General features: G+C 43.2%; 8 protein-coding genes across 11 annotated transcripts in view; 1 reads left to right on the top strand and 7 right to left on the bottom strand.

Annotated features, from left to right (window-relative positions):
• Window positions 1-12,760, bottom strand: part of wwp2 (WW domain containing E3 ubiquitin protein ligase 2) — a 55,658-nt gene extending 42,898 nt beyond the window's left edge. For 2 of the 4 annotated variants that reach the window (XM_070971698.1, XM_070971701.1), the window contains exons 1-5: window positions 12,706-12,760; window positions 11,371-11,452; window positions 6,518-6,674; window positions 6,043-6,164; window positions 5,019-5,156 (exon numbers count right to left, since the gene is read on the bottom strand). In XM_070971698.1, coding sequence (XP_070827799.1) covers window positions 5,019-5,156; window positions 6,043-6,164; window positions 6,518-6,674; window positions 11,371-11,440 — 487 coding nt within the window. In that variant the 5' untranslated portion in view covers window positions 11,441-11,452; window positions 12,706-12,760. Of the gene's footprint in view, window positions 1-5,018; window positions 5,157-6,042; window positions 6,165-6,517; window positions 6,675-11,370; window positions 11,453-11,779; window positions 11,799-12,705 lie in introns of those variants that run through there. The other 2 variants (XM_070971697.1, XM_070971700.1) reach the window with 1 other exon arrangement.
• A 7,625-nt stretch (window positions 12,761-20,385) lies between these two features.
• Window positions 20,386-29,916, bottom strand: LOC139337723 (diacylglycerol O-acyltransferase 1-like). The gene is made up of 18 exons (XM_070972451.1): window positions 29,719-29,916; window positions 28,575-28,770; window positions 26,918-27,005; window positions 26,720-26,760; window positions 26,227-26,312; window positions 26,020-26,072; window positions 25,754-25,859; window positions 25,291-25,395; window positions 25,142-25,201; window positions 24,940-25,043; window positions 23,867-23,905; window positions 23,387-23,428; window positions 23,242-23,286; window positions 22,834-22,943; window positions 22,688-22,753; window positions 22,469-22,556; window positions 21,488-21,550; window positions 20,386-20,869 (listed from the first exon to the last, which is right to left on the bottom strand). The coding sequence occupies exons 2-18, from the start codon at window positions 28,706-28,708 to the stop codon at window positions 20,657-20,659; spliced, it is 1,443 nt and encodes a 480-aa protein (XP_070828552.1). The 5' UTR covers window positions 28,709-28,770; window positions 29,719-29,916; the 3' UTR covers window positions 20,386-20,656.
• Window positions 29,917-30,803: 887 nt separating this feature from the next.
• On the bottom strand, window positions 30,804-33,560 carry polr2c (RNA polymerase II subunit C). Its single transcript, XM_070972089.1, has 9 exons — window positions 33,386-33,560; window positions 33,061-33,110; window positions 32,745-32,813; window positions 32,590-32,642; window positions 32,314-32,442; window positions 32,180-32,231; window positions 31,863-32,031; window positions 31,686-31,760; window positions 30,804-31,389 (listed from the first exon to the last, which is right to left on the bottom strand). Exons 1-9 carry the CDS (start codon window positions 33,469-33,471, stop codon window positions 31,245-31,247), a joined length of 828 nt encoding a protein of 275 aa, XP_070828190.1. The 5' UTR covers window positions 33,472-33,560; the 3' UTR covers window positions 30,804-31,244.
• Window positions 33,561-33,769: 209 nt separating this feature from the next.
• On the bottom strand, window positions 33,770-40,294 carry coq9 (coenzyme Q9 homolog (S. cerevisiae)). The gene is made up of 9 exons (XM_070973023.1): window positions 40,208-40,294; window positions 38,198-38,435; window positions 37,932-38,067; window positions 36,906-37,048; window positions 36,595-36,679; window positions 36,257-36,361; window positions 34,914-35,069; window positions 34,502-34,555; window positions 33,770-34,308 (listed from the first exon to the last, which is right to left on the bottom strand). The coding sequence occupies exons 1-9, from the start codon at window positions 40,263-40,265 to the stop codon at window positions 34,273-34,275; spliced, it is 1,011 nt and encodes a 336-aa protein (XP_070829124.1). The 5' UTR covers window positions 40,266-40,294; the 3' UTR covers window positions 33,770-34,272.
• Window positions 40,295-40,572: 278 nt separating this feature from the next.
• On the top strand, window positions 40,573-45,906 carry ciapin1 (cytokine induced apoptosis inhibitor 1). The gene is made up of 9 exons (XM_070972537.1): window positions 40,573-40,697; window positions 42,572-42,734; window positions 42,964-43,107; window positions 43,449-43,528; window positions 43,693-43,861; window positions 44,020-44,096; window positions 44,347-44,468; window positions 44,638-44,719; window positions 45,173-45,906. The coding sequence occupies exons 2-9, from the start codon at window positions 42,578-42,580 to the stop codon at window positions 45,281-45,283; spliced, it is 942 nt and encodes a 313-aa protein (XP_070828638.1). The 5' UTR covers window positions 40,573-40,697; window positions 42,572-42,577; the 3' UTR covers window positions 45,284-45,906.
• prmt7 (protein arginine methyltransferase 7) lies at window positions 45,876-54,147 on the bottom strand. Its single transcript, XM_070972536.1, has 17 exons — window positions 53,910-54,147; window positions 53,470-53,506; window positions 52,978-53,127; window positions 52,162-52,270; window positions 51,780-51,892; window positions 51,464-51,693; window positions 51,190-51,370; window positions 50,983-51,110; window positions 50,190-50,328; window positions 50,023-50,106; window positions 49,891-49,938; window positions 49,677-49,766; window positions 49,273-49,434; window positions 47,688-47,762; window positions 47,317-47,477; window positions 46,908-47,004; window positions 45,876-46,791 (listed from the first exon to the last, which is right to left on the bottom strand). The coding sequence occupies exons 1-17, from the start codon at window positions 54,002-54,004 to the stop codon at window positions 46,633-46,635; spliced, it is 2,058 nt and encodes a 685-aa protein (XP_070828637.1). The 5' UTR covers window positions 54,005-54,147; the 3' UTR covers window positions 45,876-46,632.
• A 202-nt stretch (window positions 54,148-54,349) lies between these two features.
• Window positions 54,350-64,144, bottom strand: exoc3l1 (exocyst complex component 3-like 1). The gene is made up of 15 exons (XM_070971345.1): window positions 63,891-64,144; window positions 61,483-61,658; window positions 61,096-61,315; window positions 60,560-60,772; window positions 59,804-60,003; window positions 59,474-59,692; window positions 59,064-59,134; window positions 58,712-58,829; window positions 58,333-58,458; window positions 58,002-58,102; window positions 57,796-57,912; window positions 57,131-57,401; window positions 56,553-56,708; window positions 56,100-56,233; window positions 54,350-55,939 (listed from the first exon to the last, which is right to left on the bottom strand). The coding sequence occupies exons 1-15, from the start codon at window positions 63,931-63,933 to the stop codon at window positions 55,753-55,755; spliced, it is 2,352 nt and encodes a 783-aa protein (XP_070827446.1). The 5' UTR covers window positions 63,934-64,144; the 3' UTR covers window positions 54,350-55,752.
• Window positions 64,145-68,756: 4,612 nt separating this feature from the next.
• Window positions 68,757-68,846, bottom strand: part of anln2 (anillin, actin binding protein 2) — a 14,813-nt gene continuing 14,723 nt past the window's right edge. The window contains exon 23 of the mRNA XM_070972728.1: window positions 68,757-68,846. This exon is cut by the window's right edge and continues 722 nt beyond it. The gene's annotated coding sequence lies outside the window, so the exon portion shown is untranslated.

Here is a 68,846-nt window from a genome sequence, read left to right as displayed (position 1 = left end):
TCAAGCAACAGGGCCAATCAGCTAATCTGGCCTTGTCAAAAGGAAGTAAAATGGGCACACCAGCACCTCTAAAGCTCACTAACTAGCAGGTTATATCTTGCGCTTCCTTTAAGAAAAAGGAAGAACTTGACTCATCAATGGCTTTCTGATAGTTAGGATCAGTGTTGTGCCTGAACGCGTTCATTGAACGAGAGTTCATGAACTCGTTCATGTTTTGGGCGAACGTGAACTGAACGTACTGTATCACTGCCTGATGAACATTACTGTGAACTCGTTCATTCTGGTGTCTGTGAATGGCACACCGTAAACAGGCCTTAATATGTAGCAGAAAAAACACCCAATCTGGCAACACCAGCCACCGCATGCGTCATCAAAACAAAAAGCAGCATGTAGGCGACAAAGCAGCATGGAGGCGTCGTATGATCATTTAGACGAGTTTTATGACAAGGTCGGTGAGGATGGGAAAAATCTTACATTTCTGTGCAAACTTTGCCGGCTGGCTTTCAAAAAGAAAATCTGCACTTCAGTCACATGGGGTGAAAGCTGCAGTGTGGACTGAATGGACAGCAACAAAGCGTTAAAGCAACAATGGGGAAATGCTGTTCCCTCAATGCTAATGTAAACCCTGGCTGGATAAGGATTCAAAATTGGACATGAAGATGAAATCTGACGCATAGTTACAGTGTTAAACTGCTAAAATAATTGCTGTCTGTGGTTCTATATGGGTTCTTTTCAATAATTTTGAAAAGTAATAGCTCGCACCGACAAATGGGAAAAAAGAACTATGAACTAGTTCATTTTTGGAACGGTAAACTTGGTTCAAAATTTTGAATTATGAGCTATGAACTGAACTAGTTCATTTTAAAATTTGTCAACTGACCTTTGAACTAGTTCATGTAGAAGGTGAACTTTCCCAACACTGGTGGAACCATTATGATATAAAAAAAATAGTTATAGTTATAGTTAGAGTGCTAGTATGCAGTAATGGGGGAAAAAGCCAGTCACAGACATAGATTAAAAACACTGGCCCATCAAAATTTGTCTTACCATAACCTCAATCAAAATCTAAATCCTAAACTAGCCTCCCCGCTAAAGGGAGCATTCGCAAAACGTTCAGCCTTTAGAGTTTTCTCATCTTGCTGTCCTTGTGAAGACACGTGGTACAACAGTATGCACACAAACACAAGCACCTATAACACACCTCCTCTTAACCTCTCTTCACATCTAAACAGTCACAAAGAGACACATTTATACAGCCGGTGCTGAGGCAGGCCTTGGCCTTTACTGCTGGCCCTGTGTTCATTCAGCAGAATACACTGTGGGCTCTGTGTGGCGCTCTATGAAAAGCCTTGTGTGTGTGTGTGTGTGTGTGTGTGTGTGTGTGTGTGTGTGTGTGTGTGTGTGTGTGTTATGCAGAGAGGAGATGGATGCATGGACGTGGCTATGGATTCAAAAGCGGCTTAATAACTGTGCATGTTTGTAAAAAAGACACCTAGTATTTGCCTTCAAACCATAAAGGAAAGTAAAATGTTAGCATAGAGCCTGGAAGCGGGAAAGACTGTTGACTGAGAGTCAATAAGTCTGTGGAGGGTTTGAAATCCTTCCTCTAAGGGCTATGAAATGGTTTTATATTGGTTTGGGAACTGTAACATATGTACATGGGGATCCGGTGTTCCCTAATGTCCGTTTTAAAGTTCAGTGAATGCAAGTTGGTGAAGGTCGATACAGTGTGGTAGCAACAGTGCAGCTGTACATAGTCAATATTTTGCCCTGGTGTTAAGTTACTTCAAATTTAACAATATTCCTGACATGTTATTCTTGGCAGGACAGAAAACCTTCTGACACATTACATAAACATTGTCCAAGCTGTCCACTGAAAGCCAGGGTTAGCTGAAATAAATAAATACACAAAAAGGCTCCCTCTTACTCTTATGTAAACTGGCTTCTTATTGGTGTCAGGTTAGACACAGAGCAGGAAAGAAGCTGAGGCTACACACCAAACAACTAAAGGCAAACAGGTTGAATTTCATTCAAACACTTAAGCGCTGTTATCTTCCGCTATTCCACTCCACTAAACGTAAGTCAGTTTGTAAAGTTAAATAATAAAGATAACCCAGCAGTCATAAATGAAATCAGTGCAGAATAAGGCCAATATGTGATATTCAAAACAGCAGATAAAACATCAAAGTCCCATAGAGAAAAAGTGGGACATCTTTAAAAGCGGCTGCTTTGCTGAGCTAACATTTTAACGAACTGTGTTGCACTGTCTGCGGTTTAAAATAGCAAAAGTGCAATCAGACTTTAATTTGAGTCCGCTCCGTGAAACACCAACTTTTCCTGACGAGAGGAGCCCTGAGGCGTGAGGCTGTCGCAGCACAGATCACACATTCACTGCAGTGGGAGAACAAGCAGAGGTGCTGCCAGGGGTGAGCTGACGCGGGGCCAGTAAAGGGAGATGTGTTTAAGATTGACACGATCCTAGCTGACACGTCCTGGATCACTTACAGATTGGAAATGGTTCTACAGCTTATGCCACAACACAAAGAGGTATAGTGGTTCTGTCCAGATAATAAGACATGAATGACTTTTGATGAAGTAAACAACAGAAGATTGGATTCTGAAAAGAATCAGGTTCATTCTTCAAATGCAAAGGTTAGATGGTTATTAAAGTAACCCTGGTTCTCTGACAGAAGGGGCTCTGTATTACAGCCTGACTTCTGAGGGCAACGCCAGAATCAGTGTTAGAGTAAAACTACAATTACCACCTCATGGTTGTCTCCCTCCAACTCCAACTGACCAAATGTTGAGTTGTTGTTGAATAATGGCCAGAAAAGTGTTTTCGCTGAACATCATGATGTCACAGTGAAGCTGACCTTTGACCTTTCAGATCAAAAATGTCATCACTTCTTCATTTTATCCTGTGAGACAAGTGTGTGTGAAATCTGGTCATAATTAGAACATGAATTCCTGAGTTATGGTCAAAAATGTGTCATGTGAGCTTACAGTGACCTTCGACCTCTGACAACCAAAATCGAGTCAGTTCATCCCGTAGTCCACGTGGATGTTAGTGGCAAATTTGAAGAAATTCCCTCGAGGCATTCCGGAGATTATGAGAATTGGACAGTCGGAAAACGAAACGCCTCTGGCCACGGCTGTCACAGATGCATAAATAGAAAAAAAAAGGCTGCAAGCACTGGTCAGCCATGACACTAAGGTCATCCAACAGCTCACCGCCGTCTGAAGCTACACTGTGGCTTTAATGCAGAAGTATTATTAAGTATAGTATTATAGTATTACCTATTATTAAGCTTCAGCAGTGGACTGTGCATCTTCTACAATACCAGAAGAAGAACAGGACTCCAGGTTTTAAGATCACTTCTCATATCTGAAGAATAGTGTGTACACCATTCAGTGTTTTTCTCTTATGTGTTATTGAACAGCATTTAGACTTTTAATCTCAAGATTATATAAAAAGTTACGTGGCTCAACAGTTATATCAACCTCATCTATACATCAAATCCTAGCGATTTGTTTACTGTAATGTAAAGATTAGAAACAAAATTCATCTTTAAGTGATGAAATAATACTGTGTTATACAAGTGCACATTTATACAATGCCGTCACCACATAAACAGACGCTGAATCTTCATTTCACCGTAACAAAGACCGAACGTGATTAATTTGCAGCCACGCGGGTGAGAAGTGACTTTGGAGAGCTGCCATGCACACAGTGTCAAACATCTGGCTTTTTCCAAGTGGGGAAAACGCTCATTACCAGGGTGGAGAGACACACAAGCATCCTACTGTACAAACAAACGCATGTGCATGTGTGTGTATGTGTTTATGAGGCTGTTGGCAATGTTAATGGACATTTAATAGAGACAGGAAGGGAAAGAGTCAGAGGAAGAGAAATGGTTTAATATTGTGGTGTATTCTGTACTAATAGGCTGTCTGGATTTCTGTGGGAAAACTGTGCGTGCTCACTAACACATCTTCACCGAAGACTGAAAAGCTTGGATTTCCAAACTGCTCTTGATATCAGCTTTGTCGTGTATATTTCTGTTCATCCACAAAGTTGATAATGTTTGTAATGAGCTCACTGGTTGAGAGCTGTTGTGGCTGATTTGCAATATTTTTGGTCCATCTGTATCTGTGCCTTTTTCACTTTTATCTTTTGTTGCTTCTTTAAGGAAGTTTTTGCTTTTCTAGAAAACTTAAAAAATCACCGCTCTGGAGTGGCCGATATGTCTGCGCACATGGCCTTAGTGTGAGCGTATATCCCACGTCTCCTAAACTGCATCCACATTTCCCCCACCACGTCACCACGTGAGGAAAAAAATTCAGTTTCTGCTTTTAGAGAAATGAGCCATCCTTTCCTCTGAAGCGTCACGTGAAGTCGCATCCATGAGCGCTGCGCTAATACTAGCAAAGGCACGCAGCCAGAGCAGCAGTGTTTTCTCTGCTCTTTACCTGTTCAACAAACACCTGCACATGAATAACAACCTGCATTCTGGATTTATACTGCCAGCTACATCCCTCTCAGAGGCACAGGAACCGCTTCTATTGGCAGGATGCTATTTATTGATATTCTCATTGTGATTTCATTATGAGATAACCCAGAATTTGATCATGGTGTCTTCTGAACACTGGAAGTTATTTATTAGGCTAAATGTTTGAGGGAAAATTTTAATTATGTAACCAAATCAAACTGAATGGAAATGACATTAAATGATGGGAAAGGTGTTTATTGCTGACCGCTTCTCTCTGACTTTAATTCTATCCATAATAAAAGTTCATGGGGGGAATAAGGATCATGAAAAGAATCATCTTTCTCCTCAGTGAAGAAAGTTGTTTGTGGTCTTTTTATTATTCAGACCTAAAAAAAAAAAAAAAACCTCTGGATCAAGTGAGGATCAGGGAAATATCCAATAAGAGACTTGGGATGTACCCTTCTGTGTTATTACCTTCACTTCTCTGTGAGTGTGTGTGTTCGTGTGTGTGGTAAAGGCGGGACTCACTGTCTGCTGCCGTGCTGCCATTGGGCAGCGAGCCCAGATCAACAACCATGCCGTCCAGACAGACGTTGAGCTCGCCTCCCGCTACAACCGAGCCTTTGTTCTCCGTCTGCAGCACCAGACTCAGCTGGACGTTCTCCACTAGAGGGGGAGGTGGAGCGACAGAGAGAGAGCGACAGAGAGAGTGAGAGAGAGAGAGAGAGAGAGAGAGAGAGAGAGAGAGAGAGAGAGAGAGAGAGATGATGATGCGTGGTTGAGAAGGTGGAGGACAAATGTGTCGGGGGTTGGAGGGAAGGGTGAGGAGAGATGGAGGGGAGGAAATCGGACATCCTCTGTTATTGCTCTGAGATGAGACAACAGCGTGAGCCCACAGTGTATCAGCTTCCACAGTGGAGGGGTCTGAGGTGGAAGGGGTCTGAGATGAGCAAAAACTAGACATCAGAGCCGACTAACATTTCATGGGTTCACAGCGGCTTCAGGTGAAGAGGTGAAGACTGACAAGCACCAAGTACACAAGACCGTCAGGGGCTGAAAGACGGCTGCTCGGCTCGATTTAACCTCTTCTATAATCAGACTGCAAGATTAAAATATTAACTATTCTATTCAGGTTAATTACAGTTTCAGTATCAGTTCTCAGTATCAGCGGAGGACAGACGGGTGAGGTGAAGATAATGTTGTTGGTACAGGTTACAAACCAGCTCTGTAGTGAACAACATGCTGATGTATTCTGTGTTTTGGTGTTTCCAGTTGAGCAAGACCAGAGAATATTGAGCTAAATAGATCACTGGTGCTGTTTTGCCCTCATTGTTCTCTGTGACGTTTGCTGGAAGTGATGTAATGTAGGCCCGGGGTGCTTCATGTGGAGCGAGCACTGGGGACACTTAGCCTCCTCTCCTCTATTCTCCTTCTCCTCTCTCATCTATCGTTCTCCTTTGTTAATATACTGCTTATAAGTTAGAATTTATCTCATTAAACACTGTGAAGAGCCTTTTTCTCCATTTGTTCCTGTGTGTGTGCGTGCCCTTACTCTTGCCATCGTGTGTGCGCAGTGTGTCCAGCAGGTCTATGGTGGCGCTGCCCAGTAGCTCCTTCCTCAGGGTGTGGCAGCTCCACAGCTTCAGATCCAGACGACTCTGAGGCGTCACATTGCTGCGAGACAGAAGGCAAAACGAACACACGTGAACACACATTACCAGCTGGACCCTGTTGCCACACCAACATCACTCCAAAAGAACAAATACTGCATGCCAGTATGTTAACCTAATCAGGTCTACAGGAACAACAGCATGAAAAACACACCAGCTATGAGCTAACAGGATCATTTCGCTGTGCTATATGAAATAATAACAATGGATTTAAATGTTTTACTTTTAATAAACTAGGCTAGATTTTTACAGCAGAAGCAGCTGAAATACAATAAGGATTGTATAAATGTGTGTGTGTGTGTGTGTGTGTGTGTGTGTGTGTGTGTGTATGTGTGTGTGTGATGGTGGTGTTCTCACAGGGTGAGGTCTTCATTCCACTGCAGCTCAAGGTGCCCGCTGCGTTTGCCTGTCTTTTTGGTTTCACTGGTCAGGCCGTCAGCAGTCACCTCGACGAAGGAGCTGAGCCGAGAGTGACGGTTTGGCAGCTTGGGAGACTGGGGCTTCGCTGAAACCACTGCGCGCACACACAAACACACACACGCGCAGATTAAAGGAGGAATACATTAGAATGAACAGGGAGTGAAAGGGTGCTCTTTGTGTAAAACTGCTTCATCGAAAGGAACAAACAACAACACAGAGCTCGATTTCGCAACAGTGTCACATTGAAGAAAGCGGGATGGAACAGACGAGGGTCCACGCTGTGAGACTGCGGCCGCAATCCGACCACAAAAAGGCAACCGATTTCTATTTCGTGTGTGTGTTAAAGGTCAGAGGTTTAGCTTTCACATCAACAACACCTCATCAACGATTTCTTTTCAATAACATGCTGTCCACCTCTGTGGCAAACAGAGAGATGGGGCCCCTAAAACGAAGTCATCCGCAGATAGAAGGCCTGTAATTTGAGCGTCGAGCAGAGGACACAGCAGCCAGCATCCTCATGTGTACAAGCAAAGACAAACGTTACTGCAGTTCTTCACAATGACATACAAATTCAGTTTGTTGTCTTTGCTCACTGACTACAATCCAGTCAGTCCTCTCAGGTTATCAGCTGGTAATTGTACCTAGAATAAGATCCTTGTCTTCAGAAACAGCCAATTTACACCTGGTATTAAAATGACATCTGGAGTTATCTGTGACAATGAACGATCCGATCTTGTCTTTGTGTTGACACAAACATCTGTATCATTGTTTCGCTGTGTGCGGATTCCAGCATGTCGCGCGGATTCATTTACATCTACCTAAGATCCAAACACGATGCGAGCCAGACCACCTCCAGATGCGGTCAGGTCCATCCGATCGCATTCCCACCATGAAGCGTTTGCGTATGTGTGCTGATGTCTGTAAGGGTAAATGTGGACTCCTTAATGTCTTTGGGTGGGTGCGTGCACATGCATTGTAATGTAAGGCTAATGAAGTGTGCTTGTAATGCAATGTGGTGCACGAAACGAAATGATCTTGTCTGTCTAAATGCTCCATTTTTTTTTTTCGGGGGGGGGGGGCTTTTTAGCCTATATGATAGAGACAGGTGGAAGGCAAAAATGTGTGAAATCTGCGGTGGTGGTGGGGGGGGCGACTGATATTTTGTTGGATATGTTTGTGCCAATCATCTACCTCTGATGTGTCAGTTTCAGTGCTAAAGGGAAGCTACGTGACGCATCATAACTTGCCGTTATCGCAACCTCATACACCAGCAGCAAAGTGAAAGCAGAGAGCTCTCCAGCATCAAGAGCTAAAACTTTCATTTTTTTATTAACTGTACGCTTCATCACATAATGTTAAAATTAGCATATTTTTCAAATTTAATTTCCATAGGTCTATTTACCGCCTCGAGTCTCCTAACAGGCTTGTACTTGAGGTGATTCAGATTCATTGCAGCAGTCTCACAGAGTGCTTCACTTTGTTACGGTTCACAGAGAGGTACTGATGTCTGCGTCTAGAAGCACCACTTCAGTATACGGTATTTGCAGTTTGTAGTAAAGCTTTCAACATACTGTGCTTCACTGTTTTATACTAACAGGAAATTATATAACCCTTCCGCTGACGGCCATCATTCGTACTGTAACTTTAGAAGCGTTTTGTTTTTTTGCTCTTCAGGAGCCGTTTCACCACCATTCACAATCTGCTTTATTTTTTTCCAGCTGTGTGTGCATTTCCTTTGTGCATTGCCATCAACACTTTGGGGTTTTTCAGCACGCAAGCTGACTGTTTTCAGTATTCTTCGGTTTGTCACTTATCCCACGTGAACACACTACATAAACTGTATGGATTTGGGACCCAACTTGTGTGTTGGCGGCAGGGCAGGCTAACTGACAAATATAAACATCGCCCTCCAGTGGAAGAAAGGAAAACATCAGCTGTGCAGACTGGGGTTTGGGAAAATCGTTTAACAGTCCCAACAGAGTCTCAATGTTAAAAAATACCAGCGACCAGTGCGTGGACTCTGCAGGGAGGGACGTGTTCGCACTGCAGACGACTTTTCAAGGACTTCCAATCCCTACGTTAGAATGCTTCTAAAAGTCTTTTCGCTTTCAGGTTTATTCAGGCTGTGACTCACCAGCTGGACTATAACAACCTCATGATATGAATGATTGAAATGAACTGAGAACTGATGAAACTCTGACCCTCCCTGAATGTGCTGCTCTGCGTTTCATGACATTTCACTGAATCTCACACTACTGGAAGCCCTGCAACTGTGCTAAAAGTCTACAGCTGGGCTTAGACAGGCTTAGTGGCTCTGAATTCTGGTAGGCCTGCTGAGAATCTTGTTACAGCATGTGTCAGTCATATGAGAGATGATTTGTTCGTCCTCAATCATTTCTGGATTGCAGACTGAAGAGCACGCAGCCTGGAAGTGTTTCTCAGGCTGCATCCGATCAGGACGAGTGGCTGGATGAATAAATGATGACAGAGAAAAAGGCTTCTGTCTGAACTCCCTGCTATCACAGACGAGACATTAGCAGGTTTGCGCCGGCTGACACAGGTTGACGATCTCTGAGCTCATAAACATCTGGCACAAAAAATGTGACTCATCCACAGTTCTCTGAAGAGGAGAAGGAAATGACACAAAGGGGTGGAAGAGTGCCAGAGACGGCAGAATCAAAAGTAGGTTTCCACAGAGTGAGAGGGGTGGAGAAAAGGTAGACGGCGTTTAAGAGCAGATCAATAGAGAAGTAAAAGAGGAGGTGAGTCAGAGCTCAAACGATCAACAGTGAACGACACTCAGGGGTTATGATTGAATTGTGAATGAGGGGAAATAAGAGCAGGGTTTGTCTAGAAGAGAGAAAAAAGCTAAACCTTGGTCATATTGTAGTTCGGACTGTTGCTAGGAAAACAAGGCTTTGGGGAGACTCCAGGGCTTCATGCTAAGACTTAAGTATACATTGACCACAACATATTATAGCACTAAATGATTTACAATGTTGTTGGACTTGGTTTAGATTTCAAGCAAAACAATAACACAATACAAAACATTGTAGTCACAAGTGTGTGGAAGATGGTGTTGGGAAACTACGACTCAGAACACCCAAGAGAAGAGAAAAAGCTCTAAAAACACGCTGCACACTATCTGCTCAGCACCAAATGGCAGACACAGTTAGAGACTAGCTGGTGAACACAGTGGAACATTTTGCTGCTGAGCAGCCAAATATTTCCCTCGGGAGTGGGTAGAGACCAAAAGCAGAGCTAAAAGAGAGTGCATGCCGGTTTTTCATTCATCAGGAACCCATAAACACAACTCCAAATGAATGATAAGATGCTCCGTCACTGCTGGATGTGCAGCTTTTCTCACAAGTTCACCTGATCAACTATCAACACATGTTCATATTATATGGACTTAGCCAAAACATGAAATCATGATGTACTTTAAGATGTAAGTTAAGATGGTTATCTTATTAACAGATTTTTTTGTCCACTTGGGGACAGCAGAGACAAGTCAAATGTCAAGTCATGTTTTGGCCACCTGATGAATTGAAGTCTCACTTCTTTTAGTTCTGTTTTGGCCTCCTCCACCTCCACAGAAAAATATCTGACTCTTTATCCGTTAAATGTTCCAGTATGTTTACTAGCTAGTTGCTTATGTTGCCTGCTGTTTGGTGCAAAACTACAACGTACGCTGTCCTAAAAGGAAATTCACACCAAAATAATCCTTTTTAGTCGCATACTATTATCAGTCAAAACCAACATGGGCACGGCCACCCTACTCTCTATTTAATACATTCACACTGCAGGTGAAAGTGGACAAAATCTGCATTTTCCCTTCATACTGCAAGTGTTGTTTTAAAGACACTTGGAAAAAAGAAAACCTAGCTGAATCTGATATTTTACTCGGCTCCTAAAGCTGATCTGCGGCGATGAAAATTGATCAGAAATCATGTGAATTTTACATAAATCCAATGCAGCATTTGTCATTCCTTTGTGTAGGAGACAGCTGTGATGGAGGTGTTCGGCTGCTGGGCAGAGAGGTGTCAGGTGGCATAATGATGTGGAATGTCGTTTCAATACAAGCAGCACTTAAACGATGTGAATGAAAGCATTAAAAAATGGAAAGGAGGACAGACAGGAAAAAGTCTGATCTGAGCAGGTCGCAGATCTCAATCATCAAGGCTTCCCATGTGAATGTAAGATGAACAATAGCTGGAAACAACTCTACTGTACTGTTACACTGGTCAGCATAAGCATACAGCATACACAAATAAATATCAATTAGACACCATATGATTTGTCCTAATGCCTTTACCACTGGAGAAATGCTGTGAAACTGCTGCACCGTGCAAAGTCTGAGCAGCAGGTGGGCTGTGTAAACAAAGGGAGAGAGGCTACAAAAATGGCCTTCAGACCGTGAGTAACAAGTGCAAAACTGAGCAGAGGAAAATGGTCTGTGAGGTGTCAGGTTGAACATCATTTTCAAAAGGGAAGTAACCACATTTGAAAAAGCGAGCTTTCAATATTTGATGTGTCATGCAGAAAGGAGATGTTAATGTTATGATGGACATCACACTGCCTCGTGTGCACCATGAACATACACACACACAAATAAATGAGAAAGTGTCAACAGAAAGCTGCTTTTACTCAATCTGAGATGGACCACGCACATTTTTTCTTGCGACGCTGCAGTATAGGAAGTTCTTCATTTTGGAAGCAACTACCACGCCATTACATTTCATCAGTACGTCCCAGTTAGTCAGTGACAAGACATAAAAAATGACCGTTACCTTTCAAGATCAGCTGAGACTTTTCAGTGGTCTGGGTACCGCCAGGTCTGCTCACGCTGGCAGCTGCCATGACTTCACAGCTCTGTAACGCAACCACACAAACAATATTACAACATACACTACCGTCAATTCATCGCAACAAGAGAACAGCTACAAAATTCAGCACATGCTGTCGGTAGATTTAGCAGCCTCAATAAATGCAGAGACTTGTCCCCCTCATCAGACATAGTGAGTGCCAAGACTTTCATTAGACCCTGTGAACATCACCTTGAGCAAAGTCAGAGATGCTTGCTGGACTGAACACAATGGGGACTGCGTATGCAAGGACAGTGCGCAGTAAAACTACACTCTAGACTGAAGCCATTGTTCATATTGATTTGTACTTTGTATATCAGGAAAGGCTCTTAACCATGAAACTGGTCTGTGAAGGGGATCCTCATCAGGTTAACAGTGTAACGTCACTTGCTGCAGCACCAAGGTGACTGCTATTGGCTGTTGGCTGAGACCAGACAAAACTCAGTGATGCATGGCCAGATATGACCTGGTCATAATAAAAGCGAACTAGTAAGTACTGCATTAACCAAATGACCACCTGAGGTCTGGCTCCGGGATGCAGACAAACGGATCACAGCAATCACAACAAAAGCGCACAGCATCTTCCGTCAACCTTGTGAAACCAGCTGGCCGGCTACGCAGGCTGAGCTTAAACCCGCGACACAGTGGATCCTGACTAAACTTAAATTAGACTAATGAGGATGGGACTGTCTCTGCTGAAGAGATATCATTGCCTCCTATTTAAATACCCTTGGCTGCTGCGCACAAAACACAAACACGGAAGATGATCAAGGAATTTCTATGCATCACGGTGAAGCGAGGCTAAGAAAACGTTCACTTCCGGTCACTTTTTCCAAACTAAATCTCAACTGAAAAACACATTTATTTTGCAACATGGTACGGCTAATACAACGTAAATACAGAATACACAACTACATATAGAAGTGATTTTTTACTGAAAGAAAATAACAACACGAAGCTCTCCTTTTCAGTCAGTACATGTTTTCTACCACCGTGGTCATTCTTTTACATTTGTTTTGAAGGGGACGTCGAGACATGTCCGGTCCAGTGTGGCCAATTCTGGCGAACTTGATCTATGAGAAGCTAACTGTTAGCGAGCAAGCTTCGTATGGAGATTTAATAAAAGGACACAGCGATAAAATCTATTCTAATCACCTGACAACAAGTAAAGCAGCATTGTTAGTAACGTGGTTCATGTCAGAACACGCTACATCTACTGAAACACTAATAAGTTAGGCTTAAATGTAATCTTTCCCGTACCTTTTTCAGCTGTGCTCCGCTGCTGTCGCTAGTTAACTTTCATTTCCGCCTCAGTGACAATACCACGTGACCGAGGGTATGTCTTTTTCACTGCACAAAGGATTGTGGGTCATAAATAATTTTAAACATCAATCATTTATTTGAAATGAAAGTTATGCTTTACTTTACTTTAAAGATAAAATAGAATATACAGCAAAAGCAATTGCGGTATTATTCAGCAAGAGTTATGGTAAGGAATAAAAACCTAGAATAAACAGGCATCAAAACAGGAAAGTAAAATGTAATGATAACATTATCAAGACACAAAAGCAAGTATAGTTCCAAAGATCACTCCAAAGAAAAAATGCTATGAATAGCTAACCCCTAAAGTCAGCTTCATGTCTATCACAATTTTGACATTAAAGCCGCATTAATTTATCTTCTATTTCATTTTTGGCTGCTGCTCCGCCCTGGATTCGTGCATTACTCAGCTGCCTCAGATTTCAGTCTAGACCTGCTTCCCTGCCCTTAACTGCCCTTGCACCAGCCTCAGTTCCTGGATCTCAGCTACCATCTTAGGCTTCCACTAAAACCTGCAGCCTGTCTTCCCATGCTCTGCAATAATGATCTTTTACCTTATTCTTATCTCCTTGTCGGTGTCTGCACCTAAGACGCCCTGCTTGGACAACACAACCAAGTCCTGAAACTCTGTTAATTAATAGAGTTGTTGCAGACCTTGTCGAACCTGCAACATCAACTCACTGTCCAGAGCACACACCCAGCACCCACCCCTTTGCTGCCAGACCACAGTCCCTCTCCTCTGTCCCGTAAGCCCTTTTGTCCCTGCTCCTGTCCCTTATGATGGTGACCTCGGAGCTTGCAGAACCTTTCGGTTCAGCTTCCTGGAATTTGCCAATTTCTACAGATGATTGTTCTACAGCTGTAGTCCTCTGGCAGCACCTCTCACCACCTTAACCTCCACTCTGTTCTGTTAGACCTCTGAGACAGGAACTGAAATGCTGTTTCACTTCAGCTCCAGTCATCCCTCATCCAGACCCTGAGGTGTAGTTTATCATGGAGGTGGATGCATCTGGCAACATGGTGGGTGCTGTTCTTTCACAATGTTCGCCCTTTGATCAGAAGCTTCACCCATGTGCATTCTTTTCTTGGAAGATTTCATCTGCAGAAAGAAATTATGACATAGGTAACCAAGAATTCCTGGCAGTCAAGCTGGCCCTTGAGGAATGGCGTCACTGATTGGAAGGTTCTGTACATTCCTTCGTCATGTGGACCGACCGCAAAAACTTATCCTACATCCAGACCAGCAAGCGTTTTAACTCCCTGCAAGCCAGGTGGGCCTTGTTGTTTTGGCAGATTTCATTTCACACTCACCTATGGTTCTACAAATGTCAAGCCTGACATCCTCCCCTGTCAGTTCACTGCTGACCACTCTGCTTCAGAGTCAGATTCCTGCACCTGTTTTGTCTACTAGATATATCGGCACAAGTTTGTATGTACATTCGTGGTTCCCAGAAGTTTCCCCTGACTTTTAATATTGGTGCTGCCATGGAGTTGACAGTTTTGGTTTTGAGTGAAATGTCTTGACAGCTTGCTGGATGAATTACAATGAAACCATTGTTAACGAAAACTAACAACATTGCTATCAGTATGACAGTGCCATCGGTACTATAAATTGTACTAAGGTTTCCAACTACTAGGTCGTAACTAAGCAGACTAGCGTTAATCCCTGCATTCAGTTTGCCAGACAGGTTCATTTTACAAGACTGATGCTAAATAGACTGTGCTGAGCCACGACACAACAAGCAGTTGCCACCTTTAACCCTGCCTATGTTCCCATAGGACAGTATTGTTTCAATTGCTATCAAGGTGCAACACGAAATTTTCTAGGAAAGAGTACCTGCATAGGTTGCATACCTGTTTCATGCAGACAAAATAGAACTTCTACCTCCCCGTCCCCTCTGAGTCACAGCCCACGAGCATCTGCTAAACTCAACTTTGAAGTCTAATAATTCCCAATATTGCCTCGTCACGTTCTGTTATGTTTTACACAGCATCCCAACTTTTTTGACTCAGAGTTAATACCCTCTGTTTGCTATGTATATGCTTGCTATACGCAGCTGCATTCATGTACATTCATGTTCCAGTCACTCCCTTTAACCCCTGGCAATATTCCTCTCTCTCTGTATATTATTGGAAGCACATTCCAAAATCATTTTGACGTACTTAATTGGTGTATTACTGTGATTATGGTAGGGAAACTGTGTTCAGGACTTCTTGGGTAAATGCTCTTGCAACAATACCTCTCGCACTCGGATGTGACTGAATACTCCCTGACATTTATGCTGCACCTTATTGCATTTTCGTAACCACATGGCTTATGTTTAGGTTTGACTATGTGTAAATTGATGACACATACCATTGGGCAATATTCTGATGCATAAAGCCTTTGCTCATCATTTTGTGACTGTTTGTGAAAGTTCTGGATCTAAGTAACCTGGTTATTTTATTGTTAGATTTTGTTGGATCACACTAGTGTAGTGTGATTTTATTTCAAGCCATGAGTTCCTCTTATGGGAACTGTGAATGTTCTTATGTTCTGTATTTTATCTTGGTATAGATTGCTCAACCTCCTTGACCCACCTCTTGTTTTCTTGTAGTCTTACAGTCAAAGTCCTGACTTTTCCCTTTAACTCCATCTCACTATGCTCACGTCTCCCACAGAATTCTTCTCAGATCTCCCTAAACGCTACTTCAATGTATTTTGGTGTTAAAGATGTGATCCATGCTAGTATACTATGTTACAACACAAGCTGAATGCAAAGACTGGAACAGCTATCGGTCAAAGCAGTTCCCATTTACTTGGCCTGGTTGCAAAGATTTGATATGTGTTTTAATAAAATAAAAATGTTTTGACTGTAGACATTGCATTTGTAATTATTTATACTTTAGATGGGAAGTTATTGGTCCAAACTGATATATTTGACATACCTTAACTGTTGCATTGTGCTATTTTATGTTACTGTAACATATCTCAATTAAATTAACTCAACTCAGTTGAAAAAACTCAAAAGCAAAACAAAAAAGGTTACGTTCAATTGCCTCTAACTTGTATGGTAATTTTGCTAAACTTTGTTGCCTTTAAATTTTGTGGTCTCCTTCTCTGTGATTAATATCATACTCATCACAATACTGTCATTCAACATTATTTCATGGGATGCTTTTGAGTTTATACATTCTTGGAGTGAAGCACTGGTATCCTTTCCTGGCAGGAACCAATGAGCAGTCCTTCACTTGCTAAACAAACTTGCCTTCACAAGGCATTCTTCATGTATTCTCTTGTTGATCAATCAGTCAAAAAGGAGGAAATTATGGGGTAAAATACATTTTTAAGGACTGCGTACATGCTGTACTATGTATGTAACTTCTTGGTGATTTTTGCTGTGACATCATGACCTTCTTTTCCACAGTTATCAGTCTGGTGTATGTGTATGTGAGCATCACCCCAAAGCTATAAAAACGGTTACTTCCTCCTTGGGGACTGTTGTTTATTTGCTTGCTGCATGATACTCAACCAAGCACTGCACAATAAAGCTTCAAGTGACAACTGAGGACAACTGAGTAGAGCTTTTATTTTATTCATCAAGGAAACAGGAGAGGAGAGAAAGGGGAGGACAGGAGTGAAGTAGGGGAGGGAAGTGGGAGAACTGTCCTCCAGGGGATTCTTTACTCCTTCTTGGACTGAGCCAGGAGCAAAGCAGTCTCCTCCGACACAACACCTGTGTCGTGTGGTGTCCTTCTATACCTTTCTTTCTTTTTACAGGCAAGTCCCTGAAAACTCACAAAAACATATTTAATTTTTCTTCTCAGGCTGATTTTGAATCTAAAACTAAGAATCCAACAAGCTGTTGAAAGAATAAGCCCAGCATTTTAGAGAAATATGCTTGTTTGTCATCAAACCCAGAGAGGTTACAAGATGACATGATGATTGTCCATTTGTTCGAATGCCAAAACAACCTGTTTGTTGTTTAGTTTGGAGAATTTGCTGGACAAGATCACTGTCGTGTTTTTGTGCATCCGGTGCAGTGGTAGTTCCAAAATGTGTTTAACCATAGCTTGACAGAAAAAGTGTCACTGGTCGTCTGTCTCCACTCGTCTTCTTTATGGAGTCACATCTTCCCCATCTCGTTCCCTCTCTCTCCATCTCTTGTACTCCACTCTGCCAGCTCTCCTCCTTTTCAGTCAGCTCCCTCCTGTCGCTCTCCTCCAGACTTTCCCATCTCTTCTAGCTCTGGCGGATCACTGACTGGCTCTTCATCAACAGAGTCATTGTGTTTCTGTAGTCACAGATGACAGCTACCATTTTGTCAATCAAGACCAAGCTTTTCTTTTCCCTCAGGTCCTCCTTCAGCTGGCTCACTCGCAGCTCCTCCAGAGCGTCGGGGGAGCATCAGCCTGGCATTCTCCTGCCTCGGGCTGATGTTCTTAAAAGTCAGCCTCTTGATTGCATCCTTAGCTGAGAGCAGAGCCTGATGAAGGGGGTTCATGAGTGATTTGTGGGACTTTGTGAGGTGTTCTGCCTCGTTGTGACTGTGCAACGCTTTTGCACCGTCCTTGCTGGCTGCAGGTGGAAATAGTGGTGCACGCCACAAGCCAAAAACAGGCTGAGAACACTGGCTCTGAAAAGTCTGCAGTTTGGGAAGCTAAAAAAAAATATAATTAGTAAGATTGTAATCTACAGTAGAAGAGAGTGTCCTCTCAGATGACACACCTAATTAATGATGAATAAATTATTATGTGTGCGGTGTTGAGCTAGAACACAGGTCCAATGTGAATCTAATACATGTGTGAAAGTGCAGTAGATGCAGGACAGCAGTACCTCTTCATGTGAAGGTACCCAAGTGGTTCCCAAAGTGAGTGCTGTGGCACCCAGAGGTGTCTTGAGGATGGACCAAGGGTAACATGAGATTTATTTGTTCACCGTATAAATTCACTTTCAAATGTGCAGCTATGTTTCAACCAGATTGGTAACTGCAGCTCAAGGCTGGCAGTTGACAATGCCTCTTCACACAAAAGTCACAAATAAACACCTGTCCAGAGGTTTGGTGCTGAATACAAAGCCTGAAACCAAATTTCTTACCCCTTGCATTCTTCTATTGCTTCTTTTCACGATACGTCGGATATGCTGATGTTTTCTTTTCTGTGCTGTGTACTTGTGCAGTACAGTCTGTCTCTTTGTCTCTCTTTGTTTGAGAGTGTGGTTGAATGGGTGAGACTCTGTTGTGTGATACAACCCCATTTCCAAAAAAAGTTAGGACACTGTGTGTAACACAAATAGAAACAGAATGTGAAAACATTGAAACTCCAGATTGAATTGAAAATAGCACAAAGAAATATTGTTGTGTTTGAAAATCATTTCCTCATTTTGCAGTTGATACCAGCGACACATTTCAAAGAAGTTGGGACGCCTTAGCAACACAATAGGTGTTTATTTTTGTTCCGTGGCCCACCATTGCATTTCAGTTTTGGCTCCTCAAGGGAAAAAATCCAGCACGCCCAGATTAGATCTTTAATGGCAACTTAAGAGCAGCAGAAAATCTTATTTTTTCTGATCTCCGCTGTTTTAACTTCTCCCCTTGCTGCAGTGATGGACAGGTATTGTCCTGGGTGTGTGGTCACTGTTGGGTGTGGTTACAGACAGACACTGCTGGGTGATTGGTGAAACTTTCAACCTGAGAGCGCAGTGAACACAGCCTTTCCATCCAGTGGTAAGTTATTCTTTGATGTCCGAGAGGCAGCATTTGGTTTACTCAGAAGTTAGGAACCTTAACCCTATACACAGCAAATTCTGGCCTTTGGAATAAACTCTCAGTGAGTTCAAATCAGCTCAATTTGAGTGAACATGTGAGACCATCAAATTCACTCTAGGACAGAGTTAACGTAACTCCTTCCTAGGAGTTGATCTTTTAACCCTTTTCAGGAGTTAAAACTGAACTCTTGTGGAGTTGAAACTATATCCCATATAGAATAAAATAGAACTCTCACCTTGAGTTAATTCTAATGCAAAGTCTGTTAAGTGTTAAGATTCAACACTTAAAAGTATGTTTTATTTACCACTTATGGAGTTAATATTATAAAACACTAAAAAGGTTTTAGGAGAAAATGGCTGCAAAAACACATCATAATGTTTAGTACAATTTTTTATTTCACAGATTTGCATACAGTGTGTTCAACAATCCATGCTGCGTACTTACTGGTGTAACAAGTCACATTTTCAAGTGCAAACAAGTGTAAACATACATTACAGCAGCGTTTCTCAATTCTGGTCCTCGGGCCCCCTGCCCAGCATGTTTTAGACCCCATTTACACTTAGACCCCGTTTACACAACGCATATATTTTCATGCAGTTTGGCCTCTCATTTACACGCAAACAGTTTTTTTCACAGAAAACGATCATTTTTAAAAACTCTTAGGTTCTGAAACGTCACAACATGCGACTAAAAATACTTAACGCCATGTGAGCGACCTGTGTTTACACTCGCGCCCACAGGTTTGGCATAGCTATGATGCGCTCGACTGCATATTTATCCTTGTTCATGTGAACGACAACATTTTTGAAAACGATGTTGTGTGCACGATGTTATTTTTGAAAACGGAGGGGCCAAAATATCCGTTTTCCAAAATACCCTGCTACGTGTAAACGTAGGATTAGGTGTTTCCTGCTCCAGCACACCTGATTCAAATGATCGGCTTGTCATCAAGCTCTGCAGTGGCTTGATAACGAGCCACTCACAAGTCCAAGACTAAACTGGTGGGTGTGGCAACAAAACTGTAGATCACTCAACAAAAATCCTACTCTTCACACTTTTTTGTCTAACTCCAGATTATTCCACTCCAGAAATTTGCTGTGTACCCCAGTGAATGTGCACATCAAACTAAGCTAGCTAAGTGGCCAAAGCTGACATCAAGGAGAAAAGTGACATCATTTACCGCATGGCAGTGGGTCTTCGGTGTTTTTCAGGCCAACTACCCCATATTGGAATCTACGATCTCTCTTCCAGTAAAGTTCTACTTCTATATAAATGATCATGCTTCTGTGTCAGCCCCATTAATGTGTCATGTAGCCTCTGTTCATATATGTGATCCCTCCCCAAAGGCCACATAAAGAACTGTTTTGACTATTATCTCTTACCACTGACATGCCAGCAATATGCAGTTATACCTCTCTTTTGGCGAGATAACAGAATGACTGTCTCAACATTAGCTTGTAGCTGTATGCTGTCATGTTCATACATAAGTGGAAGGCCTATATAATTTATTATATGCCATAAAATAAAAAGAATTACGAGAACAACCCGGATCATTTCTAACTGTCATCAAGACCTGTACAAACTTTACTTAAATCACTCCACACTTGGACCTCACTGAACCATGATGAGGTACAGTCATTCCCTGTACTTCCTGATTGGACCGTGTCCATGAAACTTACAGTAAGCTTGGATTAACCAGGGCCCCTTAACCACATGTTGACAGAGCAGTCTGTAAGCAGCAATCTTATCGTCTGTGCTGCTGACTCACATCACTATAACAGAAGTGATCAGTGGCTGAGATTGCTGCAGCCTCGCCATGTTGCAGTTCATTTAACGGTCATGAGCCTCACATGTGAAAATTCAGACTAAAAAAAAAAAACTACATTGGTTGTTTATTGCATGAACAGTCATCCAATGTGGAAGCACGGCAGTATAATTTGCAAGTCGGTGTAATAGGTCCATTAATGAGTCTACAGGATATACAGATACAGTTCACAGTATGTGCTGGAGTGGGCTGAGATCTTTGTAACTCCAAAACGTTTTTCAGACATCAGAATGGATCCTTGAACAGACACGAGCAGCCTTCACTGAGCTTTGGATCACAGCCCTATACAATACAACAGGATAGAATTTCTTCTCCTTGATCAGTGAGGCTGCAGGAAAACTGTGCTGGGAAGACGGTGGCCAGTTGTCAGCGGTGAGGATGATGACTGATGTTGATGATGAGGGAAGCTGATGTAGTGGTCGTGAAAGTAGGTGGTCACGGCCAGAGGAGGGCCCAGCAGCAGACACAGCCACACTAAACCGTTGCCATAGTTTCCCTGGAAATAGTCTCCAAGAAACACTGCAACCAGAAGCTAGAAGAAATACACCAGATTTAATAAAAACACAGGTCTCCTATCGGCCAACCCAGAGTGCCTATTAAGTGTGGAGGGCCAGAAAAGGTTAAGATAACTTTCCCTTCGTGTGACAAGGGTTGTTTGTCATGATCAATCTAAATGTAAAATGACACTGCAATCTTCTCCTACCATTTACCACTTATGGCCACATACTGTAAATCCTCCTGTCAGTCCAAGTGCATTAACTGCTTACTCCATGGCTGTTGCTGCTTAGCATTGCAAGCAATATAGGTCAGTGCAAACCTTGGGTCTGATGGAGTGTCTTTGCAAATGATTTACTACTTCTCATAAAATGGACTAGCATGTCATGTCTGGTGTGATCTTATCATAAAATAATAACACAGAAACAATCAGTTCACTGCTGAACCCTGCTCTCAATTCTTGATAAATCACCGAAAACGAGGATGCTTCTGATTCATGAGAAAAGAGACAGATTAAGGACAGTAACCCTAACCCTAACCCTAAGTTTAGTGCAGCAAGTGGGACAACATTGTTAGTACGTGAGCAGAAGCCCTCAGAGCTTGTAGGCCCATCCAGGTTAATGATTACCAGTCATCACTGGTGTGATATTCTCACCTCAAATATCATCATGAGGAAGATCCACAGACGACAGCTATGCAGGGGCAGAGCAATCATACACTGTGGAGAAGAGGGGACAAAATCATCACAGCAGCTTATTATTGCATTGCTTGTTCGGGCCCTCTAATCTCAATAATGTGAGATCCAAGATTACCATTGTCCTTTTGAAGATCTGCAAACCTACCTCATTATCGAATTAGTGTGGAGAATTAACAACTGCTTACTAGTTTGACATTGATTCCACAAAGCCCTTTTATTAGATCCTAAACTCTCCTTTGTAGAACATATCAACAATATTTCTGTGCATTTCCACTCAGGAAACACAGCTGGTTTGTTCCATTCTCTCCATGGATGATGCTGAAACACTTCATGCATTTGTCTCATCCAGGCTTGACTGCTGTCATCCACTTTTCTCTGGCTTACAAAACTAGAACATTTGATCATATTACCCCTGTTCTTATTCCATTACATTGGCTCTCTGTACATGCCTGAGCTGACCTCAAGGTTTGACTTTTTACAATACAGCAGCGACTGGCACCATCATTTATCACACCTAGTCACTCCTCATATACCTGTTAGGGCTCTATGAAGTGCAGTTCTCCTGACTATTCAGAAAATAAATAAAACATCAGGACCTTCTCATACCAAGGCCCATCTCCTTATCCATGCTCATGATCACTCAAAAGGCTATATGTGTTGTTATTTATGTGCAGAGTTTGCAAATGCTGCTCAATACTGTTTTATTGTATATATTATATTGCATGTGTCAAATATTCTGTTTGTAACAGTTTGTATGAATCTCACTTCTTTACTTCTTTGTGTGTTTTGTTAATGTTGCTCATTGCTGTTTTTATTATATGCACAGTCATGCTTTGCAGGCATGCTTTGTAAAATTGGGATATAATGAACTTTGACTTGACTCTGCTACCAAACAAATCACATTGAGTAAAATTTGCTTCATGTAATATCCGACTGTACCTCACAAAGAGCAGCGGACATGAGGAAGACCAGTAACTCAGCTCGTGATGGCGGCACATCCTTTCCCACCAGCCGCGTGTACACATGTCTTCATGCGAGAGTAGACGAGGAGCAAAGAAATATATAAGAGATGACAGCAAAATAAAAGGGAAATGATTTGATGCTCATGTCATCTGACTGAAAAATGAGGCCTGTTTTAGCTCTGCCAGACGAAAATACCTGTGGCACCACTTCTGACAAGGAATATTCCAGTTCTTCCAGAAAGTGATCAGCGTTGTAGCGTTCCTGTAAATCAAACGAACCACAATGAGCCAGTGCTGAATGCGCAACAGCCCAATGTGAGGAAACTGTTTTGTGCAACTGACCACCAGTCTCCATAAAAATGACGATCACCAAAGCACAGCAGCTCCGCGCAGAAATTCAGATAGGAGTGACTCAAGAAGAAGAAGAGGAGCCAGAGGAAATGGGTTGGTGCCTGACAAGAAAATATGCGATAGCAATACGAACATTTAACAGCAATCTCTGCTGCCTCTCTTATTCTGTCATGTATGCAAATGTTCAAACTTTTGTTTCTAATTATCATGCCCAAACAAACCCACACCCACCCTCACCATCACCACCATGTGGGACCACTTTCTTCACAGAAGTTACATCTGCTTACAAGATCCTACACTGACATCTTCTATCGGCCCAGCGCTTTATAATTCTGGGATATCCAAACTATCAAAAGTCAACAGAGTGTAATGCTACAATACCATTCAAAAATCACTCACCACCAGTCCCACCAGGTGCTCCACTCTCATGGTGATGTCCATATTCTATGGAAAAGAATGAAAATAATAAATCCACAGGTGTGGAAGCTGTGTTTGTTCTAATATTCACAATAAAAAGTGATTATTATTATTATCATTCACTCACAGAGAAGGAGTTTTCTGATCTCTGAAAGATGGGCTCGATCCACTGAGAGAGAGAAAAAAGAGACTCATAGTGCAGTAATAGCATTCAGTGTAAAATGACATTACATATTTAACACATTCAGAAACCAGACTAACAGTCTACCGTCATGCTAGAGGCTCTGTGAGACTGTACTTCTGCACAGCAGCATGTTAACATTAACATAATTAACAAATATAGCATACTAAACTATAACAAAAATACACTATAGCAGAGCTAAGTCTCCCTCCTCCTTCATGGTTCCTTCTCTTGCACTAGCTTCTGTAACCCAGTGTACCCAGTTTCTCTCATCATCCTATTTGAAAAGCCATACATGATTCTGGGTTTTTCTATTATATTGATACTAAAGTATGATAGAGTTAGTTAGAGATAGTAAGTTCCCAGATAAGCACACACACTAACATATTGTACCACACAGGTAATAACTTTAACCAGCTGCTGTACCTGCTGCACAATTCCAACCATGATCTGGATAACGACCACCTGACGGGAGAAAACGCCACAATTATCAAGCTGCAGAGTTTCCATCCATAAAACCGACAGAGTATCTGGACATCAGCTGTTTCTGGAATCTACTGCATCAGAGAAAGGCTATGCTGAAACTGCTTCTCCAAATAAACAGAACTTATTTAAACTTGTTAGATATTCATGGTTTACACAGAGACATCAATATAGAAATAATGAGTTTATCTTAGGTAGCAAAACAGCAACCATCCCTAAATTTTATACAATATGGTGAGGTATATTATTTCAGCAGCATAAACTATTTGTGAATTGTTATTTACAATGCCTGCATAAAAACAAGCCAGCGATCAGGATGTCTTTTTTATTTATGCATTTACTGTCATTACTGAATGTAAAACACATGTTAAAAAGACAATTATTTGGCTTTAATAACTAAGTCAATTGTCTCTCATTGTGACTTGAATTTCCCATGCTACATTAAAATCAAATAACAATGGAGAAAAGTCAGGGTGTGCGTTGCATTTCAGTGTTCAGTGTCCAGCAGAGAGCAGAGCTGGAGCAGATCTGACAACGCTGAAGAGAAAAAGCACCGTCGTTCATTTTTAATGCGTCGGGGCAGGAGAGCTTTTTCTTTTGTTAGGTGGGGATGCAGTCTTGATGCCAAAATGAAAAACAATCAACTGTCAATCACAGCTTAAGAGCTGTTTCCTTGCTTTTTATTTGATTATGACACAGCGAATGCATACACCGAATGGAAATACAGCAACAGCAGTGCATTGTGTTTCACTTCATGTGTTTCTTTGTCTGATTTGTTTCTATTTAAGCATCTTAAGTCTCACAGTCTTTGACAAAACTACAACTATCTGTGACTGCTCTAATTATGATCTTACTAGCCACATTGCTGTAATATGGGATTTTTTTTAAATTCTGGAAGGAGAAAAGGTCCAAAAAACGTCTGTGTGTGTCTTGCCTTGCTGAAGCTAAAATTGTGCTTTTCCACACCTAAAGGTGCATCAAACCCTCAGTGATAATGGTGCCACTGGCCAGCTCACCATTTCCAGCAGCCTGTGCAGTAGCTTATTGATGCGGACCTTAGGAGTACGTGGGAAGTCTCTCTGGTAGCACAGAGTGGGGGCAAGGAGGAAATAATACAGATCTGAGATACCAAAGACAGAGTCACAGAGGACAAAATGTGTCATCAGACGTTAATGTAAAGAAATCAAGCATCATCTTATGAATGACAAGCTGCTTTACCTCGGAAAGTAAGATGCTCACTGTGGACTTTTTGAGCATCAGAGACATTCCCGTCTGTCTCTGAAATCACACAGACATAAAAACTTGATGGATTAGTTTAAGTTTGCATTCTGGAACGAAATCAGCAACATCTGGTGTTGGAAAAATACCTGCATCAGTTAAATGAGCCTGTCGGTACCAGCGATTAGTTTCCTGGTATGAATAGAGCTTCATCCCCAGAGCGGTGTAGAACCAGAGAGAGAGGAATGCTCCACCTGGTGGACAAAAAAGCAGAAACATCCCAGCGATGATACAGCATCATTTAGAGTGCAATGATGTAAACATTCTGAAAAAATTTAGGGTTTCAAACTACACTTGATTTAGTGAACATAAGGGCTGTGAAACAGCCGTGCCTGTAGGCTGGAAAGGTCAGTGTCTTTCTAACTCCTCAGTCCATCATTACAAGCTCCTGCAAACATTGATCAAACACGCAGAACTTCACTCTGAAGAGTACCCATAATGTAACTACAATATTTCCATTTGACACTGTATTACATTTTCAGCCACTGCATCTTATATGTACAGTAAATATGATGTAATGATGATGCACATTCAAACAGTTACCCCTCTTACCTGTTGACATTGTTGGCTCGTGTACAATGACTGCAGCAGGAAACAACAGCAGCAGCCCCAGATTTGTGAGATGTAAACGGTGAGTGTTGGTGGGGGACAGCACACCCTGACAGAAAGAAAGTGTTTCACTGACAGTTACTTTCAGTTTATACAAGTATGAGTGATATGTCTTCAGATTTTCAAACTTGATTTGGTGTAGATTTAAATGGTGTTGATGCATTTTCTAAATCAGAATTACAGAGAAAATGAAAATGCACCAGTCTCACCTTTTCCTGAGACCTCTCGAGGAGCAAAGCTGCAATGGCAAACATGTTGGCAGCTGGAGGAAATAAAGACAAAGTAAGACAAGGTTGCAGGGAAGCAAAGCTAAAGCAGTGCAGGATGTTTAACTGAAGGTTGATCTAATCTAATTTTCTTGTGTTCCTATGGCTGGTGGTGTTTTTGCTGCAGTTCTATCTAAATGAGTTTCTCACCCAGTATGAGGTTGACAGATGGCCAGTTGCAGTTGTCCTCAATGAGATGCTCCAAGACCTTTTTGACATCTATCAAAAAGCCATGTCTGTTCAGAGGAGGAAAGCAAAGAACTTTCTGTGGAGATCTGCAGTCTCATTTTTCCCCTTTTGTGCTCCTGTGTTTTCCCCATCTTGTGTCTCCAGTCTCTCTCGCCTCTGTCTGTTGAGGCTACGTTTAAACTTAAGGAAAACACTTATGTTTTCATGTGGTTTGACCTCTCGTTTGGGTTGGGTCCAGCCTCCTCTCCTCCTGAGCACAGCTGCACTCAATCAACCAATCAAGACTCAGCTGCTGTCACAGTATATATATGCTAGACAGAGTTCACAGGTCAAAAGGATTCATCCTGTGGGGACCAGGCCTAGAGCCAGGCTGAAACTGAGGGCTGATAATATGTTGGGCAAACTTTTTAATTTTAGTTACAGTTATGATTTGATCTACAGTATTTATACTCACTGTATGAAATTCTCCAAGAACAAGTGAGCATGAGTCAGGACCTGAAAATCAGACACATACACACACCGACAGCAAAACATCAGTCAGTTAATGAGTCAGAAATCAAAGATAATCTGAAACTGAAAGCATATGTTTGGTAACTCAATAAAACGAATAAATGTGTCTAGAAAACTGAAGGGAAGAGATGAGGAAGCTGACCAGGAGAATGATGATCCAGTTGAGGATGCCTCTGTATCCTGTGAAGCTGCTGTTGGAGCTCAGCAACGAGTCTTGGACACGATGACAGCTGGACAAACAGACTGGTTTTAGTCATCATGGTGTATTTTTCACCTGTGCTAGAGTAACTGACATCCTACCAATTCTGGTGTGGCTTCACCTTTAATGTGATGTGATGTGTGGATGTCAGCCAATCACCTGCAGCGGATACTATTCTCTACTATTCTCTCAGTGTTAATATCTATACTGGTGTTACCAACATATTCTCACACTCCATCCGCCCTCCTCCTCCTCCTCCTGTTATCGCTGAAGTGTAGTGTTGTTCAACTCCCAATTTTATTTTTATTCTGTCCTTCAGCTTCAGTGAGTCTTGGTGTCTTATAGAGTTTTTATCATTAAAAGAAAAGCAAAACCAACAGAAAATTGCATCTAGAGCAGAATACACACCAGTTAGCATGCAGCACAAACATTTCCTGTAAGCTGATAGCGTGGTGATTTACAGCATGTCCAATGATTTGTCAAAGTAGTGCCTACTTGACCTCACGAATGCATACAGCTTAACATCCCACTAGCTACCAACACCATGCACAACCCCAGTAGCAGCTGAAAATGAGCGCAGAGGTCCTCTGTCCAAGTCTGCCAGTCAGCCACCACCCATCAGAGCCTTTATGAACAACCTCATTGAGGAGGTCAACACTGAAATCAGCCATGATGCTGAAGAGGGGAAAAGAGATGGACAATGTTCACTTCTTCACTTCGGATGGGATTTCAATCGATACCACGTAGCCTCGGGGATGTAGCGGCAATCCAAGCAACCATCAAGGAGCTTGACGCTGGCCTACCTGGAAGGTTCAATGCTGGATTTACAAACATAGCATCTCACCTAGTCAAGGTGGACAAGGTGCAAGGCTGTGTTGGGGAGTAAGATATCATGGGCTGATATCTGGCAGTTCATGGTCCAAGTCATGTATGATGTCTTAGGTAGCCCTGCAAATCTCTATGTCTGGGGCTCGAGCCAGCATGTCCTCTGTGCCCTGCAGAAGCTTCACTCACACCCATCCTTAGCATTTAGGCAACCTGAGGAACATCACCTTTGCCAGGGCAGGTGAGCCCACAACCCAGATCAGCAGCAGGTCTGCACAACTCTGTGTGTGGGGGGTCGAGACTTTGCCTACCGCTGGGGATCACTGGGGCTACGAAAAGGAAAGTCCATCAAGTCTACCTTGGAGGTTACAGACAGGGCCGCCAGATGGCTTTGAATTAGGAGGAGCGATCCACAGCCAGTGCTGCTGGGACACAAGCCAGGGTCTGATCAACTCAGGCTGGGTCGCCTGAGCAAGAATGGATGGATTCATTAAATTTTGCGAAAAGGAAATTCCGATGTAGAGCATGGACCAGAAATCCTTCGGTGCAGTGGAATAAATGAAACTAAACTTAGAATAACACAAACCTTCCACCTCTGAGGATTCAGACACAAAGAATGAATTTAAGTGTGAGCGGTGTCCACTGAACCCACCATCATGTCAGATGAAGTTGACAGTGCCGTATTGCTATTTTTACTCGAGTAAAGGATCGGAACACTTCCTCCACTACTCAAATCTCATCCTGTCAAGTGATGGAGGCAGCAGAGAAAGCTTACCAGAGCAGAGATGCACAGGGATGTTCTTCTTCACTGGAGGGATCAGTGGCAGAAATGGGAAGGCTGTCATAGAGGCTTGCACTGCCTTCCTCAGCCGAAGAAGAGGAGCAGATGGAGAAGAACCTCTTTCTCATCACAGCCACGTCTGAGGGTGAGGGCTCGTCCTCAGGAGTCAGTTCAGAGATGGTTCAGTTCGCTTTAGGAGAGACAGAAATGGGATTATTGCGTACGTTAACCTGAAAGATCCCAGAATATGCAAAATGGTCAGATTTTTTTTTTTTTTTTCAGTTAATACAGCTGATTCCAAACAGTAGAAATTTCCATTATGATGCTTTTTGGGCAAAGAGCAAAAGTTTCATTGTATAATCATGTAAGCCAGAAATACATTATGAGATTGTGAAAAACAAGATGTTGTCTCATCTAAACATTTCATTATCTAGCAGCTGATTAACCCCAGTACCCTGGATATGTCCCTGTGGAGAGCTGGGGGTTATATTTGATCACATTTCCTGTAACTGTTCATTTCGTATGTGATGTGTAAACCGTATCTTTCTTGAACACTGACTATGGTGTCAAGGACAGAAAGCAGAGCAGCACATCATTTGCATGCAAGCTGTATCTCCATAAGCCCAGATATCGTAAACCTCCTGTCCTCTCACATGGAAAGACACTGTGACCAAAATATTTCGGTAAATTGTCAGTTTAATGTTGACTGGCTCATCTGCAGAGGTACACGTCTCATAAGACATGATTTCCTCCGACTTGACCTGAGCGTCACGTCCTATTGGATAAATTCTACACGCTATCAAATAATATGTCATTGATTAAAAAATAAATAAAAAAATCACCCTTTCGTTTTGGTCTAACAGCTTATCCCACCGACCTTCTTCCCACAGACACACCAGGCTGGGTGGTGCAACAATAATAAAAGTTGGGTTATTTATTGATTTTCATAATGATTTTTATTGCTGCATGGTAGAAAACGTGTGTGCCGATTTCAATAATGGCTCTAACTAATTCAGGATATATAATGCGTGGTTTTGATATTTGATGTCACGTTCGCTGCTCATAAATTCACGTTTAAATTGCCGGAAATCTGAACGCAGCTCGGCGTGACCTTCTGGAACACTTGAAAACGGCGTACCTTGTCATCCCCCGCAGACACACAGCATCCTCTGAGGGTCGGCCCACATGAAATCTACAGCCCACAGCTGACCAGCCAGCTGTCCGGACACATCCGAACACTCAGAGATGATCTGACGTCTGATTCCAGCTGGGGATGCGATGTGGTCATTGTAGCGCTTGAAGCCCACTGGAATACAAATTTCACAAAATAAAAGCCTCCTCGAAGGACATTCATCTTGTTCCTTTTGTCCAAAACCAAAATAGATACTATATTATTTTTGTTGTATTTATATTTTCAACCATTTGTGTAAATGCACGTTTAATTTAATCCTGTTTTGGCGTTTAATGATGTAGTACATGTATGTACTCTTTACATTTATTTAATCTTAATGTGATGTGAGTGACACAATGTTAAAACAGTAGATTACTTGACAAAATCATTACTGCAGAAGAATACCAGATAACCTATAAAAGGTTCATGTTGGCTCTATACTCAGTTAATTGGGATCTTGTATGGTTTTCTTGATAAGAGAGTGTGAAGATAAAGTAAAAACTCCCTGTTCGTTATCTAATAATTTATCATAAGGACAAAACGGCAAGATCTTAAAAGTAATTCATTGTTCCATGGCTTTAAAGGTTAAGGACATCTCAGCAGACAGTTTCAGCTACAGACTCTGCTGAACCCACAGCTGTATGTTGCTGTTAGCACATATGCTTTTACTTTGAAGTCACATTACCTTGCTTCTGCTCTGCTCTGTCTGTCTCTGCCTGGCTTGACAAAACCCACAGAGGGTGTAAAGATGCAAATATCTTGGATGTACCTTGCATCAAACCAGAAGCCTGGCACTGTGCTGTTTTAACAGATCTATGGTAATAAGCATAAAGAAACAGTTAATAGTGATGGATCATTTCCTGTTGTTGAAATCCACAGGCCTAATTCTACACCTTATACTTAATGGTTTGTCCTGCCTGCATTTTTTTTGTTATTGCAAGGGAGTTTTTATGATTCTCTGAGTTTGTTTTGTAGAACTAGCCAGTATTTTTTTTTTTTCATTTTCCATGTATTTAAGCTTTTGTAAATACTTGAAATACTAGAACACCAAGTGCCTCATAACAGATTTATTTTTAAAAAAATCACATTTAACAAAATAAGTGTTACACTGCCGACAACAAAACTACATGTGCGTCATTCTGACACAAACTTTGCATTGGACGTTTTAGCAAACACAGTTTATGTTACAGTCACTGCTGATGTTGAAATACATCTCCAGATGAGGAAGAATCAGTTTCCCATCATTGTAATTTTGTACATGGGGGTCTCAGAATAATGTGTGAGCATTTTAATGATGAAACATTTTTCTATCTCAACCCAAAAGAGTATTCCTATTGGCTCAAATTTCAAAAAGCTCCAAGAATCACTGTACACAGATCCAAGGCCAGTACCCAGAGAGGATACACCTGTGCCATGTGACCTGAACACTGATCCTCAATCAGCCCATCACAAAGCTGTGTAAATGCAGGTCCTGCTCCACGAGGGAGTTGCCCTCAGTTGATGGTGAGCACGTCGCTCTGGATCTCGTGGCTCAGCTGAGTCTGCAGGTCGCTCAGCTTCTTCTTGAGGACAGCCAGTGCTGACATGACGATGGTTTCTGGTCGCAGAGAGCCGCAGGACTCCACGTTGTAATAGAACCTGTACAGGAAAGATGTCACAGATGAGCTGCTGGATTTCTGACACCTGTAATCTACTGTACACTATATCAAACAGAGACATATTTGTCTTCCAACAAATGTTCTGACAAACCCCCCCCCAAAAAACTTCTATTTGGCACCATATTATTAGACTATATTCAACCTCCTGATTATGTTTATGGAGTTTATTATAAGAGAGTACTGACTACAGATTTACTACACAGTGGTCCAACACCACAACACAGATACAACATGTTCCCTCCATCAACTCAAGCATGAGGAGGACTCTTTCCTCACCTTTCTGGCTTTCCATTGGGGTCATACGGAGCCTGAACCTCATCCTCCTCAATCTCTGAGTACTCACTCTTTGGCCTGTGAACCACAGTGACACAGCATGCCAATTCATCATTCAGCTCAATATTAGAGATTTAACATTCAGCCTTTATGATGGGTCATATCAAAATGAAAACGTACCACTCCTCAGGCCGTGGGTAGACAGTGTGCCTCAGTGCGTTGTCTGGGTCGTACTCGAAGGAAACCCCCGCCGTCGGGTTCCACTTGGCGTGCTCCTTACCGAAGCCTTTCTTGGCGTACGCCCTGAGCCGCAGTTCCTGACCTTTGCGAAGCTTCACCAGTAAAATGTCTGTGATGCGTCAGATGAAAGATGAGGAAGTGGAGAGAGTAAGGAAAAGGTAAATGTTTAAAATGTGGAATAAAATGATGGAAAGACAGGCGCCTGACAATAATATGGCTCAGGAAGAGACAAGGACCTTAGACAGCTTTAAGCTTACCATCCTGTTCAACATAGTCATTGGGATCATTGTCTCGACTCCTGGACGTCACCTGGAATAGCCCAATGAAAAGACTGTCAGCTTTTTCCTCTGCTTACCATCAAATGACTCCAACAAACAGAGAAAAGACTCACCGGGATGACTCTGGGGTTGTTGGACAGAAGGTCTCGGGAGGTGACATGACGCGTCTGGTCTTCAGTACATCGAACGTCCAGCGTCAGCTCGACAGAGCACTCTGGACAAAAGTCATCACAGGTACAGTCCTGCAGGAGGAGCAGATACAGACATTTTCTACAAACAGATTTAGCCTTAACTGGTATTTCTGCACCAGCGGTAGTCCACTACTGATGGTGCTGCATTTAAGGGTCACTGGGCTACTTCACTGATGACTGATATGGCAGTATACGTACCCTTGAATACTGCATTTTGTCCACGATGTCATCACTTGTAAGAGGTATGAGACCTGACGACACAAGAACCATCAGCAGCTTTTACAAGTATCACATTTCTCTGGTAACACTGCAACAATACGTCAGATTGCTATGATAAACACTGCGATACACACCAACTCTGTGAGCAACGAACTCATCATGCAGGACTGATGAATTGGCATCAATCTGGATCCAGTCAATAGCTGCAGGAAAATGAGTGCAAGTTCAAGTTAGTCATTCAGAGTGTTTGTGGCATGTTTCTGAAAGTATTACGGACTACATTTTCCAAGGCTGCAGTGTTACTGATGCAGCCAACAGCAGTGCTTCTCCTACTGCTTGCTAACTTACATCAATCTGGACTATTAATAGATCAAAATACTGTTTCATATGAGCAGACTGAGTTCAAATGACTGCACCACACATCTGTAGTCAAACAAAAAGTGACTGTACCTATAGTGGCAACTTCTGACATGAAGACACGGCGGATGGAGTTTGCAACCCTGAAAAGAAGAAGACGAATATATTCAGAGGTGAAGGTTGTGGTAAATACAAGAAATTACATTTAGCAAACCATTAATGTTACTGAGCGGGAAACATCATTGACCCCGCGTCCACCACTTACGGTATTTATCTTCCACATAAACACAGTAGCTTTATTATTTCAGTGCGCAGTACCCGAGTGTAGCTACTTCCCAACAGTTTGGTGCTGACAAGAATAATGGCTGCTCTCAGCCTCACACACTGTCTTTCACCGGACAGATAAATGAATACTCACGCCAAGTCAGTGTTTTCAATGACAAACTTGACATTTTCGTCTGTCAGTTCTGTGATCTTCACCGTCGGTTGGTTAGCATACGGCATTTCTGGAATTAAAGAAGCCTAAATACAACGTTGTAAAAGCGTCCACACACACTTCCACGGCTGCTCCGGCTTCAAGGCCTCCCGGAATTATTTACCACCCGCTGATTGGCCAGAAGATGTTATTCCGATTGATGATTGGTCTCAATGAGGCGCGGGGGCGGGCCTTTATTTAATATCCGGGTCAGAAACGGCGAGAAATAGCTTTTCAAAGTAAAAGTGGCCACTTTTTTTTTTTCAGAATAATGAATAAATGATTCTGACTGCACGTTTGTTTGTAGAAAAATGACACAATAACAGTAAAATGAAGAAGTTTATGCTTTATTGCCACAGAATACTTTTCAGCACTAAATCAAACATTTGACATAGTGATATCTTTAAACTGCAGAATTCTACTCACTAGACTTGTTTGCCTGCATTCATCAGCTGTAGTGGATGACTTGACTTATCATATAATGAAAAAACAAGCAAACATGTTCAATATACAACAACTATTTTATTGGAATCCAACAACAAAATTATAGATCTCTGTGTCCTTTTATACATAGGGAAATAATGATCTGAGCAGGAGAGTGAAATCTTGGACAGTGAAACAAAACAAGACAAAGTCACTGGTCCTGCAGGTGCACACAAAGGGAGACCTATGGCTTGGGATAAATTGCTATCTCTTGCTGAGCAAAAGCCATAGCCCAGTGCTTCCAAACTCATAAAGTTAACCAGAAATAAGAGCAACATGAAAATTGATCTTCAGTTCATGAAACAGGCCAGACGGTCAGGATCAGTGTGAGTGAGAGACGTTTTACATCATCGCCTCTGATTCATTCCTGTCAGGTTCTTCAGCTGCAAAACACAAGACGAACACCGGCCACATTTCTATCAGTACATTTAATTTACATGTCCTGTTTAAACAATCCAATTGTTTCATCACCACCAGGAAATTACGAGCACATGTTATTGAATGACGTATATATTTTAAAAGGGAGGGAGGGTAAGAAGACAGCGTATAAATGATAAACGTGATGCAAAGACTTACTGTTACAGCAGCTCCCATGAGGCCCTGCACCACTGCTTCACCAGTCGACTGCACCTACAGAACAAAGTGGAACAAACAACTTAGAACATATAATGAAGGAATTAGGCCAAAGGTCAACTAAATTCAGGATAACACCGGAGTCTGCCATGTTTCACTTCCTTCATTATGCTGAACTTGTGTTGTATGCATCAAAGCATCCTCATCTTTCAGTCTTAAGTTATCTTTTGCACATGACCCCATGTTCAAGCAATACAGGTTGTGTTGTGAGAGGACAATGACATTTTCTTAGGACGCTCGATCTGAAGTCAGCTATGCAGTTATTCCACTGAAGTAGGTGTATCAAAAGCAACTCTTGACTGCTTTTATCTGTCCACCCCTTTGTTAAACTCTTTAATGCTGCGGTGCACTCTACCTGTTTGGCAGTGGTGCCCATCTTGACTACATCCTGAATGCGATTGTCAAGGAAGTTCCAGGTATCCTGGAAGTCTGGAGAGGAATCCTGAACCATCACCAGCTCTGTGGTGTTATAGATGCCCGTCAGTGCTGCCCGTTTGGTGTACCAGTTCATCTACAAAAGAAAGGGGTGGTACGGAGAGTTCATATGGTCGACTTTAGGCGATGTTATTTCAACCTCAATAGGTTACATTTACAGAAAAATGCTCCGAAAATGCGCAACAGCAACAAAAATAAAAGAGAAAAAATATACAAATTACATGTCAAACCAAACAGGTTAGCCTATTACTTTTATTATATCAAGGTGGAAATGCTAGTGTTTTTATAATCATGTTTCTAGTGTATATTCCATTTTTCTGTTATTCTTCTCTCTTGTCCCACTGATGCACTTATCACATCTTTAGCTGAAAAACTCAAAACTTTTAAAATTAAATGCAGCTCTCTCTGACGTTTGTAGCTTCAGATGTCATCACTCATGTGGTACTATTCATTTGATGTGAGCCATGAATTCAAACTGTCCGTTACGGGAGTGAAACAAGCTTTGAGAGCTTGTTTTGCTATCGTCTGCTGATCTCTAGTGAACCTGCACCATTATGGCAGTCAACATTATGAGGAAGTGCGTGTTAAGAGATGCAATAGTAAGACACAGAAACCCAAAACATTTGCGCTGTGTTAAATATCTGTGACTATTTTTTCTATCACCTTTCCCCTTAAAATATGGCAGAAAGCAGGATTAATGTTCAGATTAAAATATGGCAATCAATTGCATATTAAAGTTGATATCACACTGACTGTCTGACAACCATTTCTGTAAAAGAAGCAAGATCAGGTTTGTAAGTGATAACGGGTGAGGCTGAGGTGAAAAGGACTTTCTATTATTTCCCAATATGAAGACAATTTAGAGTGCATTATCATGCTTAAACCATGGCATCTTACCAAGTCAGTAAGTATATAGCTTAACCCCTAGTAGTTTAAAATCATGACTATTTTGCCCTGGTTACTTGCAGCCTAACATAAGCAGTGAGGCGGTAAGGATTTAGAGCAAACATTTAGATTAAGACATGACTAAGCTTTTGACTGGAGCTATGATGAGACATACATACATTTTTAAGGGCACCCGCCAGCTTATCAGTAAGAAGTCCTTTCTATAGCCATGGTGTAAGCAGGACACAATCAGGTGTTGGTGGGGGGAGTAACCTGGGAGGTGGCAGGCCTGATATTGTGGGGGTGATGATGAAAGGGGGACAGGAAGGTATGATCAGGAGTGGAAGGAGGGGATCGAGGGTGATAGGATCCACTCACGTCTGTGGATCGGTCTCCGGCGTAGTACCACATGTCGTCCACCAGGGTGGAGAGGTGCTTCAGACTGTCTGGGATGTTGTGAGGAAGGAGGAGGATGCTCATTGCCTGAGAACACGAACACACACACACACACACACACACACACACACACACACACACACACACACACACACACACACACACACACACACACACACACACACACACACACACACACACACACACACAGATCAAATGTAGTTCCTGCTTCCATCCTAACGTCTGTCAGTAAAGACAATAAACAGATGAAGGGAGACACAGGGGTCAACTGTTCCACGCGCTCATCATGCACACTTTACCTGTGGCCATGACTCAATGTAGGGGATGTACATCCTCAGTCTGGTCTCTACGGCATCTCTCAGAAAGTCAGCAGTCTTCTTTCGTCTGCAACACAGACGTCAAAGCAAAAAGCTGAAACCTGCTACATTTGGAGCTTGAACAGAGACTTTACAGCTCTTCAAAACAGCAGACTGTAAATGAGCAACTTCGGCTATTTGTAAGTGAAAAGGTAAACGCTTTTTTTAATGAAACACCTGAGGTTAAGGCTGTAAAAAGTTAACGAATTTGCATTTTAACAGTAGAACTTGACTGCAGGCATGTGTATACGTACTCAGCCTGGCCCAGCTGGACCTGCTTGTGTTCTTCAGCCAGGATTTCTATCAGCTGTGAGTTGCACTGAGCAATGAAGTGTAGGACCAAGTCTCCAGCTCCGTTACTGAACATACCAGCGGAAGCAGAGGACAGGCCCAGTGTCTGGTACCAACACACCAACAATAACAACAAAACAAACAGGCAATGCAACATTAGCCATTCTCAAATTAGCTAACTCGCTTAGTTTCTATTCTTAGTTGACTTTTAGTTGAAGTACTTTTGGGTATTTGTATGTCTTTATCAGAGACTGGACAATAGAAAGCTGACATAATATGAGGGTAGAGAGATGTGGGATGACTTGTACCAAAGGGTCCCCACCTGGAATCAAGCTGGGCACTTTGCAGTTCATGGCTGCGTCTGAAGGCCTTGGCCACCAGGGTGCCGTGCATGCTTCAACTGTAATCATTTTCATACACATTGCTTCTAATATGCTGCATCTACGTCACAGAGGATGTGAAAGAACATGATAACATCTAACTGTTACATCTCTGAAGTCGTCATGTATTGATTCTTATTATCCTTGACTACTGATACTGGTGATTTTACTGAGGGTTGTTCAAGGGTTAACATCTTTATAGACATGCTTCTGTTGTGTCTTAAAGCAATATTATATAGCTATTGCTGAGCAGCATCCACTGTCGTCACAAGTGACATTATGTAAAAACGGTCATTTTTGCGTAACAGTAGAACAAGAGAGGAGTAATATCTGTTGATACAGCAATACGTATCTCACGTTAATACCAGTCTCCATCAGCCACCATAAGCTACTGGTCATACCAGACCAAGTAAGGTTGGAGCAGCAAAAGCCCTGAGTGTGTTGAATTGACCAAGAGTGTGTTTTAATATTCATGAATTGAACCTTTCAGGCACCTATAGATAATAAAAGTGTGATAAAATAAAAGAATCTGACTAGTTCACTGCTTGTCACACTGTTTGAGTTAATAAAATCCTTTACATAAAACCTTTCATTTCAACAGCAGCTCACCTCAGCACCGGCCGCAATGGCTTCCATCGACCAGCCGTGCTGTGGGACGAACTCCAGAGCAGCGCTCAGGATTCGAGCCTGGAGTTGCTCCTCTGTTTCGTATTCCTCGCCCTGCTCTCCGCCCTGGTCCTGGTAACTTTCCTCAGGCAACACAAAAAGTTCAGTATCGATGAAGCACAGACAGAAAATGACATGAGTTGAGGTGAGCAATAGCTAACTGTGAACTTCAATATGTAGAAATCCTGTGAGGTGGGGTCTTGACTGACCTGGTGTTTGGCCTGGAAGCGTCCTCAGCCGCAGGGTCAGACGCTGAGTCTTCCTGGGAAGCTGCTGCTGTGCCCTGTTTGGCAGAGTGAGCCTGGTAGTGCTCATGGTAGGTTGTGGATGAGGAAGAGGAGGGGGGTTTGTCAGATTTGCCGTCATCCTGAAGCCTCGCTGCTGCACACTGGAAGCCTCGTCTCAGGCTGCTGCACTGCGGGTTTGTTGCTGTTGGTGCAGCCACCACTGTGGGGAGAAATATATTCAAGAGTTTGGCTGGGGGGTGAAGGTGACCAAAATACATAATGACATCTCCACATTTATATTAATCTTTTAGTTAAACAGTGTTTCAAGTTACTCACAAATGACTCAACAATTCTTAATTCAACTTCCATTATTAGAACAACATACACCTCCGTGTTGTCAGTTTGGACCAGTCTCGAATTACTAGAAGCTTGCAGGTCTTTGTCCTGCTGAAAGACCCATGATCTTCTACAGAGACCCCAAAATGGTCAAAATGCGCTCCAAAATGCCTGACCAAAATCCACAACGCCATTTCAAGGGTATCTAGCCAGTGCCAGAGGCAACTTAAGGCAACTTAACCATCTGCCTGTCTGACTGTATTTTTTGTTTGATTTTTTTCCCTTTCCGCAAACAGAAATGTGTTTTACCAAAAACCTTAAATGCATCCTTCCAAAAAGATTCTTCAGTTCTGCCAAAATTCAACAGCTGTTTTCGTTTGTTTATGTAAGTTTGAACCGTTGCACCCTGTGCGAGCCTGTCTGCCTGTTGCTTCAGGCTCTTTCTCCACCACTTACACAATCCTTCACTGTCATCTTTCATCAGCTTTCCTCTTGCAGCAACATGCCTCAAATTCTTGATTACTTTATGTGGATTTGATGCAGTGACACTAATGAAAAGGACTTTTAGCCTTGACGCTTTTTAATACAACCTTTGTGAGAATTTCAAAGTGGGATTCAATCATTCCCTATATAAATGTTGAATGATTTTGTATATCACACACACTGCATCCAAAAGAGAACATCTGCATACTACAACTTGTACCCCAGACCTTCTTCAGGCATGCAAGACAAAACTGTCTTGAATATGTAAAGCTTGTGAATATATTAATATAGAGTTTGCAGATTCTATTATGCTGATTTTTAGCTTTTTTAGTTACACTTAACAGTCTTGCTAGAGGACACAACATCACATCTCAGTCAGGTGAGCAGTGGACGCCTAACCCCTGCAAAAAAGTCACGTGAATAAACATTGCAGTGCCTGATATCCAGTTATTTCCTACAACTTCTAAGGGTGACAGTAAAATTGTGCTGTACATTGGTATGATTTCTGTGTGATGTGAGATCAGATTTAGATTTTTCCATCAGCCGTTTTGTTCCACTGCAAACCAAATGAATATGGTCAATGGTGACATAGAGCTTTTCTAGTCTTTCTGACCACATTTTACAGCATGAGCCAGCGTGGAGGTTGGCAGAACTGTGGGGATGTTAATCGTTTAACACTGACATTTAGAGGGCTATGATTTACGGTGGATCACACTGTCTGTGCCCCTGATTCAAGATAGCTTCTTCTGATTCAGCGCAAGAGACAAAACTTTGTTAGATTCAAACAAGAACCTCTAAGCTATATATAGCCGGTTTAAGTGATACAGAAAGTACAGCTTGTATAACCAGGCAGAAGACGCCCCCCAGCTGCAGGAACTTGTTTACCATGCAAAGTAAATTTAACTACTGAGGTCTAGAAAAACACAACACCATGTCAACCAACACTTGGCTGCCTAGTTATTTGCGTTCATAGCTACAGCCGTCATAATGTTGTCCCAGCTCTGTCCTCCGTGGTCACCTTCTGTGCCAAGTGACTTTGGCACGTTAGCTACCGTCAACACTGACTCGTGACCACTTCGTGCGACAAATAACCGAAATAATGGACAGTGTAGGAATAATTTACCAGGCTGTCCATTATTACGCGAAACAAAGACAACAACACAGCTGCCTTACCGCTGCCCAGCCCCCGGAGTGCCCTTCCAGCACGCAGACCTCTCAGCAGCGCCGCCATGTTCAGCTGCACTGGAGGCGGTTTTAGACACAGCTACGTCACTTTAGTGCGACTCAAATGTGACACTCAAGCTAACTAAGCTAACAAAATTAGTCTAGAACACCTAGTCCAGAATACCTGGAGAACCCCCTCCAAGAAAATAAATAGAATAAAATAAAATAATAAAAAAAAAAACAATAAAAAACCCTCCTAGAATCCGTCCACACCACTGATTTGTACCAGTGTGAATACATTTGTACATTTGTACCAATGACGTTATCCAGACTGAAGGGGGCAGCAATACTGCGTTTGGACTGGCAAACCAAAGAAGAAGACGGCGAAGAAGACGAAGAAGAAGAAGCCCGGCAGACAGTCAGCTCCTCACTTCAACTGTTGTCTTAGTGCAGTAGCTAGTTTAACCAACGCAAGCCGTTAAGAATAATCATACAAAACGTGAGTATATTTTTATTCGTTGCTAGCCGTGTACCGGACTCTCCCGGCTTTAACAACGTGCTTATGAACTTGATAAGCACCGTTGTTTCCTGCGTCACGCTGTTTGCTTTATGTAACGCTCACCTTTGCTTTTCACCTGTGTCCACAAACAAGCTAATCTTTTAACTAGTAGTTAGTCATGTTAACCCCCTGATAGTTTGAAAGTAAAGCTGAAATAAATAGTCGTATTTGTTGATTATGTATTAACATTATAGAGGAATGACTTGGGCTAGAAGGAGTAGAGAGAAGCTTCTAGACCAGTCCACCGTTTTCACATGTAAATATCATTCTTTTTTTTCTTTTTTTTTGTGAAAATGTTTAAACACTACTAATTATTACAATGGGGTAGCTGTTAGCTGCGCACGACTAGCTGTGCTGTTGTTATGACAGCAAAATAATAGTCTCAAGGTCATATCATTTTTTTTATTCTGGTTTTATGGAGACATTTTTAGCCAAAACGGGCTATCATAATCGTGACCGTTAACAGCTAGCAGCTAACAGCTAAAAAAGTGAGGACACTGTAAAATGCGAGTAGAAACGGAATGGGATGATGTGCAAAAAAATGCAACTTCGTATGTAGTTGAAATGGAGAAATGTCATTTTTTATGAAAATTATATCCTTATTTGGAATTTGATGGCAGCAACACATTTCAAAAAAGTTGGGACAGGAGTTTGCCACTCTTTTGCATCACCTCTGCTTTCTCACAAAACTTGGAAACTGAGGACCAACTGCAGTCATTTAGAAAGTGGAATGTTTTCTCGTTCTTGCCTGATGTATAAATTGCCTGATTGTCATTTTTTACGTTTCATAATGCGACATTTTCATTGGGTGAACAGTTGGGACTGCAGGCAGGCCAGTTTAGCACCCGGACTGTTATGCTACTCACGCCATGCTGTTGTAATGTGTGCAGAGTGTTGTTTAGCATTGTCTTGCTGAAATAAGCAAGGCCTTCTTGAAAAATACGTCATCTACTTGGCAGCATATGTTGCTCCAAAATCTGTATATATCGTTCAGCATTAATGGTGCCTTCACAAATGTACTGGTAACCATGTGCACTAATGCCCCCATACCTTCACCGATGTTGGCTTTTGAACTGTGCATGGATAACAAAAGAGTTTCAAATTTTGACTCATCAGACCTCATCAGACAACAGTTTTCCACTTTGCCTCAGTCCATCCTAAATGAGCTCAGGACCAGAGAGGGAAGCAGCATTTCTGGATCTGGTTTATGTCTTTGTATAGTAGTTTCAGCTTGTATTTGTGGATGTGTGTGTTCCTGAGCTCATGCAGTGATGTCCACTAAAGAATCGTGTCTGTTTTCAGTGCAGTGACATCTGAGGGCCTGAAGATCACAGCTATCCAACACTGGTTTTCAGCCTTGTCTCTTGCATTCAAAGATTTCTTCAGATTCTCTGAATCTTTTAATGATGTTACTGGAGACAATGAAATCCCCAAATTCTTTGCAATTTGACATTGAGAAACATTATTCGTAGATCAGTCTGTCACAGAGTTGTGCACACCTCCCCAGCTTTACTTCCGAAATACTCTGCCTCTCTGGCAGGCTCTTTTTATACCAAATCATATCACAAACCTGTTGCCAGTTAACATAATTCACTGTAAAATGTTCCACCAGGTGTTTCATTTTAGCGTTTTGCAACTTTTCTGTTTTTTGAAACTTGTTGCAATCAAACTCTAAATGAGGATATGATTTAAAAATGATATGTTGTCTTTGTGCTATTGTTAATGAAATATGGGGTTTCAGTGTTTTCTGCAAATCATCACATTTAGTTCCTGTTTACATTTTTCACAGCAATAACAACTTCCTTTTTCTCCAGGAAGTCATGGCAGACCTTGGAATCAAAGCAGGGGACAAGGTGCTGTTGGTATGGGCTCAGCCTTCAGCACCAGCAGCCCTGAAACAGTATGCAGAGGAGCTGGGTGCCATTGTTGGTGCAGACGGAAAAGTATCGGTGGAGAACATGGAGAGATTATTGCTATGTGAGTGACATTCACCTGATTTTAATTTACACTGGGCAAGACCTCTATGTAAAAAAACGCTTGCTTTATTCGACTGAATCACAAAGTATGGCTGAGAAGTGTGTTTATCACCATGGTAGAAGTGACAAGTGAGTTCTGCATCATTATCTGTGACAGTCATTATACTGACGAAGGAATGAATCGAATGTCAGGAGTGACTTGATCCTCTGCCCTCCTCCCCTCTTCTCAGCCTCCCATTCAGCGTCCACCTTTGACTGCGTGCTCTCTTGCCTTCTGGCTGACAACTCCTCCGTCCACAGTTTGGAGACTCTTGCAGAATTAGTCAGAGTGCTCAAACCTGGCGGGAAGCTAGTTCTAGATGAAGCAGTTACAGGTGAGAGAGAGAAGTTTTGGTCTAAACTATTTTACATGAATGAGGGCTGAAAATGATGCCTTTTATGGTACAATGATATGCACTTTTATTTTGAAGTGATAAAAGGACAGATTTTTTTAACTTTATGTCTTCTGAGATTGAGTTAACTTATGTTACTATAATAGCACTAGAAATGCTACAGAGCATTGCTTTTAATCTGGACAAAATCCTCTTGAATCCTCTCCTAAATCTTTATATAATTTATTTCATTTGTCTTTATCCACCAGGTCACTGTGCTGCAGTGATAAGGTTGGCGCACTGATTGTGTTACAGTGTGTGACGTGTTTGTTTCGGTGTTCCAGGAACTGAGACGCAGAGTGTGAGGACTGCCGAGAAGCTGATGTCCGCTCTGAAGATGTCGGGTTTCATGTCAGTGACCGAGGTGAGTGAGCATGAAAAACCTAAGACAAGCCTGTGTGGAAGAATATGAGGAACATAATCACGTGGTCAGCCGCATCCATTAAATCTTACTTGAATATGGGTAAACTTCTGCACCAGTTAAATCCTTTTTTGGTTCTTCGGCCCTCTCTCTTTCTCCCCATCCAGGTCAATAAATCAGAACTGAGTCCCGAGGGATTGAGCTGCCTCAGGACTGCCACTGGTTACCAAGGAAACACTCTGTCTCGAGTCCGCATATCCGCATCCAAGCCCAACTTTGAGGTGGGATCATCCACCCAGATTAAACTGTCATTCGGGAAAAAGACGCCCAAGCCAGGTAAGTTTCCAAAAGCAGTTTTCTTGTTTGCACATTATTGTCCACAGCTGTTTGTCTGTTCGTGCATTTTTGGATGCAGGTTAGATGAAATGCTGTTGAATCATCTAGTTTGTTGAAGTTCATGCAAAGCTAATGTTTGCAAACATCTGTGGCTTCAGCAGAGAAACCTGCTCTTGATCCCAACACTGTCAAAATGTGGATGCTGTCGGCCAACGACATGGATGATGATGATGTGGTGAGTTATGGATTTTGTATCTTTCTCTGTCCTAATATAGAGACTCATTAAACACAGCGTGGGCAGCTCGGGAAGGAGGAACGCGTATACTCTTGACCCGCAGCGTAACACCTGACATACAGTATTGCAGTCATACGTATTCAGAGCCACAGAGAAGTCTTGCTTTAGGACATTTGGACTTTCATGCACGTGTCTCTCTACGCTCTGTTCACTGTGTCTCTCTTGTCCCGTCTCTTCTGCTGCTCTCTAGGATCTGGTGGACTCTGATGCTCTGCTTGATGAAGATGACTTGAAGAGACCCGACCCAGCTTCTCTTAAAGCGCCCACCTGTGGAGAGGGAGCCGGCAAGAAGAAGAAAGCCTGCAAGAACTGGTGAGGTCATCGCACAAATGTTTTTAAGCCATAGACCATAGCATCGCACATCAGGGGCTCTCTGGATTGCAGCTGTAACAGAAGGAGCTGGGCTGTCAAAATAATACTTATTGTAGATATTTCTGTTATCGCATTTAAACATGATTCAATATGTTGTGTGTTTGTGCAGCACGTGTGGTCTTGCTGATGAGCTGGAGCAGGAGAGTAAAGGAAATAAAAAGACTGACCTACCGAAATCTGCCTGCGGAAGTGTGAGTATATTTTGATTGTTGTAAACTGCCTGAAGCATCCACTTTTAACAGTTTGTAGCTTCTTTACAGCAGCATCCATATTTAAAGCATTGTAGACCACAAGCTCATTGGTTGTGCTCATATTGATCTTCAGGTGATGAAGCTCTCTATCAGTCCTCTGTCCTCCTCTGTAGAAATAGTCTCTAAGTGAAGACAGCATGTTTCTACCTGGAAATGATTCACTGGAATCATACATTTCAGTATAGTGATAACTTACATTTCACCAAAAAGACACTTAATACCTTTTATACCTTCATCACGAGTCTGGGCAGACATGGAGGTGAACTGAAACTTGACTGGCTGGTGGAGGCCTACGACCACGAGGCTGTAATTCTATCATCTCTCCTATCATCGTAACATGATAACACCGTGAAGGAGCAATGATTTAATGATTTTCATTTCTATTCCTGGCAGTGTTACCTTGGTGATGCGTTCCGATGTGCCAGCTGTCCGTACATGGGGGTGCCAGCGTTCAAACCGGGAGAGAAGATTGTGCTGGACAACAAGACGCTTACAGATGCTTGAAATACTAGGTTTCACACATCCTACTGCTCATGATTCAAAAGATTACATTCCTTGTTTTCCATCCACAGAGACATGATCCCCTCTGCCTAAGCACTGCATTGAAAGCTGCTTTTTCACTGGCGTCATTGCAGATATGATGGGGATTTCTGCCTGTCTACTCAGTAACATGGCTTCTGTTTGATGGGTTTTATAGTTTGAAATCACCCCGAGCATCATCTCGTTTCTGATGTCATGATTGTGTCGTCCTCGTGTAGCAGAAATAGGGAGTCATGTTGGCTTGAGAGTTTGAGAGTTTAGCAATGCAGGTTTGAAAGTGAGCAAGAGTGAAACTTGAATGAAGTTTTAAAAAGTGACTGCTGTGTGAGAATTACCTTGAGGGTTTCAAGGAAACATTTAAAATAACTGAAGTGCATGTGTTTGTTCTTTTCATTTGAAGTTCTAGTTACACCCCACCGCTGACATAAGGCTCACCAGTACAATTTAGGCATAGAGGTCCATACACACAGTGTATAAACTGTCCAATTCAAGCTTATTTATGTATATACAGGCAAACAGTTTCCAAATGAAACATGTTTTGTTTGTGTTTTATTTTAATACAATAAACTAAAGCCACACTTGTTATAGCATCCCATTTATTTCACTGCATACATCAGCACTTCACAAACGACAATGAGCACTTCTCAGTCAACGCAAAACGTGTCCAACATGAAGTCTTTGAAATAATCTGAGATAGGAAGAGCTCAGCAGTGATGTCACCGCCCCGCTCGTCCCTGCAGCCTGTTCTTCAAAGAAATCTTCCTTCATGGAAACTTGATGAAGATACCAAACACTGGACGACCAATATAAAACTTTAAAAAACACTTCTGTAACAACACATTTGGCTTTGTTAGACGGCTGACCCGTTAATTCACAAAAGCTGTTGGTCACATTTGGTACACAATAGACTTCAGATTCTTAGCTGTGGTGACCCCGAGAGGTTAGTTAAAAACATACCATTTTGCATCCCTAATATCGCTGAACATCCATTAGTCAGGCAGTCGCATCCGCTGTTGATGCGATTATTTATTGTAGAATTGCTTCGTAGGGATCCATTAATATGAATTAGAATAATTAGTTATTGGTAACATTCTGGTGGTTATGTGGTGGACATTTTTGTGCTCCACGCTCTTAAAAAAATTGTATTCTTGTCAGTTTTGGTGATATAACGGACACATTGTTTTGCAGCTTCAGTCACAACAAGAAAACCAGACTGCTTGCACCACAGAAGTTAAATATGCATCCAAAACGGCCAAAATGCGAATAATGACGAGGTAAAAGCATCAAAAGTCTGTTCTTCGGATTGCTCCGCATCACTGAGACTCGACGCTGAAGTCCATCTTAATGTCTCCTGAACTGGGATCAAAGGTGAAGCTGTAAGACACGGCGGCTCTGCCGTCACCCGAGCTCTCCCACGGTGACCTGAGAAAATACACTCCCTGCTTCCTGTGTCGACTCCACTCACACTCCCCCTGCAAGGAAGGCACAGCAAATCTCAGAAAAGCAGCTATTTGACATTTGTTGACTGCTGCTGTTTGCTCTCTTGAGGGTACAAAGACGATCAATACGTTAAGGAGAGGCTACAGACCTGCTCACTGATTGGTCCGATCAGACCTGCACTGACAGTGATGTCATCAGTTAGGCGATATTCCATCCACAATGCGACACCGTGGCATCGACCAATCCTGAAACAGACATTTAAACAGACTGTTTAACAACACGGCAAGCAGAACATGTGAAGGGGGAGTTCAGTCCAAAGGGTCAGGGTTACCTTAACCCTACCCAATTCAAAGCACGACTTCATAGAGCTCTTCTTCACTTTGTTTCTACATGCCGAAACGCCGCAGTGATCTGACTGTTTAAAACTCATCGGTCAGTTGAGGAGGTATTTGAAAGTTAATTGTTAAGAACTGTATACCTCAGAATAAACTAGATTTTCTATGTTGGTAGGTGGTTCTCTGATCTCATACTGACAGAATAAAAAAAAAAAAAAAAACCTTATGAGAGGCAGCAAGCCCTGACTGCTGATTGGCTTCTGAGGGAGACACTGTGTGAAGTCAAAGGTCATGACGGCCGTGGACTGGGTCAGAGCACGGCACGGGTACTCCCAGAGAGGGTGGGGCTCCGCCTCACGCGACTCCTGGAAATCCAGAGATGTCTGAACAAAAGATGTAGTGAGATATTAGGAAAAAAAAAAGAAGTATTAAATTAAGATGCGTGAGTTTGGAAACATGGGAAAGTCACAGATTTAACTTAAATACATTAAAATTAACGTAGCTCTTCATCTTCTGTTAGGAATTTTCTTTTATGGAAACATGATTCAGTTCCCTGGAGATGAAACAAGAGGTAAAAGCTGATAAAGTTTCACCTGGACCATTTCATCCATGGGTGTGACATCGAAGCCCTCACATGTTCCACACGGGGCTCGTATCCTCCACAAATCCTGACCAACAAGGAAAAGAGAAATCAACAGCGACTTACCTTTAATAATTGTTACTCTGCCATACTGTTCCAAAATGTAACTCTATTCAGAACTTTGCATTAAGGATGTTAAAATGATACCCTGAATGAAATACACTGCTCAAAAAAAAAAAAAAAAAAAAGCCAATCAATGTCGGTGCTGGGCTGTGAGCACAGGTCCCAGGAGAGGACACTGGGCCCTCATGCCTCCCTCATGGTGTCTGTTTCTGACAGTTTGGTCTGGAGGTCATTTTGTAGGGCTCTGGCATTACTCCTCCTGTTCCTCCTCACACAGAGGAGCAGATACTGGTCTTGGCGATGGCCATGGCGAGCTCTCCATGTGTAATGGCCGGTCTCCTTGTATCTCCTCCACGCTCTTGAGACTGTGCTGGGAGGCACAGCAAACCTTCTTGCGTATGGATGCGTCATCCTGGAGGAGCTGGACGACCTCTGCTGCCTGACTGGGCTGCAGGTGCCGCCTCAGCCTACCAGTAATGACAAGGACACTAACAGAACTCAAAACTAGAGAAGAATCACCCTACGTTTACACGTAGCAGGGTATTTTGGAAAACGGATATTTTAGCCCCTCCGTTTTCAGAAATAACATCGTGCACACAACATCGTTTTCAAAAATGCTGCCGTTTACATGAACCTGGATAAATACGCTGTCGAGCGTCATCATAACTATGCCAAAACTATGGGTGCGAGTGCAAACACAGGTCGCTCACATGACGTTAAGTATCTTCAGTCGCATGTTGTGACGTTCCGGAACCTAAAACGCCGTTTAACCCAGTTTACACGCCGACACATAACTGGCATTCTCAGAAATCTCCACTTTGGCCAGAGTTTTTAAAAATGATCGTTTTCCGTGAAAAAAACTCTGTTTGCGTGTAAACGAGAGGTCAAACTGCATGAAAACATATGCGTAAGTATAAACGAAAGCTCAGTCAGGAGCAAAAACAACAGAACAATTGTCTGCGGCCACCACATGCAGACCCATTCCCTTTGCGAGCACCTGTTGTCACTTTGATTTGCACCACAGCAGGTGGAACTGAGTCACAATCAATTGTGCTTCCTACATGGACAGATTGATATCCCTGAAGTTTAACTGACTTGGTGCTATACTGTGACGAAGTGTTCCCTTTCCATTGTTCTGAGCAGTGTATGTTTGAAATACAGCAAAAAACAACAATGTATGCTCCTCAACGCTTTCCTTTTAAGTAATTGTTGTATATGTTGTATATTTCTTATTTGTTGTATATTTCTGATTTACATAGTATTAATATTCTGTTTCTTAATATTGCCTTTATATATATATTTATTCCTTCTTGTTCTTTCTCTCTTTTTTATTCTAATCTGTAATTCTATTTTGTGTGGAGCACTGTACAAAAAACAATTTCCCCTCGGCGATCAATAAAGGAATGCTGATTCTGATTCTGATTCTGATAATTGAAACACACGTATATGTATGAAAACACTCCCATCTGTCTCACCTGGAACTCTACAGCCACCATGTGAAGCGTGGCAGAGCAGGGCAGGATGGTGGCGCTGGGCTGGAGAAGGCCCGCCAGGGCGGTCCGACAGTACCAGAAGAACAGGGAGTGCCAGGGCAACAGGCTGGTGCTGAAGTACGGTTCACTCATCAGCACTGAGAGCTGTACAACGTTAAAGCAGTATTAGCGGTCTTGGCCAGTTGGTGGAAGGAGAACAGCTTGTAAACACTAATAATACTAATAACACATACAGTTTGTTTAATTTGAACAATGATTGTATCAATTATTGATGTTCTAATTGTCTCAAGTCTTTAAAATGTGCTTTCCAACTTTGCCAACACCTAATCAGAAAAGGCAGGGTGGCAGACAGCAGTGCACGTCACTGACGTCTTGGTCCAAAGTACCTGTTCCCCTCCTAGATCATTAGTGGTCAGCTGTTCAGGCCTGATCTCCAGCAGCTCAACAGCTCCTTTCATCGAGTTGGCTTCCAGCATCTGCAGAGGAAAATGTGTATCATCAGCACTCCTTTAAATGTTGTTTTGATAAACCTAAGACGGTGAAAACATCAAAGATCATCGGACATTTCTCAAGCATACATTTAATAATTCTCTAATTTACCTGCTCAATAACCTGTTTGGACATTCTGGAGGTTTCCAAACTGTACACCTGAGCAGAGGCCAAGAGAACAAAAAGACAAGTCAGTAACAGTGTGATGGCGTTTGGTTTGGACACACGGTCAAAGCGGAGTACCTTTTTTGCTCCAAGCATGTGAGCAAACACAGGAAGCAGACTTCCATCGCTGACGTCCAGACACACGCTGTCCTCCCTCAGAACCTGAAGTCAACACAGCCAGTAATCAGATTACAGTCACACGCATTCATTCGCTGACAGTCAGAGGCTGGCCGGCCATCACTCACACTGCGCAGCGCGCTGACGTAGCTCTCTGTACGCCGCCTGTCGTTGAGCTCGCCGAAGCGAGGCCGAGTCCAGACCAGGTGAGCCTGGCACGTACAGCACGGCCGAGAGAGACGAGCGTCAGTCTGCGGGTCCTGTTGGCTGAGGACATCAACGCACAACAGTGAGAACGTTTATGCTTTGTGGTGCCGCAATAAGACGCTGACACCAGAACTGTCTGTGTTTATGGCATTAACACTGATCTTTATTCAGCTCAGATCAGAGTATTTTTATGTTCTAAGGAAGATTTCCTTTTCCTCCTCAGGTTGGACTTCCACACTTACTAGGAGTTTTGTGATTTGATAAGTGATTTCAGGAATAAAGCAAGGCAAACATGTTCTTCCCACCAATCTAAACACACTTGTGTTTGGACGGACTGAATCACTGCAAAGGCCATTTAACGCCACATCTTAATGCCAGGATCAGACAGCACTGTATTTTCCTCTCTTGCGATGGTCACTGCGACAGATGAGGTGATCATAGAGTCACACACTCTTGCCATGACTTGGCAGACAGACACGGCAGACCACACATCAGACCTGACAGCGCTCATTTTCAGTCCTGATGCCCTGAGTCATGCCATCACTGGGCCTATATTACCATATGTAGCCTGATCCCATATCCTAAATGTCAATGCAATGGCAGGTGGAAGGAGGAATATGTGATACAAGAGCTTGGAGAGCTTGTCCCACTGGGTTTCCAAACCCAGTATTGCAGTTTCTGTGAATACAGAGTACACTGTCTCTGAGTGGTTACCTGTGAGACCGCAGCCTGTACCACAGACTGTAGTCATCATGGCAGACAGTGAGACTCAGCTCCTCTCCTTCTGTGACCTGCCTCTCCACAGACAGGAAGTAGACACTCTGCATCCAGTGGTCCCGCCACTGAAACACACCACAGAGATCAGCAGGGGCCGATGGGAGCCGAACACAGACCATCATTACATCGTGTCCTATAACTCACCGGAGCCATCTTTGGCTGTGGGTACGTCCAGCTGGGAGCCATGGTGCACACAATGCTTCCGCTGGGGTCCATGTCGAGGTCCCACCACGACAGGACGACCTGGGCTCGACCTCCAGACTGAGCCACAAACTGGGAGGAGTGGGACTGGAACGCGCTGCTTACTGGCTTGCTGAAATCCACACTGAGAGGGAGGGAAGGAGGGAGTGCAGTGGGAGGGTGAGCAAGAACGTGCAAAACCGATGTCACTGGAGGAGAACGTGTTCCTCACTCATACCTGAACATGGTGCAGAGGGGGCCCAGCGGGGTGAAGCTGAGAGGAGACACCTGGCTCAGCTGAATGTCACACACCGAATGAGCTCCAGCACAGCGGCTCACGTCAGGCGGCGGGACCAGGCGGGCCCCCTCCACCTCCACCGGCTGCAGCTGAGCCCAGCTCCACAGCAGCTCCGACTCAACCAGCTGGGCGTAGACAGTGGCCCGGTGAGGAACGGCCTCGCAGCCCTCCTGGAGACGGATCAGACCACCAGCTGGGATTATATTACATATATTCATGCTGCATGCAAACAGGTTCCATATAAATACACACACACCTGGACCAGATTCTGGTGAGCATGTTCATAGCTGGGCAGGGCTCCTTCACCTATCAGCTCTGTATCAAACAGCTCTGTGATCAGAACATTGGCCTTCATTTGCATATCTCCATCTGTGTTCAATAACAAACACAACACACAATCTCATCAGCACAGACACAGGAACACACGTCACGCTCTTCCCTCAGGACACCAGTCTGCCTGCAGCGTCCACCAATCAGCTGACACCTATATTCATACAGTACAGCTGTGTGTGTGTGTGTGTGTGTGTGTGTGTGTGTGTGTGTGTGTGTGTGTGTGTGTGTGTGTGTGTGTGTGTGTGTGTGTGTGTGTGTGTGTGTGTGTGTGTGTGTGTGTGTGTGTGTGTGTGTGACTCTCTGACCTGGCCCCACAGTGACATCAGTGGAGTGTCTGTTAATAATCTTGATCTTTTCAGAGAAGCCGTTCTTCTCCACAATGCACTGTGCCGCCTCGGCCATGGGCTTAAAAACCTGCGGACACACAAAGGAAACGGAGACGACGCCTGAAGCTGCATCACTTCTGCGGTTTGAGATTGACGGGCGTTTACAGTGACGAGACAGAAAAGTCCTCCAGGGAGAACAACGATGCCTGTTAGTGCTGAGACGATTGGCTGATTGATCCATTGGCCACAAGTAGATCGACAGAATCGATTTGACGATTTCATCCAGAACAATTCTGATAATTTAACTAATTTATCAAGGAAAAAAACAGCTCTAACGTCCAATCATGTCACAGTGAACATCCAACATACTAAAAACATAAGTGGAATTTTTGTGCAGCATGTAATTAAGACACAGATTGCCACCAACAATGTACAGGTGTGTTTACAGTGTGGGACAAAATACTCCAAAATACTAAAAATGTTAACAAAACACCCAAAGCACTGAGAGTACATTACTTAAAGAGCATCAAGGAAGTCCCCATCTCCTTTAACAACATCTAAATTCTGTCGTTGTACAAACCAAAGAGTAACTTAAAACCACCTGAAAATCTACTTTTTCTGACCTCCACTGGTTTAACTTGATGACATCCCTATTGGGTGTTACTGGTGCAACAGAGAGAGGTGAAACAGGCCTGAAACTTTCAACCACAAAGGTCAATAAACCACCGCTTTTCAGCCTGGTGTTGAGTTACCAAGTTGCTCTTTAAAGAGGAGAAGCAGGAGGAGCATCTCTACCTCCACAGCATAGCAGAAGTCGGCTCCGGCAGTGACGGCCATCATGGACAGGAGGCCTGTTCCCGTCCCGATGTCCAGGACGATGACCTTCTCGCCACGAGCCTTTACTCTGGCTACGGCTGCCCGGATGCCCTGGTAGTACTTCACATTCTGGAGGTGGAAAGCGCATCAGCGGCGTCAGTGCTGGAGAAGAGCGAGGCCGCTCCACTGAGACATTCAAGTCAGTTTGCTGTCTAATCAATGATGTTTTCTCCTTCAAACACTTCACAGCCTTTTAATTTACTTCAGAAAGATTCTTATGCATGTGCAGATTTTTGCTAAATACACATTAACACAGAAGGCACCCTGTCATACAACAGCCACATAATATTTCATCAGATGCTTTTTCTTTGACACAACCACATCACCACAGAAAACGGAGCTGCGTTAGGCACACAGGCCACATCAGACTGCTCAGGAAGCGTTTCAGCAGAGGTGGATGTCCGCACTCACCCTGTCATGGTCATGAAGCATATCAGCATAACAGGACCTGAAAGATAAACATGATCACAGGACAACAGATTCGGATGGACGAATGGTGGAGTGGCTCTCAGAAATGTTTCTTCATGTAAAGAAAAATGACAAGAGATTTTTTTAAAACTCCAAAAACATTCACACATGTATAGCAGCGTATTAGTTTGAATGAACTTGTCAGGACGCAGCGTGCCACACATTAAAATATCAAAATAAAGTTGGCTTGCTTGTCGACAAACGTACACACTCTGTGGATAATAAAGTAATGTTTTTTTATGGAGTTTTAACCACAACTCTTCCCTTCGGCATACATGACTTGACAACTTAAAGACAACAACAACAACAACAACAACAACAACAAGGCAACGTGAAACCGAGCGCAGCCTCTCCCCACGCTGCGATGCTAGGCTCGGAGCTACCTGGCTATCTCCTGGTGGTAGTCGTACTCCTCACTCTCCTCCACCCAGTCTATGGCTCCCGTGCTCGGGTTGGCTCTCCCACAGAAGGTCTTCATCTCTGCCACCACTGCTCCAGCACTCCGCTAACTACAAGCTGTTTTCACTGGAATATTCCACACAAGTCTGACAGTAAACCTGGTTACAGAAGCAGCGTTGCCTCTACGGAAGCGGCCATCTTTGCCGGCGACGTCACCAACTCCTTGAATCACGTGACTAGCATTTTTTTTTTTTAAATCTTACTGATTTTTTGCCTTTATTAAACAGAAACAAAGTGAACATAACCCAATGCACTTTTTTGATTTTTGTCAAGTACAATAGCAACAGTATGAATATCATGAACTGTATATGGATGCTTTTTAACTTTATATGAATCTAAAAATACGAACAGGCTGACAGTAATGATGAAAGACCAAAGTTGAAGCATTTATTGAAGCATTTATGTGACAGAGCTTACACTGTGCTTTAGAGTTTGGCATTAAGCCAGAACAAGGGAGCTATCCTTTGAAATAACAACAGGAAACACTGTTCCAAAGGAAACTGAAAAGTAATACATAAATACAATAAATACATTAAAAAAACCACGAAAAACACACAATATCAACAAAATACATGGCACGATTGGACAAAATAACAAACACATGAGGAAAAGTTAATGAAGAAGTGATTTTAAAGGAATGAATTAGCAGCCTCAGATCCTCAGGTAGGATGCATCACAGTGCTGGAGCCCTCACTGAAAACCATGTTTAGTCTTTAAAGTCCACAGTGTAATGTGATGATGCTTTAATAAGACTCTGTTTATACTCTAAAAGCCGTATACCGTATGTTGCAACTAAGAAATCTACTTTCATCTGTTTCATACTGCAAAACAACCATTCGGATGCTTCATCTTTTTAGTTTTTCATGTTGTGACCATTATCTTATTGTTGATTTTATTTAGACTCCGAGGCAGCACGCATTCCATCATATCACTTATTGACTGGCCAGTTCAAAATCCCGTAGTTAATATGTAGCCATGCAAACCCTTTTGGCTTTGTGCACTGAGGTTTTGGGATATCTGTCTCGAAAATGCTGCCACCCAAATACAGTGAGGGTGAAAGGAATTTTACCGCTCGATTAAAAGCATTTATTCAGTAGAAAGTAGTGTCAGTGAAATCTGTTGAGCTGACCCCTTAAAGCTGCATCGTCCGTTTGATAACATCATGCACCATCAAAGCTGACACAGAGAGAGGGCTGTGTGCAGTTTACTGACATCATATTAAAGGCTTTCTGAATGAAACAGAAAATGTTCAAAACAGTCAAGCTTGTTCCAAGTCTCATAAATCACTGAGAGACATGAAACAAGCTGTGACAAGATAAAGGATATGATTTTACCACTCATAACCAGTTTGGCCACAGTGGCTCTTAGATTCAGGATTTTACCAAACAAATGAGTTTCAGCTGAAGTTAGACCTGAACCAGCAAGTCACCAGCTCAAATCCCTGGCAAATTTCTAGGTGAAGGAAATTAAAATGTCCCATCGTTAATCCCATCCCAACAGATCCGACTGTTAGTTTGCTTCTGCGGGCAACAAATGAAGACCGTGATCGTGGCACTGGGCAGCTCCCAGTATGAATCATATGTATAACATGAGTATGAAGCGAGATGGCACTAAGGAAAAAACAAGGAGCTCAGTTGTTGCTCCCTAGATAAATAATGAATGGCAGAATTGAAGACAGGTTGAAACAACTCAGTGGGAACAGATTCACCAACATCCGTCTGATTGGTGCTGCGTATTTTCCTGTTAAAGATGCACTTTCAGTCCCTGTCATGCACACTTGGCGGTGGGCAGACAGAAGGCCATGGTGGAAGGAGGCACCAGGATGTCAGTGAAGATGGGCCGGTACCCTGCGGGCAGAGGGGGGGCGCTCTGCTCCAGCAAGTCCAATACAGCCCCTCTGACGTCCCTGGACACATCACCACGGATGTCCAGCAGTACGGAGACATGCTCTTCACTGAGGGAACAGGAAAACATGAAGGTACAATGCCTTGGTGGGTCATTAACATTCATGATTGGCAGTACTGTTGGCATAAGACTTTTAGAAATAACCGTTTTGTGAACAAAATTGTTGGTATTAAACAATGAAATAATGAATTATATATAGGTCAGACTACCTGATATCAGGGTATTTGGCTGCGAGGCCAGAAACTTCCAGAGTGAGCATGCCAGGGTCTTTCAGTCGGATAAAGTCAGCCAGGACGGGTAGTAAAGCCAAAGGATTCACTTCAGGCACTGAGCCCTCACCCTCCTGCAGACACACGAGTTTGACTGATGTGGGACTTTGAATGCAGACAGACACCAGCACATTTGACTGAAGTGCTTATTGGTTAATAGTTTGTGGAAAAGTTTTTATTTCAAACATTTTATTTTTTAAAGTATGTAGTGTTTTATTGATTCAAATGGCTTTAAACAATGATGATGGGGCACTAAAACACTGTAACTAAACTACAGAATGCTAGTAATACTACTGCTATGTATTCTCATATTATAGTGGCAGTACTGCAAAGTGTTCAAGTTCATTAATGAACTTTTCTGAGGCATGACAGCAAAAGTCAGGTCCTCCTCACCAGGCCGTGGAAGATGTCTCTAAACTGCTGGTCGTCCTGAACCATCTGCTGGCTGAGCTGCCGTCTGTCCTCGGCGCTGCGACACACCAGCCTCTTCTGCATCAGAGCCCGGGCGTACTCCACCACCATCAGCCACTGGGCCTCCTCCTGCAGACGCTGTGTACACAAAATAAGATTCAGCGGCAAAGTCGAGCACGCAGACAAGGTCAGAGTGATGAGAGGGCAAGGAGGCACGCAGCTGCAGCGTAGATGTACCGCTGCACAAACTGTTTTGGAGAGACAAGACCCAGGGTGCTGCTGTACATGACAGCGTGTTTAATGTATTTCAGTGTAGAGATTGAGCCTGAATGATAACCTTTATTATGTCACTTTGGCCAGTGAACCAGTATTCTCTGAGTTTAATATGTACACGTGTAATGAACACAATAGATTAATGAGAGTGTGAGGATCAGGGATATGAAGGATGCTGGCTGATGACATGTTTCCTGTAAATTTGACCTAAACTCAAATGCCTGGAAATCAGATTGAAGACAAGTACCATCTGCACAACGGGGACAGAAAGAGAGCAAAGCTGTGACCTGTCGGCAGGGCGGTCGAACCCGGCTGTACAGCTCCAGGTGACGCTCCAGGACACTGCAGAGCTTGGGGGTGGGGTCTCCCTGGACCAGCCAGGGTCGGGTCAGCAGGCCTGGGAGGAAAGGCTGAAGGTCCAGCAGGAGCTGATCCATCACCAGGCGACAGGCCCGTCTCACCGCCCGGTCCAGAGCTGCCAGAGGGTTGGGAGGAGTCCGAGAGAACTGCCCTGCCGAGCGGGACGACTGCTGCTGCTGCAGGCTCTCTGTGGACTTTCTGCATCAAACACAATGTGCATGCTAAAAGCTACGGCTCCCAATCATTTGTGAGAGGCACAATATGATTGTGCACGTTGACAAGTGTGGGATGTTAAATTGTCAAATTAAAAAAGAATGTCGGGTGTCTCTGTAATTAGCGTCTGTAGATGAAAAGCTTTTGTCTAACTATTCAGATCTTCTTTTTTTCTAGTTCTCTGTTATTTACAGGATGAATTGGCTCTTCTTGAGCAGAGCACAGCTGCCACATCATTGCCACAACACTTGCCATGCTTGCAAACATGACATTAACCTATTCTGAGTCCCTCGAGTGACCAAAAAGTCCAAACATTTGTGTGATAAAGCACTGAAGGCTTTGCCAGCGGTCATTCACCACCGCTCTGCCAGTATCTCACTTGAGGATGATGCAGTTGCTGATGGAGGCCAGCAGATAGTGGAGGTAGAACTTGTTTTTGTTGTTGCTCAGATCCCTGCGGTGCTCCTTCCCAAATTCCACCAGAGCTTCTCGAAACCTGTGACGTGAAGGAATGGAGGTGAAGGTGGACGCTGACGGTAAAATGTCTGACAGGCAGCTGGAAGGACAAATTGCTCAGATACGTACCTGTTCAGGAGGTTCTCCATCTCATACAGTCCCATCTGTATAGTCTGATCTCGAAGAGATACTCCAATCATCAGAGCCACCCGGGCATTTTCCTCCAGCATCTACCACAGTCCCACAAAGAAAGAAAGAAAGACATCCACACAAAACACATGGTATGATACGACACACCACCACTGTACCAATGTTTAGGTGTCAGGATGCTGATTAAAGTGTTTCAAGTATCTCCAGAGAGTGGAGCCATCTTGGCCACTTGTCACTGCCCACAGCCTGTGACCAGAGATAAGTCCAAAGCACTCGAGCACATGGCTGCATATCTGTATGGCTTGTTTACCTGCGTTATAATCGTGGGCAGGCTGGTCTGGTAGAAACCTTCATGATCTGTATCTGGCTCCTGGTCTCTCTGCCAGTCTTGCAGCTCCACCTGTAGAGCTTTGTGCATCCACTCTGATACACTCTTCTGTAACAGCAATAACATTGACACACACATTGAATGTACCACGGTTCCTACACACTCAGCTTCAAAATTCCCAAAGTTTACAGCTATAAACTGAAATTTCAGTAGATAGCCAACATGTCCCTAATCTGTTCAAACATAATGATAGATATTCATCGACAAGATGTTGGAATATGTTACATGATAGGTTCTATGTGTCTGGACACGATAATGCATTTTTAATTCAGTTTCCAAAACAATTTTGGGGTCGACTCACTCGAACACTCTGCACATATTTGTTCTGCAGCTGCTCCAGTCCCTCGCTGGAGATGAGAGGTCCTAGTTCTTCTTTCTCCATCTCAGCCACCAGCTCTGGATGACCCATCATGTCTGGGCTGCCAAACCAAGACTGTCAGACTCTGAGCTTTTAGTAGTTAACAATGTCCAACACAGTCTTATCCAAAGTGATGTTCAGGTTCATGATTTGAGTTACCTCAAATCCAAAGTTAGATGATCCTGAATGTAAATTTAGCTACACATTACATAAACCATCCTAAAGCACAAAGAGCCACACGCAGACAGACGGATGAAGGGTAACATGCAGAGTCTGTGCAGGTCATGGAGCTCACCTGTTGTAGATGTGTAGCACCCAGTTGAGCACAGCAAAGATTTCACCACTCTCCAGGTCCCAGCTGCTAACCTAGGCCACAAGTTTCACTTACATGTGCACAGTGAGGTCGACACCAGTTTGAAAACTGTTGATTCAATTCATTTATGATGAATCTTCAAAATCCAGTTGGTGATTGCCATAGAGAAGGTAAGTACTGATTAAAGGTACAAGTATTTATCTATTTAGTACAGTCCCTTAACAAGATTGTATTTGAGTCTCATGGCTTACTGCATTATATGTAAACTACAATCATATAAGGCAGAAAATAAAAGTCACCGTAATAGTCTTTGATTTGTGGTCTACATAGTGAGGAGTTATATAAAAGCTAAACATGGTGCAGCATTGGTCCATTTCTCTCACATCACTGACCTGTGCCAGGTGAGCATGTAAACAGTGGTGGCTGGCCCTCAGGTAGGCTCCTGTCAGCCGGTAGTGTGGCGGGACACAGTGCTCCAGCAGGTGGCGTACAGTGGCCAGGTCGGCCATGATACCATGCTGGAGAGCAGAGAGGTGGCCTGCCAGACCCGGGCCACGTGTGTGCAGGTAAGAAACACTGCGAAAGCGCGCAGAAACCGCCTCCTCTAGTACCTGAAAGAACGTTAATGTGACAGAGGACGGACATTAACACACATTTAGACATTTAAAAAGGAGAAACTTCGTAAAAGGTGACATGTTTTGTTTGTGTCAGCTGGCGCTGACCTGGAAGAAGCATGTTCTCCAGCAGCGAGGTCGTCCTGGGGGCAGGGGCCTGGCGTTGCCTCTGGTCCCCCCTCTCTCCTCCAGTAAAGCTCGGTCCAGGGCCTCCTCCCGCTCCACTATTCTCACTGCTGACACAAATGGTGTGGGGTTTTGGCGGGCCAGGGCCAGAGCACTGCTCACCACAGCCCACAGCTCTTTGCCTGAATGAAGTGATCATCAGTAGACAGACAACGTCAGCAACTACTGCAGCTGGAGAACATCGAGGAACATTCAGCAGCTGAAGAGATGTTAGAGTTATTATCCTCAGGAGTTGGTGAATGACTGCAAACACCAGTCCACATGGTTGCTAATGTTATGGAGGTGTATCCTGGATGGATGTGGAAACAGATGTGCAATTTGGTCTGCTGCCCCCAAGTGGTCAGAAGAATTTGATCTAATTATTCGGATTTGACTGAGAAGATTATCACAATTACTATAATTAAAAGCAACATCGCAGATGTATGCAGAACCAATTTTCCCTCCAAGCTGAGAAACTGATGACTTGTCACACACCCTGATCATTAAGAATAATTAATCACAATGATTAAACAGCAACATCTTTTCAGTCGTTATTCCTCTGCTGTGTCCTCTCTCAATGCCTTATATTTAAGAAATAAAAGTATTTTCTTTATCCGTTAACCAACTTAGACAAATTGAATTAAACTGACGTTACTGTTGTAAACTGTGAAGCTGTCTGTATCTGGAAGATCTCCTCACCAAGGGCGTCTACCAGTTTCCCAACACCAGAGAAATACTTGGTCACCAGCTCCTGGTCTTCTGTGCTGAGTGCACTTCCTGCTGTCCCAGCAGCCCCGTGGAGCTGCCAGAGGATGTCGTCCTGCCAGTGCTCCAGATCCATCAGCCGGGCGTGGGCCTCCAGGAGCCGCCGGGACTCCACCAGACGCTCAGTCTCCAAGACCATGCTTCGCACTGCAAAGGCCAAGGAAGGGAGGAGGAGGGGAGGTTATTTATGCCATAACCTTTTGCTGCCATTCGGTCTGTTCAAGGATGACGTTGTGTATTTTAGTTTGCAGAAAAAAAACAAGTGCCCTTTAGCTCCTGATCATGACAAGATGTGGCCTATGCTGTTAGAAACAAAAATAAATTACAGTCTCAAAAAAGCATTGAAACATTTTCATCAGTATACAAGAAATTAGAAAATGAAAACAGTTTTGTTTTTTTTTTAAATCAAAAATTAAACTGAATTCATTATGAATGAATGATTTCAGGCCTGTGCTGTAGTGGCATCGCACCCGAGTAAAGTCTTGGCAGGTTGCTGACGGCAGCGAGGAGCTGACAGTGGTTGACTGACACTTCTCTCAGCCTCTCCAGAGACTTCACCCCCTCTGTGTTCCCAGTGGAGTCCAGCCCTGCTTTCTTCAAAGCGTGCGACACCTCCCTCAGCTCGGCCCTGGCCTCCCGGAGCTGCTCCAGACCCCAGCCAACCCCCTCCAGGTACGACTGGACCATGGACTGTGAGGAGAGCAGCAGTAACATGCAGCAGCACAGTGATTATTATTGATTCCCACAGATGACTAAGAGCAACAATGTCTGCTTAAGTGCATGGCTGCAACCATTTAGGAGACCATTCAGTAAACTGAGGTCATATTGGATCATACATGTGTGTTTTGATGGGTCACCTTGAGTCTGGTGTGTATGGAGGTGGTCCTCTGACTCTCTCTCTTCCTGTACTGGGTCAGGCGCTCCAGATGCTCAGGTCGACAGAAAACACCTGACGCCCACTTCAGGGCAGCACCGCGGGCCAAACGCTCGGCCCTCTCCACCTCCGGCCATACCTCCGCCACTGGCACCGTCTCTGACGGAGAAACAGACAGAACACGAGGAAGGAGTGACATGATGAAGCAGTTCTGTGGGGTTTCTAAAAATGATAAAGAATTTCATTGTTTGAAAATATGTCAGAGCGCCACCACTCAAGATTTAGTTTGGCTGGAGGCCTGACACATTATGTTCTTTTTCTGTTTGTTGTAAACACACGTAGCAGACATATTTTGGAAAAAGCAGTGCAGCTGCTTCGCATTATCACACTCAGACTTGTGTAGATTGAACAGCCTGATCATACAAACATGTACAACATATGCAGCAGCGTGGACTCAGCTCTCATCAAGACACTTCAGGATCTGGGTGGTTTACCACCTCGGCTGAACAATTTTCTCAAGCAGTACATCCAGAGGAGGAGGAAAGTGACTTTTGAAACCAAGGCACATCCTTCTCTTTGACAGAAAACTGGCCCAATTATCTGCCAAATGAGGCTTAACTTACTCACCAGTGTCATTATCTCTGTCTCCACACCAGCTCTGTCTCCAAGAAATGTTTATTTTCCATTATGTATTGCATTATTTAATGTTTTGAAAAATCTGTTTCCCATTTTCCAGCTCAAGAAAAGTACATCCTGATTTTGTTACAGCTCCCAATCAAGATATTATCCTCTAATGTCCTCCCAGCTGTCTCATCCTTTCACTGATGAGCTACCAAACATATCATCCATGAAAGAGACAATCTCGAGCACGCTGAGCAGCAGAAGTACTGATGTTTGGGATTGGGATAAGCTGCACGGTCTGAGACGAACATTTCTTTGCACCGTAATGGAGAGCATCTTTTTACAGCCGAGAGAGAGAAGTGAAGATCTGTTGTCAGCCGAGCAGTCAGGTGAGCCGGATATCATTTCTCATCTGTTGGTTGGTTAGCTGGATGTGCAGCTGTGCAGGAACCAGAGTCATGTGACAATGCTTCCATTTGAATCGCACATCTTAATTGGTCTTAATAGAATAATGTGCTGGTTAGTGACTCAGCAGAGAGTAATGTGCTGTGCGTGCTCACCAGCATCGAGCCTCTCTGTGACTGTAGGGTTGAAAGTTCAGTTGATTGTGTTCAGATAATGACATTCTAACCGCCAGGGATGAAGCATGTGTCACTGAAAGCTCAGGTTTTGTCAGTGAGAGGTCCTGGCAAGCATAGTCATACCCTGTTTTTTGTGTGTGTGTTTGGACGTCTCAATTACACAAACAGGGCTGTCTGTGTCTCTGAGGAGGTCATGGGACACTCTGCTATCTCCAACCGAGACTAAATCTGAGCACTGAAACATCGTCATCAGCAACTCTGCCACACAATAAACCATAGAGCTAATGCTCAGGAAAGAGGTGAGTGTCATGTAAGCCGCTGCTGCTGCAACAGCACACTGAAAAACACAACTGCACAGAGGACAATACTGCAGTTACTCCTGATTACCGCACTATAATGCTGCTCTAGTGGTGGTGGGTTGGTATGGAAACCAGCAGACTCTCTGGTCATGATGGTGCATGGTGGAGAATTACTGATGGCAACACAACAAACAGACCGACTCCTGACAGCTTTTCTGTATTCAGTGTCTTTAAAAGGGCATTCCACTGTTTCTACATTTCTGTTTATGTCAGTACACTGTTCACAGGGAACACAAAAGATGCCACTGAGTTGCAATATGAGAAGTGTGGGATCTATGATTTATGCTGTTTGACCCAGAGACTAAGAGTCAGCATACCTCAGGCTCTGCTGCACCATTCTTCTGTTAATCTGTCTCTCCCAAATCCAACTTTATGGACGTGCAATACTAAAATGTTAGACTGTCCCTTTAAATTACACCATTTTCCTTTCAAAGATCACGATATAAAATATGTACAGTTTTCTTCAGTCTTTGTTTGGGTTGTAACGTATGTGAAACAGATGACACTCAAAGCTCATTCTTCACCTTGGTGCCCAGCAGCTGAGAAGATCTCACCACCAGGTTCATTTAGTAGCTGCTGTGTAAGTCTGCTGATGAAGATCATATGATATGAATGAAAGCTCCAGAACAGCTATTAAATGGACTTTATCCTGTCCTGACTGGCCTATCCTGACCTCACTTGAATGGTTCAATTTGAAGAGTTCATTCATTTATTTGATAGACAAGCAACACCATGCACAGCTTTATTTGGGTGTTGCCCTTTCGGCAATGTTGTCAACGGGCAAACAGTGTGTGTCTGCATGTGTGTCCAGTGTGTGTGTGTCCTGTTACCTTCTGGTTTGTCACCACCATTCTTCTGATCCTCTGCTGACATTGAAGTTGAGTTTTCAGCCACCCGTCCACCCGACGAGTCTCCTTTTCCCCGAGGGCAGGCACTGAGGGGGCCCAGGGCGCAGCGCTGGCAGAGGAGGGCGAAGAAAGACAGAGATGGGACAAAGGAGAAAAAGAAGAAGAAGGAGAAGAAAGGGTGGAGGAGAGAGGGCACATATCCATTCTACTGACGGCTTTCCTCTTTTCCCTCATACACACTCTCCCTCCCTGACACATCCTCTGCTGAGAGGCCGGCAGGAAAGGGAGGGAGCTGGGGGGGTGGGGGGGAGAATAACGCTGGAGGGGAGGGGGGAGGGCGAGGGGAGAAAGGGGCAGGGATAGCAAGGGTATAGGGAGATATGCTGCATTCAGGGGCCTGTTGTGAAGATGGAATAAACACTATTAGAGAATATTATTTACCTCAGCTCTCTGATTCCAAAGCTCTGAGCCATGCTGCCTTCATCAGACGAAAAACATTCATGGATGAAACCTGAACAGCTACTGAACTCACATGTCAACACATCCGTCTCCATGACAACTGCACAAATTTCACCCACTCATGAAGTCAATGTAATGCAGCAGAAAGCTCAAAAAAAAAAAAAAAATCAGTGGACCTTGATTTGGGATTGCTTTTATTCTATTTATCCAGGACGTTCTTGTGTAATCCTTATCTGCACAGGGACTTTATAGGTTTTTAAAGGAATAGTGCAGCATTTTGGAAATACTCTTATTCAGTTTTATTGCTGACATGAGAAATGTGAGGTAGCTTAGCTCAAACACTAAAAACAAGGGGCAACAACAAGGGTCAAAATGTGCCTACCATCACCTCACTTGTTAAATTCATGCAAGTGTAAAAACAAGTTTTACATGTCGCCGTGTGTTACAGTGATCTGGAGTCATGGTTTATTCATAGTGATATGTGATTTGTTGTCATGTTCGCATAATAATGACTTTTTTTTTGGTCCCACAGGGCTTTAAACACAGCACAGAACAGAGATGGTGAGGGGAGGGGATCAGGAAAACAGTTGAGATGGTGGCAGAGGGGCTGAGGGATGGGGGGAGTAGGGGGTAAGTGGACCTGGTGTTCCACAAAACCTCTTGGGGGTCTGAGAGTCTCCTTGACTCGTAAAGGGAAGCCAATTATACACACAGTTACAGGAAGAAACTATGTATAATGCATAAGTCATTAGCCTACAATGCACTGTCTAAGAAGGAGCTCAAAGGAGCCAAGACCTGATGGAGTCCATGAATACTATCCTTTCATTGGAGGGCACTCTCCAGGTGTCAGTATATGATTTAAGCCAGACATCAGTCATGATTCTCATAACTTCATTAGGGAGTCATTAACCTTCTTTCAAAAGCAAGTAAACAGCTCTATTGTTGATGCTGAACAAAATGTGTTGAATTTTTCCACTGAAACAAAAACAGACTGTGTCACTGACCCTCTGTGATCCTCTGCAGCTGTTTTGACCAGCGCCAGCTACTACCACTGAGGGAAGTTTGTTTATTAAGTCCTCTGACCTCGCCGCCCTGTTTACGCCTCCAAGCTTCCCGGACCTCTTCAAAACACAGCACGAAGCGTGCCAAGTGGCCCTGTGGCTGGAGCCAGCACAAACACGCTATCTGAAGGGAACATGGGACCATCATCCTTCAGCGCTGCACTTCAAATTTCCTCATGCAATTTGAAGATTTGTGTGTGGGTGCTCTGTGCGTGTCTTTGAATAACAAATTGAATCTGAACAAAATTGTGAAAGAGCTGACTTTGAGAACGCCTGCAGAGGATGTGGCTGATATGGGTTACTGAATGTTATGGACTGTACAGACATGATTTTGGTGTGGAGGGAACACCCTCAGATAGACTGAACTCTCCCCTTGACTTATTCCCAGTATCTCACAATAACAAAGCATGAAGAATTTAAGAGCGTGTACACCACTGACATATCATCACCTTAAGAGATATGGCAACTATCTTGGCACACACATTAAGCACATTAGAAGTCACGTGTCTGGCAACCTGCTGGATGTAAGTCCTTAATCCAGCCCACCTTTAGCTTTGTTTTGGTCTCCATCAATGCCTGAGAAAGCTGACTGGCTGTTTGGCTGCTAATTGCTCCACAATGTTCACCAACTAGCTGCTTATTTTGTCTGCTGAACAGGTAGTTTACAGTGGGTATTTATCACTTTTTGCTGGTAACAGCCGCCTGCTGGTGGAAACAACATAATGAGAGCAGAGAGAGTAAATCAAAACTGTAAAGTTCGTGGGCTGTAAAACCAAAACAATGAGCTCAAAGACACCATGAGGGGGGAAAATCCAGACTTGAGTGAGGATACTCTGGGACTTTGACTATGAGTGACCCACTACTATTAGAACAAACTGACCATAGCTGCTCCAAACAAAAAATGAAACTCAGTGATAATTTCATGCAGTCCCTTATTCTCTTGATTATATCATCAGACCACAGGATGAAGAACTTCTTTGATGAACAAAGGGATCAGATCAAACTGTTCACACTGGTATTGTATCTATCAAACCCTCATTCTGTCAGGGTGGTTGCCTCTTTGTTAGTCACACTGCCAAGGCCACCCTCCTCAGTATCACTGCTCGTATCTTTGCCACACAGGAACAGTTTCCTCCAGGGCCATGTAAGGAATAGAGCAGAGGTTGACACATCAGGATGTTGTGCAGAATGTATTCCTGTCAGGGTGGGACCACATCACTAAGGACAACAAGGCCGCTGACCTGCTGTTCTTTAGTCTTGTCACACTGACAGCGAGGCTCACTGTGGTTTCTTCCCCTGTCGGTGTTTGTGGCTGCTCTCTGCTGCAGATCTAACAACAATCTGATATGCACTCACAGCCATCATGCAGGATGAAATCACAGTTAAAGATGAAGACTGGTGTCCAGATAAAGGGCATTAATGATGTAAGATAAACATTTAACAACATATACAAATTCTACTGACTAAAACAAAGACATTTGTAGATTGTATGGATACAAATCACAGTTTGATGAGTTTGACATGGCCATATCTGTATATCAGTTGGGCAAAATATGCTTCCAAGTTTCCATTTTTATTAACCTTGCGCACTGAATGTAAGTCTTAAGTTACTGCTCCACAATCTGTCAACGCTGTGGAAGGTGACAAACCCATAGAAGTTCAGTGTACCGACCACCGCCCAGCACCCTGGGTATAAGCATACTTAAACAGCCAGCTGTACACAGCCGTATGTGTCGTGAAAGCAGAATCAAGTGCTCCCCTCCCCTCCTTGTTGTCATCACCTTGAGCTCCAGAACACCCAGCAGCGCCTCCACCCAGAGGAGCTATGGGACGAACAGGAAGTCTAATTCTAGACCACTTCCTGGATGACATTCCTGACCTAAGATGCCTTCCTGCCAGACTCTCTCAGATCTATGGTTCCACCAGTGAATGTAAATGTATATACAGGAGAAGAGTGTGGTGAGATTAAAGGGATGGGAAGCATTTAAACCTATTAAATCTATGTGTCCAGGACATCTGTTTGAAATTACATTGAACACTAACATGTGGGACAATTGAAATATCAAAGTCCTCATATATAATGCTGATCAGTGATTTAGTTTAGATATATTTTCATGCTGCCAATCCACCCCTGTCTGGATTGGTCAATTCCACCAATCTAAACTACTTTCGCGGTACCTTCAGTTACAAATGAGAGTTCACATGAGTAGCTTTCAGTGACAGACTGTTTGCTGGAAATAAATGGAAAAGAACAGGACAGAACAGGGTCTGTGTGGCGCTTATCAGTTCAATTTTCCATATTGAATCAGCTTTTCTAATTTTGTATTTTTGCTCAACAGATCAAAGTACAATTGTGTCTTTGGAGAAGTTCCTCTAGCCTCCTATTTGTGGAAAGTTGGACAGAAACAAGGAAAACTGAAAAGTAGGAAGTCGGAAGGTTTTGTTTCTATTTGCGTCTTTGGCTTCCTGAGAAGGCGGGATCTAAGCGCCCGACTCAGCTTACGTCTGATTGGCTGGCCGGGGGGCGTCCGTCTCGCCAATCCTTATGCCTGCAATCAGTGACAACATCCGGTTATGGCCGCGCAAAGATACCGCTTTTATAGGTGAGTTTCCTCGGGTGCTATCTCTCAGTGCACTCTTGCCAGAGGTGTCAACTCACCACGGAGACTCTGTGTCGATGTAGACACACAGCACAAAGCTCGAGAGCCATAAATAGTGACTGTCCCGTAGCACTAGCAGGAAAAAGCTCGATGGGCTAGCATGTGTAGCTAACGTTAGCCTTGATACGCAGTGTGTCCAGTTTATTAAAAAAAAAAAAAAAAAAAAAAAAAAAGTCAGACTGTAGAAGTCAGAGTATCACTGGGAAATTGGTTAGCTGCAAGTCCCCTCTCGGCTCAGGGAAATGCAGTCAGGAGGACTTGGTGTCCAGCAGCTAAGTGATGTCTTATTTGATCTGTTGAATTTAAATCCCTTTTCCCTCACATTCTCCTGCAGTGACGCTGCTGTGGTCCTCCTGCTCCCTGACTGTACAGCTGCCCCCTGCAGATCCTCTCATCTTAACTCCTTCAACACTCCTCTGCAATGAACACTCAGCATTTCCAAATGTCTGTCAGCACGTTTCAGTGCAGGTTTGTCCATCATTCAGTTGGTAATGTGTTGTAGTTACACATAACCTCAGTGACCCATGCTTTCTCCTCTACACTTCCTGTAATGAGGTGTCTTCCAGTTGCTAAAGGCTCTGTAACGTGCTTCATTCCCAATGGTACATTTTTTCCTCAGGGGAAACTACATTGTTTTTTGCCAAATAAATGAAAAATGGAATGAGTCTCCAGTCTCATGCCTTTTATTTCACCTTGGTCTGAGCCGAGTTTGCTTTTCAATATACATTTGCTATCTTCTGTTATTATATGTTCATATT

The sequence above is a fragment of the Chaetodon trifascialis genome, chromosome 10, assembly GCF_039877785.1.
Source record: "Chaetodon trifascialis isolate fChaTrf1 chromosome 10, fChaTrf1.hap1, whole genome shotgun sequence".
Classification (NCBI taxonomy): domain Eukaryota; kingdom Metazoa; phylum Chordata; class Actinopteri; order Chaetodontiformes; family Chaetodontidae; genus Chaetodon; species Chaetodon trifascialis.
Note: the sequence above shows the minus strand (reverse complement) of the source record. Positions and strands in the feature narration are given on the sequence as shown.

Coding starts and splice junctions, on each gene's coding strand:
- polr2c (XM_070972089.1), bottom strand. CDS start 33,471: ATGCCGTATGCTAACCAACCGACGGTGAAGATCACAGAACTGACAGAC. Junction 32,443..32,589: donor ACAAAATGCAGTATTCAAGG/GTACGTATACTG, acceptor CTCCTCCTGCAG/GACTGTACCTGTGATGACTT. Junction 31,390..31,685: donor CCCAATGGAAAGCCAGAAAG/GTGAGGAAAGAG, acceptor TTTCCTGTACAG/GTTCTATTACAACGTGGAGT.
- prmt7 (XM_070972536.1), bottom strand. CDS start 54,004: ATGAAGACCTTCTGTGGGAGAGCCAACCCGAGCACGGGAGCCATAGAC. Junction 52,271..52,977: donor ACTTCTGCTATGCTGTGGAG/GTAGAGATGCTC, acceptor GTGTGTCCGCAG/GTTTTTAAGCCCATGGCCGA. Junction 47,478..47,687: donor CCATGGATGAAATGGTCCAG/GTGAAACTTTAT, acceptor TCTTTTGTTCAG/ACATCTCTGGATTTCCAGGA.
- coq9 (XM_070973023.1), bottom strand. CDS start 40,265: ATGGCGGCGCTGCTGAGAGGTCTGCGTGCTGGAAGGGCACTCCGGGGG. Junction 38,068..38,197: donor GCTTCCAGGCCAAACACCAG/GTCAGTCAAGAC, acceptor GCCTGAGGAAAG/TTACCAGGACCAGGGCGGAG. Junction 34,556..34,913: donor TGGGCACCACTGCCAAACAG/GTAGAGTGCACC, acceptor TTTGTTCTGTAG/GTGCAGTCGACTGGTGAAGC.
- ciapin1 (XM_070972537.1), top strand. CDS start 42,578: ATGGCAGACCTTGGAATCAAAGCAGGGGACAAGGTGCTGTTGGTATGG. Junction 43,529..43,692: donor GTTTCATGTCAGTGACCGAG/GTGAGTGAGCAT, acceptor CTCCCCATCCAG/GTCAATAAATCAGAACTGAG. Junction 44,097..44,346: donor ACATGGATGATGATGATGTG/GTGAGTTATGGA, acceptor GCTGCTCTCTAG/GATCTGGTGGACTCTGATGC.
- exoc3l1 (XM_070971345.1), bottom strand. CDS start 63,933: ATGTCAGCAGAGGATCAGAAGAATGGTGGTGACAAACCAGAAG. Junction 61,659..63,890: donor TGGTGGTGACAAACCAGAAG/GTAACAGGACAC, acceptor TTTCTCCGTCAG/AGACGGTGCCAGTGGCGGAG. Junction 55,940..56,099: donor GCCAAATACCCTGATATCAG/GTAGTCTGACCT, acceptor CTGTTCCCTCAG/TGAAGAGCATGTCTCCGTAC.
- LOC139337723 (XM_070972451.1), bottom strand. CDS start 28,708: ATGAGAAAGAGGTTCTTCTCCATCTGCTCCTCTTCTTCGGCTGAGGAA. Junction 23,287..23,386: donor GATCAGAAAACTCCTTCTCT/GTGAGTGAATGA, acceptor TCTTTTCCATAG/AATATGGACATCACCATGAG. Junction 20,870..21,487: donor TCCTCATGATGATATTTGAG/GTGAGAATATCA, acceptor TATTTCTTCTAG/CTTCTGGTTGCAGTGTTTCT.